This window comes from Ochotona princeps, chromosome 14 (genome assembly GCF_030435755.1).
Source record: "Ochotona princeps isolate mOchPri1 chromosome 14, mOchPri1.hap1, whole genome shotgun sequence".
NCBI classification, from domain to species: Eukaryota; Metazoa; Chordata; class Mammalia; order Lagomorpha; family Ochotonidae; genus Ochotona; species Ochotona princeps.
Window position 1 is genome coordinate 59,526,577 of NC_080845.1, and position 72,089 is coordinate 59,598,665.

Below are 72,089 nucleotides of genomic sequence, written 5' to 3' on the forward strand. Positions count from 1 at the left end.
CTGGTTTGTTGAGGAGGACACATGACTTGGGAGAGTGGCAGGTGGAAAATGGAATGCGTGGAAGCAATACCTAGTCATGATGCCAGGGAGCAGGTTGTGGCTTTTGGAGAAATGGCTAGGCTGTGGTCCAGGAAACAGCCACAGGGCCAAGGAGACCATGGACATACGAAGCCAGGAGGTGGGGTGCCATGGATCCAAATGGGCAGGAAGACCATCAGACCCAAAAGGTGGCAGATGGGAACAGAGGAAGCAAAGAGGTTGGCACAGTCCCAAAGGAAGCAGATTTTTGCAGTCAGGAGATGGGGATGTGACTCGGAAGAGCCCCTGCATTGGAAGGAAATCTCTGCTTGAGATGACAGGGAAGACACATGGACTTTGAGAACAGTCAGAGTTTGGTTAGGGAAAAAAAGGTGGTATAAATTGGATGCATTAGGTCTGAGCATCCCAGGAGATCATGTGGAAGCGTTGCAGAGGAAGGAGGCAGAGGGCCGAGGTAGACTGCCGCAGAGGCGGGAGAGCAGTGTGAGTGCCCAGAGCCGTTCACTGTTATTTTGAGTAGAACAAGAGAACTAGGTCAACCTTACATCAGCCAGGGATGAGAAACTCTCCGAGATTAAGAGAACAGATGTCAGCTTTAGCATCTGTGTGGCTTGGGTAAGCCAAAAAGATTAAGAGCAGATAGGAAGAGTCGTGTTTCATCCTTCATGGGGCACATGTGCTATCAAAGGAGATGATGAAGGACAAAGGGAAAAAAAATCTCATTCTATTTAGAAGTAGCCACTGAAGTTGGACAGGGCCCGAGGGGATGGTGAGAAACACAGAACCAGGATTAAAACCAATAGAATTACAAAGAACCTCTACTCTCTGCTGAGATCTACCTCTGAGACTGTTCATTTCTAACATACAGATGCTATCCGCTCCAAGTCATGCATGAACATTGTCATGGATGCTGTGGTGCAGGGCCATGCCCATCCCTCAGGAATAAGCTCTCTTGCCCCTGGTGTCTGGATGTTGATGTTGCTGCCAGATTACCCGCTTGCAGTTAGGGGAAGTGAGCACACAGGATGGCTAGTACAGCAGCAGCTCTCTAAGTCAGGGTGAGCTTACTCTCAAGGGCCAACCCAATTTCACAGTGGTTATTTTAGGCCTTTGACCTTTACGGGGGAGAACATGGGAGCTGAGGCCCGATGGCAAGCGAGAGATGTGTGTCAGGGCTAGAATGGATGTTCTGGCTGCCGAGGGCATGGCTGGGAAGTGGGTGTTTCCTGGGGTGTACCCCACCTTTGTATGGCAGAACCTCAGGAGGGAGAGGGGCATGGACAGGTGGTGGTATTGGAGTGTCTGCTGAAACGCAGCAGGGGCAGGGTGCACTGCTCCGCTGAGTGTATTCTACTGACCTGGTACCGTTTCAGCATATTGAAGAAGATATGTCGATACGGCATTAATTAAAAGACAAGTCAAAAATCCCCCACGTTTTAGTACAATAGGTTTCTGACACTACAGTGCCTTGGAAGGAGCTGGAATGTGTGCTAAAAGGGAGCTCACTGCCTCCCACCTTCAGAGGTTCTGCTATTTCCTGTTTCTAGAGAACACGCAGAAGACAATGAGAGCCACTGGCACAATGGTCAGATCTGCGTCAGTCTGAAAGCAGGAGTCAGGGGCTTCCTCTGGGTCTCCCTTGTGGGTGAAGGACCCCAAGTACCTGGGCCATCCTCTGCTGCTTTCCCAGGCACATTAGCAGGAAGCTGAATTGGACGTGGAGATGTAACAACAGGCATGAGCCTGTGTCCACATGGGATGCCGGCAGGGTAGAGGCTTAGCTTATTATGCCACCATGCTGGTCCCCAAAGACGCACCTTTTCAATTATCCATGTTTTCCTGCTATGTCGTCAACTCATAAGACTCCTGCCTTCTCTCATAGCCTGTGCTCTTAGCATGCGTTTAACTGTGTTCTTCCTTTGGTGGTATATCTGTCACGGTGGTCCCAGGGAGCAGGGTTGATGGTTACAGTTCAAGGGTGCAGTTTGTACACAACATAAAGTGGCCAGCAGAGGGCGAGAGTGGGGCTGCAGCCCAGCTTGGTACATCTTTCAAACTGGGTGTCTGGAAAGGGCTGTACGTGCCAGAGAAGTTCTTTGCACAAGGAATGGTTTGTCCCTCAAGCCTTGCATTGTCAGGGTGTGGGGAGGGGTTGTATGTATGCAGAGCGGAGGGGCCTTCTGTTTGGCATATTGACCACGTGTGAGACTGTGCAGTCCAAAGTTGCCAAGAGCAGAGAGGGAGCCTGGTAGAAGAGGTGTTTGTTACAGCCACACATAGCGCAGGAGAACATCGGAGGGGCCCTGGATTGACAGGCTGAGCCAGTACGGATTTGCTTCACTAGTTCGAGGGCTCTGTTTCTTCCGTCTAAACACCGACACTCCCATCACCACCTGATAGTGACTCTCTCACCTGATTGCTCAACTCCCTGGGGGTCCTGTACTTCAGCGGCATCCATGTCACCTGAAACCCTATCCCCCAATCTATTGAGTCAGGAGATCTTGGCTGTGCAGCCCAGCTGGCTGCGTTTGAGCACAAGCCCTCCCCCAGGTGATTCTCATACACCTAGCGGTCGAGACTGGGAGTTTCATTACCTCTTACAGGCAAGTCTTGTGGGGAGTTGCTGAAAGTCCAGTTCTGGGGTTGGGCTTGAGATCTGTACCTTTAATGAACATCTAGGAAATGCGGATGCTGCTGACCTGCAGCCTGGCACTGAATAACCAGGGTTTCTATTGCAGCAATACTCTTGATTTTCTGTCTTACCCCAGGCTGCTTTACCAACGCACTATAGATTGAGTGGTTTGCAAATGATAGACACCTGTAGCACACAGCTCTATGTGCTGAAAAATCCAGGGGCAAGATGCTGGCAGACTCCATGTCTGGGGGTGGGGGGCTGCTTCCAGGGTTCAAAGGTCCTGCCTCCACGTGGGAGAGGGAGTGAGGCAGCTGTCCCGCGTCCTGTTTGTAAGGGCCCTCGTCTGTCATCTTCCAAACGCTTCATCCTGTTCCAGTGGAGACTGGATTTTCAGTGCGTGCATTCAGGGGCCACAAGCAAGCAGAGAATAGCCACTGTGTTTGTGATCATAGGGAGGGAGGGAGGTGTGGGTTGAGGCCACACGGAGGCACCAAGCCGCTTAGGGTGTGCACCGGCCTGGAAAGAGGACCTTGTTGGAAAGTTCATGGGCACCTCCCTTGCTGGATCTATTGTGCAACCAGCTCCAGGAGCCCCTTTCCAGAGGCAAATGCTGCAGGCCTTCAAATAAGGACATAAATCACAGGGAAGTTCAAGGAAGGACTTGGGAGCAATTTACTGTTTCTCTGTAAATGAAAAGGGAAGGCTGCCAGGGTGGGGGTCAAGGCCTGCAAAACGACCAAGGACATCATTTTCAGCAAGTAGCTCGTTACTGAAGAGTGCTTTCTGCAGACCCTGATACATGGCGTCAGGACAAATCATGACGGTGGACGGCAAAAGGCAGAAGGTGTATTCTGGGGGGAAGAGGGGTGGGCTTTGTGGTGTCTAAGTGGCCTCCTCGTGAGCTGCAGATTTTTCCATCTGGCTTTTGGCCTTCAATATTTCCACATCTTTGATCTTTTCGCTCTTCTCCATCGAGTCTGCGTGCATTTAACCTCACAATGTATGCTCTGGTTGTTCCGGGAAGCAGCATCCTGACCCGTGAGCCTGGATGTCACTTCAGAGTTTTGAAACCACGGTGGGCAGTGGCTCCCTCCAGGTGCCTGGAGCCTTGCCCTGGGGGTCCCTGCTGTGGGGTCTTCCGCTGTAAGAAAGCAGAGGCTGCAGCCAGGATGAGCACAAAGCTGTGAGAAATCACCACGTTAGGGATGAATGTGCTGCTGGGTGACTTTGGTGAAAATGGAGACTTTGTATTTTTATGATATGGATTGGGTTGCAAATGAGACCTTGTTTGAAAATTGTTGACAGCTCCCCTGCTGGTTTTAATGTGCTGTCACATTATTTTTTTGTATTCCAATTGTTGTGGCATCAATGCCAGTATTAGGATGAATCGACCAAGAAAATAAACATCCTTGTTGCAAGTTTATTTTTTTAAGCATAATTTTTAACACCTCCAGAGAATGCATTTCCTGCGACTCACAGGCAGACATTTCCTCTGAAGAGCTATTTCAGGGAACACTGCAGTTGGAAGCTATACAAAATAGTGAAAGCGGTATTAGGACAGGCAAGTGCGATCCTAATGGCTTAACTTCAGTTTTAAAAACCCAATATTAAGCTGGTAGAGACGAATGCTACGTCTAAGATGTCGGAAACACTGGCTCAGGCTCGCTAAGAATCTCATTTCCTGCTGATTCACCTGTTTGTGATTGATGCTTCTTTGACAAAATTGTTGATTAACGTCGGGAAGTCAACGTGGCTCTTTCCTTGAAGCAAGGCAGTTCTGACCCGCGAGGCCACGGCGGTTTCAGAGGCTGTCAATCTGCCCTGTAGGATTGATCGGCAGAGGGCTTCGCCGGCCTTCTAAAGGAACAGGTCTCTTCATTCAGTTTCTCGGCGGCGAAGAGTGACCAGAGTCGTGACTCTGATTGAAAACCGAGACGCTACTGCCTCTTACGCGAAATCATTTTCATTTCCCTGAATTTTCAGAAAATCCCCAGCCCTCGGCCTTCATTCCTGGAGCGTGCGGTAGGTGGCAGCGTCAAGCCCTTGGGAGGCGAGCAGGCGCCGTGCAGGCCTGGGAGCTCCGGCGCTGCAGCAGCGGTACGGCTCGGAAGCCCGACGCCGGAGCCGGCCGAGCGTGCGGGGCGGGGACGGCGCGGGGCCGGAGGGCCGGGGCGGGCGCAGGTGCGGGGCTGCGGGCGGCGCGCGCACGGCGGCGTCAGGCGCGCGCGGAGAGAGAGGCGCGCGCGGAGAGGGAGGGCGCGGAGAGGGGCGCGCGCAGCCCTGCCTGCGGGAGGAGCCGGGTCCACACAGCTTGCGCCGCCCAGTCTGCGCGAGCCGAGCTCCGGAGGCGCTCGCCGCCGAGTTGTGTGTTCGTCCCAGTCCCCAGGTAACCGATCTCCTCCTGGGCGAGCGGGCGGGAAGGCGGGCGGCGAGGGCTTGTTGGTTGGTGTGCGAGTCCCGGGAAGGGGATTACAGTGCTCTTGGAGAGGGCGTTCGCCCGCCCGGGAAATCCCGGAGTTGACCAGGGAGGGGGAAGCCAGTTGCGTTTCTGCATGCCAGTCAGGGCGACTGAGCATCTTGCTAATGTTGCCCGCAACATTAAAAAACCATCATCATCATCATCATCGCCCTACACATTCTGCAGGGATGGCTTCCGAAACAGCGGGTTACATCCTGGGGTTCCGAGTCTGGTGCAGGTGCTTTTGTTGATGTGGAAGTTGATTTTAATAGATTTAAGAAAAGTCACCCAAAGATGTGGTCCCAAGTGAGGGGAGAGAGAAATGCAAGCAGGTTCCCGGCTGCTGTTGGGTGCAGCGCGGTTTTCTCTTCGCTGCTGCGCTCCGTGAGACCCGTGTACATGTGACTTTTCCCGTGTTTCCAGGTGCCCCTCGCCCGCTGCTTGTGGCCAGCGGCCAAGGAGAGGCGCCCCTGGTTGTTTAGAATGTGACTCCCGTGTAAGCAGGGCTGGCTTTTGCTGGACCGGCCAGCTTGGGCACCTGCTCCTGTCCTCTGCTTACTCCCCTCCCCAATCTCTCTACCCAAACGCTGCTTTGTTTCCCTGTAAAACTCCAGTCCATTCGCGTGTGATGGCGGTTGGGGTCACTTTTCTGCTGGCTGCCCTGAGATCCTCCCCGTGGGTCCACTGCATGGTGGAATTTCGCCGCTGTGATGGAACTCAGCATCTTCATCCTGTGCTGACGGCGGGGCGAGCCTTTCCCGAGGAATTTATTCCACTGACTGGCTGGTGTTCTCGTTTAGAGGAACCCCCTTTGCCCCTGAGCAGCTCAGGCAACGACAGAACTTTTCTGGTGCTGCTTGGGCACCACACTGATCATACAATCAGCCTGCATTACAAGGCAGGTGCTCCAAGAAACAATAACAAGGTTGATCTTTTTACATTCTGGATTGATGCAAATGTGCTTTTTCCCCGGTAGCATTTGGTTTGGAAGAGGGTGGAATGGGAGGAAGAGAAAGGGAAGGGAAGTAAGATGAGAAGGTATAACAGATTGGGGGTGAGGGTTGGGGGGATCGCACCATATGTATTTGGCTGTTGCTGGCCCTTGCACATTTGTTCACGATATCTTCTCTGGAAATACAGGCGTCCTCAAAGCCTGGGGACGACCTCTAGTATGTTTTTATGGAGATAGAAGAGGCAAAAGATATGATCATCTCATTTAACAGAGGCTCTTTAACTTGGTGGGAGTGGTCACACTATTCACTAGTGACTGCAGGGAAGGGAGAGGTGGGCTTGCTGTGCCTGCCGCTCAGCTACCCTGCAGATGGCTTGTGTGTGCATGGCTGTTGTAGAAGCCTCCAGAACCCTTTCTGGTTCCAGCTTTCATAGGGTTGTCCCTAGGAAAAGCCTCAGCTAGCATCCAGGCCAAAGTGCCACATTGTGGAAGGAACGTGGCAGCCCAGAGCTGGCAGGCCAGCCTGCTCATCAGGCTTGCTTTACCTGACAGGAGCAGAGGGGGACCTCTTGGGAGGGCTGTGTTGTGACTAAGCTTTAACCCACATGGAACTTTTTTGTCCATCAGACATGCGTCCTTGTAACCAGGAAAACTGTGCATCCTGTAGATACATTAAAGCCTTAAAAAAAATGACAGGAATGCTTCTGTGGGGTGCGGGGAAGAATGCATCTGTGACAATACAGGTCTTTTGCTCTGCTTTTTGCTTCTGGTGATGAGCTTGGGCTGAGATGTTTGACATGAACCTCTGGATGGAGGAGGCCCTGCAGAGGAATGCAGGGCATTTCCAGCCCGGAGGATTTGCTGTAGTTGTAAACAGGAGCCTTTGCTTGCCTGGGGGTGAAGGGCTTGCCTGCCAGCTGTTCTAAGTAAAAATAATAACTCCTTGGTGCTGACCAGCAACTTTCACTTCACGCAAACCCTGATCCTCATCTCACGTGCTCGGGAGCGATCCATTCATCCATCCACCCATCCATCCATCATCTACCTCTCATGTATTTCTACTATCTCTTATAATCTCTCATTCTATCACCTACGAAGGAGTAGCAACACTGGACAGATGTCACCCTCAGGACAGAGCTGATTTCTGGGACACTAATGGCTTTTTATTATGATTTTTTTCCCCAGGTAAACAACTGCTCTAGTCAAAAGGGAAGAGAATGCTTGTTCTCTTGCCAAAATTGCTGATTTTGAAAGGCCGAGTTAGTAATACATGCGGATGTATTTCAGCAGGAACTTGGAAAAATAGTTAATAAATTTTGAATAGTGCTTTAGTTTGTATTTGACCGTGCAGCTCCGAAGTCTGTCCTTATTGGTGAGGGGAGAACTCTGAAAGTCTTGGGACAAATTACTCTTTCACATTCTGCCTCTGCTCTCACCACTGACGAGTTCAGGAAAGAAATTTCTTGTAGCTCCCTCCTGGGCTCTGCCTGCGCAGGAGTAGAAGCGAAATGTATGGGCCACATACATGATTTGAAATATTCTGTTAATCACAGTAGAAAAATAACAGTAATCTCATCATATGCTTTCCTTAACCCAGTCTATAAAAATAGTCATGTAAAGATATAACCAAGGAAAATACCAACGAGATACCTTGATTTTGGCGGGGGGCACAATGCTAAGACTCTCGCTTTGAGGATATCTTTGGGTGGTGCAGGCTTTAAAAACTCAAAGGCTAGTTGCTACTGAATTGGCTGGCACAGCTATTAAGTATTAAGTGATTTAAAAGCTAAAATGTGTGCAACCATTGCCAACCAAACATTATCAAAAAAACAAATATGCAAATATCTTCAGATTGATAGAAGCCTCGTGTTCTTAATATTCCTGCCTTTAAATAGCTGTGCAACCTGGCGCCTGCTCATTCGTGGCCACTAACACGAAAAGCCCTAATCACCTACTTCCAGGGATTCTTTGGAAACAAAGGTGAACAAGCGCTTGGGTCCTGTCCACGCGTTGCCCTCTGCAGTGGAATCACAGGAAACAGGTGCGCTGGGAGCAGTCCTGTTGTGCCTCTGTGTTGCCTTTTGTCCCTGGAAGTCCCCCCTCAGGGATGGCTTCAGTCAGTCCTGGGTGATGGTGCTTGGCAGCTGAGCGGCCAGTGCCGTTGAGGATCCCTCGGTGTTGGTGACTTCATTCCTTTCCTGGGCAAGCAGCAGCGAGCCCACGGTAAAACGGCTGCCCATCTAGGCGGCTGTCACTTACTGCGTTACTGGACAGGTTGCACACATCTTGTCGCATTATCGTTCGGCACGGTTTGGGCAAAAGTACCGCTTTACGATGAACCTGTGGGTACCGAATTCTTGAAGCACAGAAATCAAGGTTTCTTGTGAAAATGTGTCAGCCTCTTCCATGAGTCTCTGGATAGCCGCGGCTGTTTGGGAGTGCCCAAGGGGCAGGTTCGGTTTCTGTCATATTCCTCTGTCCCAGGAGTCCTCGCGGGAGGTGGCAGGAGGACAGCATTGGTATGAAAGCTTGTGCGAGGAGGAGGGCAATGAATGCCTAGCTGGAAAGGGATTACTTTTTCCCTGAGGAAATAATATAATATAGGCCTTTCCACATTAAACATACAAGCACAAATCCACTCAGTTGCATGCACACACAAAAAACACACATGCTACACACAGACACACATTCTCACTCCATCTACACACATAGCAAAAGCACCTACACACACAACCCAAACCCCTCTCACTTCTCCAGAAAGTTCCAGATGCTTGCCAGCCAGATTGGTTTCTGTAAGACTTTTTTTTTTTGAAAGGTGGAATGACAGGGTGATTTCCATATGGTGGTTCATTCCTTACATGGTTGTAAAAGCCCAGATCTGTACCAGGCTGAAGCCAGGGCCAGGAAATGCATCATGTCTCCCACATGGATATCATGGGAGTAAGTACTTGGGCCACCCTCTGCTGCATCCCAGGTGCAATAACAGGGAGTTGGATCAAAAGTAGAGCAGCCAAAGTTGAACCAGCACTGCAATGTGGGATGTTGGTGTTACTGGTGGCTGCTTAGCCCACTGTGCCACAATGCAGTTACCATATTCTGATTTTTTTTGTTTGTTTGCAGCACTGGTGTGACTTCTGAGCAGAATTTGTCTGCAAACTCTCTTTCCTAGTGAGGTAAAATGATCAGAATCCAGGCCCTTGCATCCAGGAAAGAGCCAGAGTTCACTCAGCTCTCCATTGCAGTAAAAATCTATCCTCATTAAAAGTCCAGCAGCTTGATGCCTTTCTCCTTTCTGTTTCAACTTGGCTTGGCTCCCAACCTTCCACCCAGCAAGGCTCCTGCCCCAGTGACTCCCACATATAGGCTCTGTGGCTTAGCTGCATCACCTTCCTCCTGCCTGGACTTCACAGAAAATGCCTAAGCTCCTGACGCCCAAAGGAGGATTGGCCAAACATGTCACTTCCTTCTCTTTTGTTTCCCTTGTACTCTTCTCCTTGAACTTTGCCAGCTTGTTGACACAGAACGAATGGAAGGAGATGGCAACATGTAACATCTCTGTGGTATTCTCTCAGTAAAGTCCACGTAAATGTGTGTCAGCAAAGGGGAGGTGGCAGCCATTGGAAGCTGGAAATGGCTGGGTGACCTCGATTTTTGCAAGCAGCCTGAACATCCCAGAATATCCTGATAACCAAGCATCTGTTATTTATCTTCCAAGATGTGTTTACAGGTGACACTCTGTATGCCTCTTCTTTGTTCTGCTGCTCTTTTAAATGTTATTTTAAATGCTGGCATATATATAACTGTTTTGCGTGCAGAGATAAATTGAGTTGTTGGAGCAAATGAAGAAGCAATGAATGAACACATAGCAATCGGAGAAATTTTAGTCTCAGAGTAAAAGGACTTTTCTAAGGACGGTCCCCAAATACTAGAAGGTAAAATGTATTAAATTGGATACCTAGACTTAAATTTGTGTTCTGTAAGACAATAACCAACATCAGAGAGTAGCTATTTAAAATGTACATTAGATTAGAGCCAGGCTTCTTAATCCTGCAGGGGGTGTTGGACCTTCTTCTGCCAAGAGTCCTTCGGACATTTGAGAATATCATTTGCAGGTTGTAAAGATTTACCAACTTTAAAAGGAAGATGCTTTAGATGAATTGAATTTTGAGTTCTGCCTGTGGTTTCCATGGGTCAGATGAAATGATTTGGTAGGTCATAGGTGGCCCACGGGCTGAGGTTTCCCCACCTCTGATAGCAATTCCCGAATTTTGTAAGTCTGTCCGGGTGAGTTGATGGGCCTGCTATCCCATGTTTACCGAGTCCGACCCGCTGACTCAGCAGCTCATAGTCCAAGTGCTCAGGGTCATTCTCACAGGGTCCAGGTGTGGGTGAGGGTGCTGGGCTGCTGAGAACTCTGCGAACCACACTTTTAAACATGATTCATCCTGTCTTTGAAGATCAGTGGAAGAGCCGGTGTTTTGTGGCATAGCAGGTAAGTTGCTATAGTACAAGTTGCCACCTGTGACACCAGCATCCTGTATGGGCTCTGGTTTCTGTCCAACTGTTCCGCTTCCAATCCAGCTCCCTGCTAATGGCCTGGGAAAAGTAGCAGAAGATGGCCTAACGGGTTAGGACCTGCCACCCATGTTGGCAATCCAGAGGAAGTTCCTGGCTTCAGCCTGGTCTAGCCCTAGTTGTTGTTGCTATCTGGGGAGTGAACCAGAGGAAGCAAAAGCCCTCTCTCTCTCTCTCTCTCTCTTCCTCTTTGTAACTCTCCAATCAATCAATACATTTTATTTTAAAAAAGCAAATCAATGGAAAGCTGGACAGAGGTTAAACACAGGTTTTCAGACACAGATAGCAATTTTAACCTATGAAAAGCTGCTCAGTGCCACTCAGGTGAAGTAAAAGTGGTTCGGTAAGTCGTGAGATGCATGCCATCACACTGCAAAGGATCTAAGTGGTTGGAACTACCCTTTACTCCCTTGTTGATAAGGAGGGAGAGATTTTGGAGAGCAACTTGTATCTTCCAGCACATTTGAAATATACATATGCTGCAAGTTAGCCCTTCCACTTCTAGGAGTGTTTTCTGCAGACAGGCTCCAAACATCTTATGAAACACTTATGTGTAAGTCTTATCATTGGACATCAGTCAAGGGAGTCCATTCAGCTGTTGAAAGGCACAGTATGGCCCTGTATATCCTGATGTAGACAAAACTACATTCAGCACCCTGGAGAGGATGTTCTTTTGTCTTCTCTCTTCTGTGACGAAACAGCTCTCGCGCTCTCTCTCTCTCTCTCTCTCTCTCTCTCTCTCTCTCTCTCTCATTCTATCACTCTTCTCTTTCTCCTGAGTCCTTACAGGTCTCATATCATTAATATTCAGTCACAACAGTGACCCTTGCTGATGGCCACTCATCATTCACATTTAAATGTTTCAGCTCCCCTGCCATGCGTACCATCACACGAGAGAGAGAGAGAGAGAGAGAGAGAGAGAGGCAGGGCACTCAAGCTTCCTCATGCATTCATTCCCTAAATGCCCTCGATGGTGTCCAAGGTTGAAGAACTCATCCGGAGCTCCTGATTGGGTAGCAGGAACCACCTACCTGAGCCATCAGTGCTGACTCTTAGGCTCTGCACTCAGTGGAGGCTGGAGCCAGGTCTTCCACGTTGGCGTTGAACCCAACTCTTCTGGTGGGGTTGTGTCTTCACCATCAGGTCAGATGCCCACCCCACTTAGGCACTTTCAATCATGAAATAGTTCTGATGTTTTACAACGGTAGCTTTTCTCTGCTGCTTTCATTATAGTGACATCTTAAGAATCTTCTCCCAGGGTGGTAATCATTTGTATCCTTTAGGGCAAATCCAGATTTTTTTGAATCCCATCATCTGCTGCCGTGGAAACAGAAGCCGTGTTGCGGGAGGTGGGGCACAGAAGGATTTTCCTGTACAACCCTGAGATGGCCCAGGGTTGGAAACCTTATAATTGTAGGACTTGTAATAATTAGGAATAGCAGGTCTTTTCTTTAACCTTAGTATTGAAAGAGATGTGGGTATTAAACATTTCTTTTTCACTTCATTACCTTCTTGTAAGACCCTTGAAGACCAGCGAAGTCAGAGTGCTGGGATTTTGCTCACTGGACCATTGCTGGGTAGACTTATCAGACGTACTGCCATCAGTGCTAAGGTTTTGGGGCTGTTATTACAATAACATATGGCCAAGTTGTTAAGCTGCTGATTGGGAAGCCTACCCCAGGCCCCTATGTAGGACCTGGGTGGGTCCCAGCTCTGCCCCTGATGCCAGCCTCCTGCCGGTGTGTAGCTTGGGAGGCCACAGGTGGTGGCCCGAGTGCTCAGGTCCCTGCCTTTGGCTCAGCCCAGCTCAGCCCCAGCTGTTGCAGCGATTTGAATGATGCACTGCTCCATGCAAGGTCTGTCTGTCTGTCTTTGCCTCTCAAATAAAATAAAGATGAACAGAACTCATTCAACGACATAATCATAATCTGCAATGCCCCTCTCCACTCTACCCATGCCAACACATGCAAATATGTGATGTCCTGACCACTGGGTATAATTGGTCCGAATGCAACTTTTGAAATGGAACTTTATGAGGTGCCTGTGTTCGTTTATGAGTCAGAAAGCATACATTGCTACCCATGTTTAGCTAACATGATGTTGTGTTTTTCAGAAAAGATGATGCGGGAGTGAAAGCTGCTTAGCTGTATCGTAGGTTAACATGAAAAACATCCTTCCTCAACGTTTCTGATTCCAGAGCTCTTTGTTCAATTGTGAGGTGTCTTGATTGGTTTGAGTGTCTTACTGGATTTGCTGTTATCAGCGTGCAAAGGTGTCGTGATGTGCTATTGAAGATTCTACTATAGGTTCCCATAAGATGTGTGGCATTCTCCCATAGCTTCCTTGTTTCAGTGAGAGCCTACCCCGTATTTCTGGTCCCCTAGGCTACTGTGAATTTTTCTTGCTATCTCATGTCCATTCATACTTGGTGGAACTCGAGTTGAGATGTGGGCTGCATTACTTGCCAGTGATTCCTCAGTTTACTGCTATGTGATCCTTTCTACAGTCTCGGTTCTCTTGTCTACATGGGGCTATCCATACAAGGTCAGTGGCGCTCTGAAGACAAGCTCGTCTGCAGCCTCTTGATTATTGCAAAGCGAGCTCTTTCGGTGGTTGCTGTCTGATCAGCATTTTAGCGTTTCTTGCTTCTCAGTGTCCTAGATTTCTTCTTCTCCTTTCCAGCTTGGCTCCAAGCCCACCGTCTTTGCGTCATATGTGGCTTCTGGGTGGAATTCTGGCTTTTAACCCTTTCTGATTGCTCTACTCCTTGCACTCTCCAAGTCACCTTAAAGTACTCATTTCCTGCTTTACAGGGTTCTCTTTGGCTGGGTAGGCGTCCTGTCTGTTTTTTGTCCTGGTTTGATCCTATTCTGTCTTTGGCTGTCATTCTTTGACTGACCTATCTCTGCATGGATGTTCTTGAGTCTCTAAGTGAATTCCTGCTTAGTACTTCCTAGCCCCCAGCTGCTCCCCTGCATAAAGATTCTGAGTGAGCTGGCCTTGACTTGAGGCTTGCTGAAGGTATCTCAGGTCCTCAGGACTGTATGAGGCTGTTTGTCACTAGATTCTCGACATGTGGGCAATTCTCCCCTTGGATTGGCACTTGGTGCTAACCTGACTGCTGCCCATAGGGCAGACACAAGTACATGCTCAACGGCCAGTGGCTTACAGGACATGACTGCCCACACATTTTCTTTCAGTGCTTTGGCTTCTCAGCTCCTGGGTTGTGTCATCAAGAGCACTGCTGGGCTCATATTCACGTGCTACCCAGGGTGACTTTCTACTTTCCCTTTCATACTTCTCAGGCTCCCTGTTCACAGAACCCAGAGGCCTCTCCCTTCATGAGGGACCGATGGGATCCCCCTCCCAGCTCTGACCTCAGTCTCTTCTTCTCCCTGAGCTGTATTCACTCAGCTGCTCTCTAATCCTTACTGGGAACTCCCATTTCATCTCACTGCTTTGTTCAGTTGTCCACTTTCCATGAAAATAAATGTATATTTTTAATTTTAAAAACCTCTTTTGTGGGACATAGCAAGTTAGACCTCTTCTTGTGATGCTGGCTTCTAATATGGATGCCCCTTTGAGTTCTGGCTGCTCTCTTTCTATCTGGCTCCCTGCTAATGCACCTAAGAAAGCAGTGGAAGATAGCCTATGTACTTGGGCCCTTGAACTCATGTGGGAGAGCTGGAGGAAGCTCCTGGATCCTGGCTTTGGACCAACCCAGCTCTGGTCTCTTGCTAGGTCTGCAGTAGCTGGCATTGCTCCCCACTGATGGGCAAGTTCTTATGTGACCTGCTCCTTTATTGCCCCTTCAAATGGACATCCTTGCTTCCAGGACACAGCCCCTGCTGGAGTTACTCCTACCCTTGTTACTCATTGTTACTCATTACTGGTTGACTAATTATCGGCCATCACATTTTGGGGGTCTCTTGAGATTGTGTTCAGGTCACCTCTCTTTTCTCTCCATTCTCACAGCTGTTTCATCCATGTGTTTGGCTTTGTTTGCTACCCCAGTACAGTTCTACCAGGTGCTTCCCTGGTCCAGGATCCTTGATACCCCTCTCTGCCTGATGTGATTTTCTACCTGTCCTGAAGACACTTGGGACTCCATGAGCAAAGTCCAATTGTGGTTGCTCTCCTAAAAGCTGACCAGTATCCACTATCCTCTCACCTTATCTGTGTAGCTCTCTAAGTTGCATGCTTCCCAAGTTTTCCTTGGTGCACCTTTCTCCCATACCCTGATTCTAGTCCACCTCCATCACCCTGACTGTTTTGTCTCCTGTCTTCGTTGTCTATGGTGTGGACCTGCAGTGTCCATAGTTTGCATAGAAACCAAGATGTTTCAGTGGCTGGCGATGGCCCTGCGAACACCTGTGTGATATTACCTGTGCTTCTTTTGCAGGCTCATCTCCTGCTGGATATCTGTAGCTGAGTTCTGTGGCTACAGCACCCTCCTCCCTCCCTGTGGGAGTCTGTGCTGTCAGCCTGCGTGTGGCCCAGGGCCATGATCTGGCTGTGTGAGAACTCCAACAGCAGAGGGCTGTGGAACAGACATCACAGCAGCAGGACTGTCCTGTCCTTGACATAGTGACATGGTCAGCACTTGTTTATGTGGTTATAGCCCAAACTCCCTGCCTGAGACTCTGCGGGGACGGCCGAAGCCACGCTACCAGCGCAGGTGCACAGCAGCAGAGATGGAGTCAGAGATCTCTGCTGCTGCCGCTCTTGCCCAGGGCAAGGTGCTTACCCCTCTGTTTCTAGTCTGTTCACTGGATGTGAAATTCTAGTTCATTTATGTGTCAAACAGATTATTTTTTTTCACAGTTCTTGTGTGCTTGACAGAATTCAAACACTGGGAAGACGGCGGTGAATGGAACAGATGTAAACTCTACTGGAGCTTTTATTGGTTTCAGCTGCTTGAGTGGCAGAACTATGGTGGGGGCGAGTGGACAGAGAAAATGAGAGAGTGGGTGAGAAAGAAAGTTTTCATCTGCTGCTGCATGTCCCCCAAATGCCCACAGAGGCTGGGATTAGTAAGGCTGAATTTGATTCAAGTGTCCCATGTGGATGGTGAGTACCCAAATCCTCGAGCCATCACTGTAGACTCCCAGCAAGAGTGAACGCCAAGGTCTGCATGGTGTGGAGATGCTACTGCCCTAAGAGCAATGCTGAAATGTGTAGGGAGCAGCTTGGGGGCGATGGAGGCTCCAAGTTCAGGTTTATGCATGTGTGGTTCAGGTTGTGTCCACGACAACCACACAGTGATGTTGGGGGTGCTGATTGTGATGGTGGAATCATTTTATAGAATGTTATCTACATGTCATCATTTTCAGCATGTGCTCTCCAGGTGCTGATTGGTTTCCAAGAACGCGTACTGTGCCCCTGTGCCTTTACATCTCACCCTTGTGTCCCAGGGCTACCCTATGGTGTACAGCTAGAAGTCCCCCTGTCATACTGAAAATGGTAAGGCATTTAGCACAGTTGCCTTCCATGTAAAAGAAAAACATACAGCTTGATAGGAGCTGGGCAACTGCGACTTCTTTGTTGGAAAGCCACTGCTGAAACACGGTGCCGGAGAAGATCTTTCATGGTGGGCCCCTCATCTCCATGCAAAGATGCAGCATCATAAATGTGTTATATATTATCTATCAAACAGTCAAATGCCTATTATTCAATATCTCCTGCCTACTTCCAGCATTGACTTCTAGGGTGTAAGTTACAGGTGAATAATGGAGCCAAATGAATTCACTTCTGCTTCCGTTTCCATCCTATCATGGTATAATTTTTAAATTTCAGTTGACATAGCTAGACTTTGTGCGGCTACCCTTACATGAAGCTTCTGAAAGCATTTATTTTTACTTTGTTTCTGTAGTCCATTTATCTTCCCTCCTACAACTTTTTCCTTGTTGTTTCACAGAAAAATGCATTTCTAAAGCAGACAGTGCATCAGCAGGTGCATCTGGTGTCTCTGGTGTTGGGTTGGAGGCATTGATCTGCTGGGAAATAAACCACACAAGCCCTGCCTTTGTGATGCTGATGTTCTAATAGGGAACAAAAAGAGAAAGGGATCTGAAACTAACCAGAGAGAAGAGCAGGAGGGGGCATGGGGATGCACTCCATCTCTTGTTCTTCTGAAGATTTGTTTATTTTTATTGGAAAGACACATTTATGGAGAGAAGAAGATGCAGAAAGATCTTCCATCTGCTAGTTCACTCCCCACATGGCCACAACAGCTGAAACTGAGCAGATCTGAAGCTTGGAGCCAGGAGCTTCTTCCAGGTCTCTGATGTGGGCACAGGGTCCCAAGCGTTGGGCCATTCTCTACTGCTTTCTCAGGCCACTAGCAGGGAACTGGATGGGAAGTGGAGCAGCCGGGACACAAACCAATGCTCAGTTGGGATCCGGGAGCTTGCCAAGTGAAGATTTAGCTACTGGGCCATCGTGCTGGGCCCCATTTCATCACTTCATTGCATTTTCTATGAATTTTTCGAAACTCTCTCATGTACGTATATCACTAGTGAGAGAATTGTTCTAGTTGAGATGCTTTTGAAACACTTGTATTTTGTTAGCGAAACTCTCCCTCGTGGAGCTTCTGTGTGTTTTCCTGAAGGACAGAAAGAGAAATGAATTTTAGTTTGTTACCATACACTATATGTCTTACCATCACAGGCAAACATGTTCTTTCTATGCTTTACAGCTTTTTGCCTTTCACTGTTAACAAGCAACATTAAGACAGGACTAAGGATTTCTTAAACTCTTAAATTAGGTAACACATTGAGTTAAGTATTGGATTAAGTGTTTGTGCCATTAGACTTGTAAAAAGAAGTATAGAGGTTTTTTTTTCATGTGAACTTCAAAGTGTGGTTTTCAAAGACTTAATAGAACATGGAATTGAAAGATGTATCTGTTTTGATACAAATACTTTACAAATCTGTGCATGAGAGGAATCTTCCAAAGTTCATAGAGAATGAATATCATGAAAGAGACCCGCCGCATGGTTTTCAATTTTTTGGCATTAAAGCAAGCTTATCTTTGAATTCCATTTCCATGGACTTTCTGAAGTATCCTGGTAGATAAGTCTTGTGAACCATGCAGTACTTTTGTATTTCTGGCAATTGCATTTAAAATATTAAACATTGGGCCCGGCGGCGTGGCCTAGCGGCTAAAGTCCTTGCCTTGAATGCACTGGGATACCATATGGACACTAGCTCTAATCCCGGCAGCTCCACTTTCCATTCAGCTCCCTGCTTGTGGCCTGGGAAAGCAGTTGAGGACGGCCCAAAGCCTTGAGACTCTGCCCCTGCGTGGGAGACATGGAAGAAGTTCCTGGCTCTTGGCTTCGTACTAGCACAGCTCCAGCCAATGCGGTCACTTGGGGAGTGAATCATCAGATGGAAGATCTTCTTTTCTGTCTCTCCTCGTCTCTGTATATCTGACTTTGCAATAAAAATAAATACATGTTTAAAAAATATTAAACATCTAAGTTGAGCGGAATCCAAATAATGCATTTCACATTACCTGGTATATATGAAATGCTGCCATCCTAACATGTAATCTCTGTCAGTGTTATGAATGAGACAACCAAAGCTCCGTCCCAGCTGCTGTTCGAGTGGCTGATGGCTACTGAATCGGATGGTGCAGGTCTCCGTGCTTTTGTTTCACTGCCATAGCTAATTGCCATGCTCTGCAGGGTCATTGGAACAATATAAAATTAGTGCCAGGATGTAGGTGTGCATTTTAATTGGTCTTCTTGGGAAATCAGATTTGGGGGCCCTTGACACGGCTGATTAGATGTCTGTTGCTTTAACCATGTCATGTGGATGACAAAAAGAGGAGCCACCTGCCTGGCTATCATTGTTGATTCCCACATCCTCAGTGTTGTCACTAATGTGTGGCTTTGATCCCATTACCAAGAATGTGGACACATACAGCTGTGAACATCTTACTTTCTTTTTAAAGAAGATTTATTTATTTATTATTTGATAGGCAGAGTAGCATGGAGAGCAGGAGAGACAGAGAGATGAGGAAAGCAGAGAGAGAAATCTTCCAATGGCTGTAATGGCTGGGCCGTCTTCCATTGCTTTTCTGGTGCATTTTTGGGGGGCTAGGTTGGAAATGGAGCAGCTGGACCTCCAACAGGTGTTCTGAGAGGGGGCGTTGGTGTTGCAGGCAGTGTTTTAACCTAATCCACCACTCCACCAGCTTCCATAGCTGCATTTAGTTCAGTCATGAAAAAATACATATAACATGAAACTTGCTGCTTTACCCAGCTTCAAGCAGACAGTTGAGTAGCACTGAGCGTGTTCACACTACTGTGCAACCGTCGCTGCCCTCCACCTAGAGAACATTTTCATCCTCCCAAATGGAAACTGCACCGATTAAGCCCCAATTTCTCCTGCATCTCTGCCCATCTGATGAGCGTCACTCTGCTCCCTATTTCCATGGATATGACTGCGCTAGACACCTCAGTAATATTTGCTTTCTTGTGACTGGCTCATTTCACGTAACATAATGTCCTCAGGGTGCATCTGGCTGTGTGGTGTCACCTGTCAGAATCTCTTTCCTCTTTAATCCCTGGGATCACTGCCACCTTTGGCCACTGAGAAGGAGGCTGCTTGGGTCATGGGTGTGTGACTTTGTGGCAGAGTCCTTGCACTGCGTGCTTCTGGTTCTATGAGGGTATGCTGAACAGTTCATGGGAAGGACATGAAAAGATAAATTTATTTTGGTGCTAATAAGATGCGGATCATGTGTAACTTTTTTTCACTGCACATATCCTGCATGAACTTTTCACAGTGCGTCCATACATCCAGAAGGACAATTGTTGAATCATAGGGCAGTTCTATCTTTAGTCTTTTCTGCATAGCCTGCACCATTTTAGATTTTCACTGCGAACATGTAGCATTCCATTTTTTTCTACATTTCTGCTGGGCCTTCTTGTTTTTTATTTTTTGAAAAAAGATGATTCATTTGAAAGGCAGAGTGACAGAGAGTCAGGAGAGACCTTCATCCTCTGGTTCACTCCCCACATGACTGCAGTGTCTAGGGCTGGGCCAGGCTGAAACCAGGGTCTAGGAAGTCCGTCCCAGTCTTCTGCACAGTGGCAGGAGATGCAGGCACCTTAGCCGTCAGTGGCTGCCGTCTCAAGAGCATTAGCAGGAAACTAGATTAGAAGCAAAGCAACTAGCACCCAATCTGGCACTGCCATACAGGGTGCTATTGTGATAAGTGTTAGCTGGCCCTGCTGTGCCATGTAATTGACACCTGGTTTCTGTTTTTTTTTTTTTTTAAGTCTTTCTATTAGTATGAAGAACTACTTCACTGAAGCTTTGATTTGTATATTTTTAAGCAATTAATAGTTCCAGATTTCTTTTCATGTGCCTGGTGACCCTTTCTGTATCTTCTTCAGAGAATTGTTGATTCAAGCTCTTTGTCCATGTTTTAGCTGGTTGGTTGTTTTTTTTGCTGTTCAGTTGCTAGAGTTCTACACATGTTCTAGACACTAGATCTTTTTAGACATATATTTCTCTCATTCTATAAATTCTGCTTTTCAAAATTATCTATTTATTTAATTGGAAGGTCAGATTTACAGAGGAAAGGAGATACATAGAGAAAGCTCTTCCATCCACTGGTTCATTCCCTGAGTGGCAGCAATGTTGGCGCTGAAGCCAGGAGCCAGGAACCTCCTCTGGGTCTGCCATGTGGGAACAGGGTCCTAAGATTTGGGTCATTCTCTACTGCCTCCCCAGGCCACAAGCAGGGAGCTGGATGGAAAGTGGAGCAGCCAGGACACAAACCAGCACCCACATGGCACCTGGCATGTGCAAGGCAATGATTTAGCCACTAGGCTACTGGGCTGGGCCCAAATTCTCCTTTTTACAAAAAATGGTTTACTTATTAATGTTTTTGAAAATCATAGTTACAGAAAGAGACAAAGAGAGATTGCTGATTCACTGTTTCACGTCCTAGATGGCTGAACAGCTAGTGTTGAGACAGGCCAAAACTGAGAGCCAGGAGCATCTTCTAGGTTACTAAGGTGGGGAGGAACTGGTTTCCTTACTGGATATTGGTGTTGTCACTATGTGACAACACTGGCCCAGTGTAGACTCTCTTTTAATATTCTTGATAATTTGTTTTCCTTGCACAGAAAATTTTTACGAAGGAGATTTATTTATTTAAGAAGTAGTGTGAGAGAGACAGAGAAAGAAGGCAGGAAATCCATGCAGGTCTCCCACGTGGGAAACCTGGGTCTACATTCTTGGGCATCATCCACAGTCTTGCCAGGCACATTAGCAGGAAGCTGGAAGGGAAGTTGAGCAACTAGAACTTGAATTGATGCTCTGTTTGCAGTGGCATCTCAAGTGCCCTTCTCAAGTGGCAACTAAACTCTGTGCACCACAATACCAGTCTCACAAAAGTTTTGATTTTGATGGAATCCAGTTTATGTGTTGACATGGAATTGCAAGGGTCCTGGAATAGCTAAAACAGTCTTGCAAAGAAAGAATAAAGTTGAAGGGCTCATATTTTTCCTTTTTAAAAAACTTAAAGCAACTGCAAGCATGACAGTGTTGAAACTGGCATTTATATGGACACGTGAGCCAATAAGATAGAATTTGAAGTCTAAAAATAAACTGTTTGCAGTTGAGTGACTTGGACAAGATTCTGAGACCACTCACTGGGGGACAGGATCATCTTTTAACACATGGTACTGGGGTGTTCACAGGTTAAAAAATAAAGCTGGGGCCCGGCAGCATGGCCTAGTGACTAAAGTCCTCGCCTTGAACACCCCGGGATCCCATATGGGTGCCGGTTCTAATCCCGGTAGCTTCACTTCCCATCCAGCTCCCTGCTTGTGGCCTGGGAAAGCAGTCGAGGACGGCCCAAAGCCTTGGGTTCCTGCACCCGTGTGGGAGACCTGGAGGAGGTTCCAGGTTCCTGGCTTCGGATCAGCGCAGCACCGGCCGTTGTGCTCACTTGGGGAGTGAATCATCGGATGGAAGATCTTCCTCTCTTTCTTTCCTCCTCTATGTATATCCGCCTTTCCAATAAAAATAAATAAATCTTTAAAAAAAAAAGCTGGACACATGCTCACAACTTAACATCAAAATTAACTCAAAATGGAACCCTGACCAACATATAGGTGCTAAATTCATAGAACTCGAGTAGAGAGTTCAGTTTCCGTGACCTTGGATTTGATGATAGATTCTTAGATGTGAGCTTAGCAGCATGAGGAACAGGATAATTCCTGATAGTTTGAAGGAATCTCTTTCAACCCCTTGCCCATTTTGTGAACAGTAGCTGTGCTAACACTAGAAGTCCACTTAACCAAGTTCACATGCAAGGCGCAGGTTCCAGTCTGCTGGCAGGAAAAGAGTTGCCCTGGGCTGCTCGGGGTAGCACACACAGCTGGCATGGTTGGCAATGCATCCTCCTTTTTTTTTTTTTCAGTTTGCAGAAATCTGTCTTCCAGTTGCTGTTATCCTTTGGAATTCCTTTCCCTGTTGGAGACAGCATTGCTGCAGCCTGAGCATTGCTAACTGGCTCTTTGACCAAGACGATGCTATTTTATTAGTCATGTGATTTTTTTTGCATTTCAAAGGCTTTCACATGTATATGAGTGAATCAAGCTGCTAGTACAGTAGAAACACAGAGAAAATCATATCCTCATATCCCCCATGATGCATGGCCAGCTGTCCAGAAAGTGGGATATTTTTCAGCTTCATGCGGTAAGGTGACAGTGACCTTGAACCAGCATGTCCACACGTACCGTCTTTTCAACAATTCATTGCTGATGCAGCTTGGTTCTCCTCCAGTGTCTCCACTGAGAGTTGCACCTGATTTTTTTTCTTAACCAGTTTTCACCCTAATCTGTTGGAAAAGGGACAGGTTTGTTTATGTGTTTTCTCCAGGTGTCGTGTGATCCTGAAATTCTTAGGAGATACCATGGTGATGGGGGAAGTCACACATAACCACCTTGATGGCAGAGAGAAGGGAGAGAGCGTGGTTGTCCTGCTTTTCCCCTTTACTGTATGGGATGAAGCAGAAAGGAAAAAAGGGGGAAGAAAATAGCCAAAATGCAGCCAGGCTCTGGACAATCTTGGAAAAATCACTGAGCATATTGTATTTGACTTTTTATGGTTTCTGGCTGTTGTCCTTTCCTGAAATGAAATTGTTGCAGATATCAGCAGATGTTATGCCTGTATTTCATTATGGCTGTATTTACCTATTGACAGTGAAACTGAGAAAACATTTATCCTATTTCTTTCATTCTAAGGAATAGGTTAGAAATGGGCTTCAGCTAGTTTTCGTTCTTGGGTGTTGTAGAGTCTTGCTATTAGCACTTGAGAACCTCCCACAGATGTGCGTTACCTCTGCACCTGCCTGAATATCCCCCGAGAGTCTCTACATCACTCCCTCAACCCAAAAATAAGGGTGAAGAAGGGTTCTGTTTTTCTTGAGAGAGACAGAGAGCGTGTGAGAGTGAGTTAGTGTGAGCTGGTGTTCAACTTTCTATTAAGATCAGACATCCCTACTGATACGTCTTAATTTTTGTTTAGTGCTGGGCTCAGGAGGTACATAAAATGAACCTTTATTTAAACTGAGACTCTAAAAAATATGAATGCAGTTGCTTACCTAGAGAATTTATGTGTTTTTGGAAGCTATGTCTTTTAAGATATTTGTGGTCAAATACCAGTGGTACTCTTCACTGTTACTTCGATAACGCATTTAACTTCAGAAAATTAATAGTTTTCATGGGATCTCAAGTATTAACTTACTTGAACATGCAGGTTGTTTGAAGTTAATTGGATTTTAGTGTCGTGATGAGGAGGAAATGGGAGGAACGAAGGCCACTGCTGGGCATGAACAATCCCTGGGAACTTCAGGAAGAGATGAGCTTTGTGTTCAGGCGGTGGATGGCTTGTCTCTGACAGACTAGGGCATTGCACCGGCACTTCCAAAAGTCCACTCTTAATTCTGCTAGTCTCATTTTTCCTAATTCAATGAAGTTGTTCTTTGGTATCCGTAGATCAGTTCCAAGGCCCCCAGGAGATGCCAAAACTTGCAGATGCTCACGCCTCTTGTCCAAATGGCCATGGCGTTTGCATAGAACCTAGGCATGTCCTCGCGTATACTTTAAATTCCTCTACATTTTTGTTGGTCAGTGCAAATGGCATGTGAGTAGTTATTATGACTGTGGTGTTTAGGGAACAATGGCAAGAAAGAACATCTGGATGCAGGGCAGATGGTTGGCATTGCAGTTACAGTCACTCCATGGGACACCCACATCTTGTTTCATGTCTTAGCTTCTCAGCCTCCAATCCAGCATCCTGCTAATGCACAGCCTGGAGACAATACCTGGGTCTCTGTCACATGTGTGGGAGACCAGACTGAGGCCCCAGGCTCTTGGCTTCAGCCTGTCTCAGTTCTAGCTCTTGCAGGCATTTGGATGCCACCAAGCAGGTGGAACATCTGTTTCTTTGCCTTTCAAATACAATAAAAAACAAAACAATAAAAATCCGTATTTTTTTTGTCTCTGTATGTTTAGCAGATGCAGTGCTTTGCCCTGTATTCTCAAACTGCAGTTGGTTGAATCTGGGTGTCCACCTGCTTATCCAGGCCCGGCCCTGGTGTTTGCAGCAGGACTGGCCCAGGGTATGATAGAGATAAGGGCGTGGGTTTGTTTCACCTCAGTTGCTCCTTCCGTTTCATTCATAAGAATCTAAGTTTCCACCAGAGGATACTCCCATGAGAAACTTCTAAACTCAGGAAATCAAAATCCATTTCCTACAGAATCTAGTTCCTGTCTGCTTAGGATAGCCTTTTGCCTGGTTTTTCTGTACTCAATAAGTCTCATTTTAAAATTCTATACAAGCACATGTGTTTGAATGTTATGTCATTTGGGGAGGGACAGTCTAGATCCTTGGGCTGAATGAACTTTTCTCTTGACAAATTTCCCAGTCTGCAGTATTCCATTATAACAAGAGAAAATGCGCAGACACGATAAGGAATATAGTTGTACTAAGTCTCATAGATAGATGTTGTCTAAAGTCTGCAAGTTAAGGCATTATGTGCTGGTATTTAGCAGTGAGTGTGTGATTTAAAATGAGAATGGTTGCGGGGCTGACATGGTGGCTCAACAGGCTAATCATCTGACTGCCAGTGCCATCATCCTATATGGGCACTGGTTTGTGTCCTGGCTGCTCCATTCCCAATCCACCTTAAAATTACTGCCCAGGAAAGTAGTAGAAGACGGCTCAGGTCCTTGGGCCCCTAAACCCACATGGGAGACCTGGAGGAGGCTCCTGGCTTCAGATTGGCTCAGCCCTGGCTGTTGCAGCTATTGGGAAATAAACCAGCGGATGGACGATCTCTCTGTACTGCCTTTTCTGTGTAATAAATCTTGCTGTGAAATAAAAAATAGACAAATCGAGAGAGAGAGAGAGAGAGAGAAACAAAGAGAGAGAGAGAGAGAGACACACACTGAAAACCAGATGCCCAGAGAGACTGGGTAGTGCCAAGTTCAGACTTGTTAATAGTCCTTTCACTGGAGAGCTGACCAAGAAGAACCTTAATCACTTTTGTAGGCAGGGCCTCTGCCGGAGCCCCACCTTTTGATGGTCTGCTACACCGGAGAGCATACAGCCAATACACAGACCCTTGGGGGACACACTGAAACCCAGTGCCAACCCTGGCTCCTGTCTCCTCTCATCTCCTTGAAGGTGGGCCTGACACATGCATTCTGGGTCCTGGCGACTTCTGCCTCCTTCCAGCCTGCTGCCTTGGCCATGCACAGCTGTATCCATACATGTCCCTCCTCTAACCTCGGAGGCCTTGGTACAACTGGTCCTCACTGCTTTCCTTGCTGTCTAAATCTCCTTCAAAACAAATGCACATGTCTGATCTTTACAGCCATCTCCTCGCTTTCCTTAACTCCCAAACCCTTTGTGACGCAACTGTTCCCTTACCGATCCCTGTTGAGTCCCCTGACCGCAGCTTCACCAGGCTTCATTCACCTGCCTCTGTCCAGCTCAAAGCCTTACTTTCTGTTTCAACTGATGCTTGGTATCACAACACTGTATTCCTCTAACTGGGGTATAAGAACGAATGGCTTTAGATTTCCCATTTACTTTGTTAAACTTGGTATTTCATTTTTGTGATGGTTGTACATTAATAACTCATTCAGAAGACTCCAGAAATCCATCTTATAAATGCATCATGTCAACATTTGTGTTACCACTTCCCACATTCAGATGGTTAGAGCTTCTAATATCCAATGAGCAGCTGTCCGACTCAGTCAGATCTTTGCATACATCATTCTTTGTATTGTCTTTTTTTTAAATAAATGACGATACCCATTCAATGTGTTGTTTTCCATTATATAAATGTTCTGCAGTTGCTGTTCCTTTTAACTGTGAGTATTTGGGAAGTTACCATCATTTGGCTGATAGGAGTAATGTCAGGTCTGTTACTTTCTTTCTTTACTTACTTTTTTATCTAATAAAGTTTTATTTTCTATTTTTTTGAAAGGTAGAGGTATAGAAAGAGAGAGAACCTTTCATCTGCTGGTTCACTCCTCAAATGGCTGTCACAGCTAGGGCTGGGCCAGCCCAAAGCCAGGACCCTTCTCAGTCTTCCTAGGGAGTGCAAAGGTTTAAACTCTTGGGACTTTTCCCACCACTTCCTCATCCTTATTAGCAGAGAGCAGAAGGGGAGCCCCTGGGACTTGAACCTGGCACCAGTATGGGGTGCTAACACTGCAGATGGAGGCTTAAAATGCTATACCACAATGCTGACCCCATAGCCTGTTACTTCTGACATGTTTCTACTTACACTGAGATCTGTGACCTGTTCTTCTATATTTGTAAGTCCTTTTCACAGTTATCAAGCATTGGATCATATGTAGTGCACCACTCTTTTCAGTGTCTTTTTTTTTTTTTCCAAATAACAGCTTTGTCTGGATGTAGTTGACCCAAGAAAAATCCAGTGATTTTAGTTTATCTGTGGAGTGGTTAATCCAAATCAGTTTTAAAGCATTTTCTTCACCCCATAGGAAATCTGGACCCTTTATTTATTACTTCCCATAATCCTGCCCCCAGTGCATAACCCAACCTCTTTTTTATGCACACTGGAATATTCTTTCTTAATAGATTTATTTATCTATTTATTTTAAAGATTTATTTATTTTCTTTACAAACTCAGATATACAGAGAGGAGGAGAGACAGAGAGGAAGATCTTCCGTCCAATGATTCACTCCCCAAGTGACCACAACAGCTGGTGTTGCGCTGATCCGAAGCCGGGAAGCAGGCACCTCTTCCGGTTCTCCCACGTGGGTGCAGGGTCCCAAGATTTGGGCCGTCCTCGACTGCTTTCCCAGGCCACAAGCAGGGAGCTGGATGGGAAGTGAAGCTGCCAGGATTAGAACTGGTGCCCATATGGGATCCTGGGGTGTTCAAGGCAAGGACTTTAGTCACTAGGCCATGCCGCCGGACCCTCTTAATAGATTTATAATTCTACATGTTTCATATAGTATCCTACAATCTGTATGGTATTTGCTAGCTCTTTTTAATCCACCTTGTGTTTTCAAGGATCATCAGGCTGTAACAGGCTTCAGTACCCCATTCCTTCCTTCTTGTTGCTGAATAATATCTCATTACATGGATGTGTCACTTTTTTATAGAAAGATTTTTTAATTTTCATTGGAAAGGCAGAAATACAGAGAGGAGAGATAGAGAGGAAAATATTCTGTCCAATGGTTCACTCCCCAAGTGTGTACGATGGCTGGAGCTGAGCCAATCTGAAGCCAAAAGCCAGGAACTTCTTCCAGGTCTCCCATGCGGGTGCAGGATTCCAAAGCTTTGGGCCAGCCTCAACTGCCTTCCCAGGCCACAGGCAGTGGCCTGGATGGGAATTGGGGTTTCCAGGATTAGAACCCATGGCCATATGGGATCCCGGTGCATGCAATGCGAGGACTTTAGGCACCAGGCTACCTTGCTGGGCCAGTGTGTCACGTTTTGCTCATGCATATATTTCCTGTCAAGCTTTGTGTGGTGTTCCTTCTTGGCTGTTATGGATAACATTGAACATTTATTTATAAGTTTTTATGTGGCTGTAAGTTTTTATTTCCAATTGATATATACCAGGCAGGGGAATTATTGAGTCTAAGGGATTTCTCTAACTTTTTGAAGAAGAGAGAGAATGGTTTTCAAATAAGCAGTATCATTTAAAATTTTAATCAGCAGTGTGTAACTTTTCCTCCAGTTTTTTCAGGTCCCTGATGGCATTTGTAATTTTCTGTGAGTTTATTTTTTTGTGATTGTCTTTTATGATAGCCATACAAGTGGATGTTAAGTGGTGTTTCTTTATAGTTTTGATTTTGATTTCCCTGATGACTAATGAAATTGTCTTTTCTTGTACTCATTGTCCATTTGCAGAACCTTCTGTAGAAAAATGTCTCTCAGTCTGCCCATTTCTACACTGAATTGTTTTAATTAGGTTCTTGTTAAATGGTTACATTTTTATATACTGTGGAATTAATTTCTTATAAATGACTTACAGAAATGTCTTTCCATTCTGTGGCTCGTTTCTTTCTGGACAGTGTTCTTTAGTTTGGTAAACTCTCATTAACCTACTCTTAATCTTGTTGCTTGTATCTCTGAATCACACCTAAGAGTCTGTGGTTTAACTCAAAGTCGTCATGGCTTATGTCACGTTTATTCTAAGAATTTCATGGTTCTAGTCATTATGTTGAGATGTTTGATCCATCTTTCCTGTTGTGTGTGCTGTGTTTTCTTGCTTTTGCATGTGGTTGTTTGATGTATCATCTCTTGCAGTCGCTCGGACTGTTCTTGGCTCATGTAAAGGTTCTTGCACCCCTGTCAGAATTGTCTGCACGTGTGCTGGCTTATGTCTAGACTCTAAATTCTCTTCTGTTCATCTTTATGTCTTTTGGGTGTTACTGTGGCAATGTCTTGATTGTCGTTAACATAAAAAGAGGATTTGAAATGAGAAAGTATGAGCTCTCAAGTTTTTCTCTCCTGCTTTATTTTTTTTAACATTATTTTCGCTATACTGGATCCCTTAAATATTCACATAGATTTTGAAGGTAGCTTGTCAATTTCTGCCAGGTATCCACTGGGATATTTTTAGGGAATTTGTTGAATCTGTAAGCAAATTGCCATCTTATTATATTAAGCCCTTGGATGAACATGAACATGGAGGGCTGATCCACATATTAAGATCTTTAATTGCTTTTGAGAATGTTTTATAATTATCATAGTGCAAGTTAAGTACTTTTTTGACTGAATTTATCCTTTTCAATGCTCTTATAAATGGGACTGGTTAATTTCAGATTGTTCATCGTAAGTGTATAGACATAGAATTTTCTTCTACCAATGCCATTTCTGAAACCTAGCTGAACTAGTTAAGTAGTTCAAATTGTTTAGTGGATTCCTTAGGAGTTTTCTATATACAAGGGCATGCCATTGACAGAGAAATAGTTTTCCCCCTTACTTTCTATTGTGGATGTTTTTGTCTTATTTTAATGTCTGATTTCCCCTCCTAATTTGAGTGGAAACTCTCAGAGTAGATGCAGTAATGATAGTTTTCTTGATTTAAGGAAGAAAATATTTGATCTTCCATCATTACATATCAGGCAAGCTACAGACTTTTTTGGTCTTCATCTGCTGAAAAATGTCCCTATTTTTCCTGGGTTATGGATCTCTCTGTCCTTCCTTCCTCCTCCCTTCCCTTCCTTTCTCTCTCTCTTCCTACCCTCCTCCCGCTCTCTCTTGCTTTGAGTGGAATAGTTCTTAAAGAATTTTTTTTGTTTTTGTAAATTCTGAGATTATCATGTTGTTTTGTTCTCTATTTTGCTGATATACTACATGTGAATTAAATATTTTAAAAATATTTTAAATTTCAAAGTATTTTATTTATATAAACAAATTTCATGTATTTCATAATGCAAAGTTAGAAACATAATAGATAACAATGGTCCAGGTCTGGGGATTGGACAAGCTGGGCAAAGTAGTTCCAATGTCTGGCTAATGTGTGGGTTGATAATGGAACAGGGTGGGCCGGGCAGGGCTGAGCAAACCTTAGTTCACAAGCAAAAATAGAAATCAGGATGGAACACAAGTCATGCCAAGCTAGGCTGTTACACCCACTGGTCTGCATGAACCAGGGACGCTAGGCTACAGCATCTAAGGCAAAAACAGGTGAGGGGCTGTGCCAAGCTGAGTCAGAGCAACCACTGGCATGCTCGTGATCTATGGTTGGGAACAGACCCAGTTGGGGAGCTAAGGGGACACCCTTGCTGGGTTGGGGTTCCCACTGAGGAGCGCAGTGGGTGGAGTGGGGGCTGCATTCTGGTCTGGATATGGCTGCAGCATCCCTTGGCACAAGTGTGGACTGGTGCTGGGTACACCAAGCTGGGCTAGACTCCAGTGCCATCTGATGTTGTGGAAAACCAGGGTAGGTGTAGGATGGATTAGGCTAAGTCTCAGCCCCTACTGAGCAATGTGTGAGCTGTGTTTGAGTATAGATGAGCCTTGGCTGGGCTGAAACATCCAACAATAAGAACCAGAATGGAAATAAGTAAAGAAATAATTTACTCTGAAAAAAAAAAAGAACCAGACTGGGTTGAAGGCCAGTCAGGAAAGGCCATTTCCTGCTAGGACAGGAGGTGGACTAATTAGGGCTGGCTCATGGACCCAATGATATGTGTGAAACTGGCATTGGGAGAGGTTCTGATGGAGGAGCCTGGGCAAGTCCTCTGGCAGGACACAGTCCCTGCAGGTAAGCACAAGAAGCACGATAAGGAACAGCCCAAACCAGGCCTGGGAAAGGTACCTACTGGCATACATTTGGCACAAGTCAGGGGTGGACCAGGCTGAACTAGTTCACATCAGCCACTGACGAATCCGAGCACCAGAACAGTGTGGGTCGGGCCAGGTATGATTGCAACACATACCAGTACACATTACAGCTGGGATAGGGTACTTGCTGGGCTGGGCTAGACTGTAACCCTCACCAGTTGGAATTGGGGGTGGGCTGGGCCGGGCCAGGCTTTAGCAATCACTAGCAAATGCCGAGGTGAAGCGGGCCACACCAGATTGGGACTCATTTCTAGTAGGAACCAGAGAGGGAGGGAGTAAAGCTGGTAGAGGGAATGTGGAGGGCCCCCTGCTGGAACACCTCACCCACTGGAGAGCATGAGTTGGGATGGGGGCAGACCAGACCGGACAGGTCTACAACACCTGTGGGCCTCATGTGAGCCAGATCAGGGAAGGGCCAGGCTTGGTTGACTGTCCCTACTGGTGCAAACATAATGCAGAATGGGTGAGGGTTCATTGGGATTTGCTGCAACATCAGATAGCAGAGGCTGGCAATGGGGACTAATCTGTTAAGTTAAACTGCAGAACCATCTGGAAAGTGCATTATCTGGGAGTCAGAGTGGCCTAGGAGGGAAATAGTGGGCACCTCCTTCTTGGGTTACCATGTCCACTGGAGAGCATGAAAACCAGGACTGGGGCAAGGGTGGCTGGACAGAACAGCACCCACCAGCATGTGTGTGGGCTGGATAGTGGAGCTGGATGGGTTGAACTAGGCTTCAATGCCCATTGACATGTATGAGAGCTGAATGGGATGTGGGACAGACTGGACAAGTCTGCTGAACATACTGGCAAGCATGGGAACCGGGGTAGGGGGCAGACCTGGTGGGGGTTATTGTGGGTCTCTCTGACTAAGCTGTAACTCCCACTGGTTTATGTGAGGGCTGGGTGTGTGCTAGGTAGAATCAGGCTAGACTGCAACACTCATTGGTTTGCGTGGAAGACAGGGCTGGAAATAGAACGGACCCAGCGATTGCTACCACTAGCTGATTGGGGCAATTGACTGTGCCAGGCCCTATACTTACAAAAACACACAAGAATCTGGTCTGGGATCACCTCAGACAAAGTTTTCTTGGGGATCTCCCCAATCGAACTGCCGGACTCAGAACCCTCACCATGAAGAGAAGTGCAGGTTCCATGGTCTGCCATGAAGTGCAAATGCCAGAGCTGAGCCTCCTCAGAGGTTATGTTGTCCCCTGGTCAATTCAGAACTATCAAACTATCAAAAAACAGTTCTGCAAGACCCTCGGAGCATGCCCCACATTGGTGACCTAGGATGGGTGGGAGGCTGTTTGGGGCTTCTCCCTTTATCTCCTCCTTTATCCCAGATACAGAAAAAAAAGAGAATGTGGAAATAATAGTCTTACCCACTTTTCTGTAGCCCTTGAACCTTTGTGCCCTAATTAACCATGTAAAGATTGTCAAAAATAAAGAAATTTTAAAAAATTAGATAACGGTTATAAGTAATAATCAAATCTCAAAATATCATTTTTGCTAATATAGACTACATTTTTAAAAGATTTATTTATTTTCATTACAAAATCAGATATACACAGAGGAGGAGAGACAGAGAGGAAGATCTTCCATCTATTGATTCACTCCCCAACTGGTCCCAACAGTTGAAGCTGCACCAACCTGAAGCCAGAAGCCTGGAGCTCCTTCCAGGTCTCCCACGCAGATGCAGGGTCCCAAGGCTTTGGGCTGTCCTCGACTGCTTTCCCAGGCCACAAGCAGGGAGCTGGATGGGAAGTGGGGCCACCGGGATTAGAACTGGTGCCCATATGAAATCACAGTGTGTACAAGGTGAGGACTTTTGCTGCTAGACTACCTAATTAGGCCCAGACTACATCTTTTGTACTCTGTATTAGTTACCACAGTTAAGGAAAAGATATGACATTTGTCTTTTGGGGACTGACTTATTTTGTGAAGCACAATGGTTTCCGGCTGCATCTATTCTGCTGCAAAGCACAGAATGGTTCTTTGTGTGTCTGGATAGTAGCCCATAGTTTAAATATGCCACATTTTCTTTATCCAGTCATCCACTGGTGGACATCTGCATTGATTTCATAGTCTAGCTGTTGCGTGTTGAGCTGCCTGCCATAAGCAGGAGTGTAGAAGTAACTCTGGTATGCTGATTTCATTTTGAGTGTTTAAGGACACTCATTGTTGGAAAGTCCAAGTCACATACATAGAGAAAGGCAGTCAGACAGAGATCTCCCGTTCTCTGGCTCACTCCCTGATTTCTGCAACAGGCACACTGGGCTAAGCGGAGGCCAAAGTTCAAGGATGCTATCTGGGTCTTCTGTGTGAGTGGCTGGGACACAAATACTTGAGCCATCTCTGTTGCTTCCCACGGAGGGCATCGGCAGCAAGCTGGAATTACTTATTGATTTTTGACTATTAGTCCCATTTTGCATTCCTGGGATAAATCCATGTTCGTTATAATGGCTAATTCCTTTTATAAATGGAGATATTCATTTACAAGATCTTCGCCTGGTTTTGGTATTGGTTAGGGTAATACTGGACTCCTAGAAGCAGTGAAAGATGTTTTTCTTCTTTACTAGTTTGTGAAGAATTGGTATTACTTTTCCTTTAAATTTTTGCTGGGTGGATGGGGACATGCATTTGACAATTGTTAAGATTTTTATTTAAATTTTATTCAAATAATTTCAAGAAAATAATTTTATATAAATAATTTCAATAAATTTAAATAAAACTTTTTTTTCTCCTGAAATTCACCAGTAAATCCTTTTGGGCCTGGGATTTTCTGGGCATAGTTCCTGATCTGTAGTTTAATCTTTTCTTGTTATTGGTATGTTCCTGTTTTTGTTTTGTTTTTTGTTTTTGTCTGTTTCATCTAAGGTATCCTAACTGTTGGTAACAATGGTGACAGGAATCTAAAACCAATCATCTAACTTACATTTTCCTTTACTGTTTAAAACCCTGACCCAATTATTAGCATATCCTCCCCTATTGCATAAATTGCCTCCCTGTCCATCACCATTGCTCTAAAGCGAATTCTCTCTTTGGCCTTTTATTTTGAGTAATGTTGCACTACTCACCTGTTTTCCTAGGTGGGTCCATACCAGCCTCCTCCTATGACATAGATATGAGGTCTGTTTCACGGGGTCCTTCATTTTGACTGATACACTTTCATCACTCTGGAAAATCGCAGTGCTGTGAAGTGCTTTCTAGAAGCTCCAGGAAGAATTAGGAGTCCCAGTAGTTCTCCTGCCTTTGTTTATAACTTCATCCTAGCTTCTGCCAAGTGGGATGTGTCATGTCCTTTCCTAGGCTTGTTGCTGAGAGGGTATTTTATTGGACAAACAGATAGTGGTAGCTGAAACCCGCTTATTCATGTTTAGTATCTATGTTCTGCATTTCGCTTACCAGTTTAAATACCAGAGACATCTTAACAGATCCTACCACATATCCAGTGAACATAGGAAGAATGTGTGCTGGGGCCCAAGAACTCTTAGAGCTTCTGAGCTTCTGAGATGTTCCCTTCCAGCCAGGTACTGGAGTTAAATGAGGTCACTGTCCTCTAACCAAGAAAGAAGCATCATTCTGAGGGTGCAAAGAGAAGATTCAAATCCAAGTCCATGTGCTGTTGTATTATAAAGGGTGGAATAATTTATCATGATGCTGCACTCTTGAACTGATCCTAATTATCTCATGAGCCTTTTATCAGACACTCAGTCTCCCCTGCAGTCTTTTGTTATTCATGAACTTCCTGACATCTTCCTATCTTCTTTTTTCGCTCCTGTGTCTTGGTAGGTGTGGGATTACTAAGTACACGCTGGAACATCGCAGCAGATAAACGAGCAGGCTGCTAGGCAAATGCATATGGCACATTCAGCGATGCAGTGCAGCAGACCTAAGCCGCCTCTAAAGGTCTGTCTGCCAGGAGACGTTGTGCAAGGCCATTTCCTTCCATTGTTAATTATGTTGAATGGTTTTTGACGGACTCTGAAATGACTTTGTTCCGCAGTGCTTTGCTGTAGTCCCACAGTTACAGTAAGAATAGAAAAATGAGAATTCAGCACTATGCTTTCCTGTAGAGAAGAATGAATTCCTCTTTTGCTTTCTCATATAACATGTGTACTTTCGTTTTATTTTTTAAAATGGGTGTTGGCTGATTCTCTGCTTCTGTGTATTTATGTCCCTCCTCACAGAGGAAGGGGCAGAACGGAGTGCGTCTGATAGAGATGAAGAAGGGATACTCACAATCCCTTTGAGAAGGCTGCTGTTTGTGATGAAGGAGAGCTCGGTCCATGTAATTCCATCTTACCATTTTAGTGGTGATTGATAAGTGCGCTGCCTGTCATCATTTGATTCCTTATGATGATTTATAACAAAGCACTTTTTAAAGGGTTGCAGAAAGCTCATAGAAAGTGTACACTGTAGAATTAAATCATATATATGTGTTTCAAAAACTTTTTGTACCAAAGTGAAGTGCTTTTCATTGTGTTTTCAGTGAACCTTTGCAAGTCCTCTTGTAGAACTACTTTAGTGTGAGGCAGTCAGAACTCTCCTGGCATCTTAGTTAGCTGTCAGCTCATCCTGCTTAGTGGAGACTAAAGACACCCTGGCTAGGCACCAGCTGTCACCTTGGGCAGTCTGGGAGGAGATGGCCATCTGTGACACTTTGATATCAGACATTGTCCCTCACTGACTGCGTGGCCCTAGGGGACATCGCCTTCCTGAATTTTCTGTTCCCCTTGTTTCATTATGCAGCACTAAGTGTGACGCCCAACTTCTGCAATGTGGAAGAAATTTCAGGAGTTAACAGAAGCACTAAATATTAGAAGCATGCTCTTCCCCATCCACTATTTGTAGTTGAAAAAACCCCACAAGTAATTATGGCCAACAAATTGGGTATTTAGTACAAGTTTTTTTCTTTCTCTTAATTTTTCTTTTTCATTTATTATTTTGGTAACACACAATCTGGGAGGCAGCAGGCAGTGTCTTCTATAGTTAGGAGGTCTCTGGCACCCACCCGACACACTTGGATTGATTTTCTGGCTCCAGGCATCAGCCCTGGCCATTGCAGGCCTTTGGGGGATGGACCAGCAGATGAAAGATCTTTCTCTTTCCCTACCTCTCTCTGCTCAAATAAATATTATAAATAAGTTATTTAAAGGACTTGTTGCAATTTTAAAATAAGCTATATTGAAACTATAAAGCAATGCAGTGTGAATGTACACCTTCACAATTAAGTCTTTCCATGAGGGAACACAGCGGGTCTGTTCATTCCTTTAATCGTCTTTCATTGATCTCAACCATGTTTGTGATTTTCAGGAGAAATGGATTGCATATACTTATTTATTCCTGAGTATTTGATTCTTACATGCTATTACATGTTTGCTTTTTAAAGCAGAAACTGTTTTGCAACTTTCTGTGATTGTGTTTAATAATCCAAGTGGTTTTTACTGATCTTGTATTCTTCACTGCGACTGACATATATTATCATTCAAGCAGTTGCAAGTAAAACGATGCTGTGATGATGGGCCATGTTTCTCTTTGGGGGTGGTCTTTTCCTCATCTCCGTATTGCCTCTCTTGGCTTTGGCTGGGCTGACTTTGCATCTTTTGCTGGGCATCAGGTCAAGTGTGAGCCACAGGGCTGACTGACTGCCCTTCTGAAAAACTGAGAATTGACCCAATATATGGGATCTAGAATTGTAGGGATTTTGAAATGAGCTTTCAATTGCTCTTATACTGGGAGAGTGAATGCAAACATTAAGCGATCCTTTTTGAGAATGTTCCTGTTAATGCTTTCAAACATCTGTTTCCTTTGCTAGGTGTCTATTAGTGACCCTTGACACCTACAAGCGCCATGCCTGAGCAAAGCAACGATTACCGTGTGGCGGTGTTTGGGGCAGGTGGTGTCGGCAAGAGCTCACTGGTCCTGAGGTTTGTGAAAGGAACGTTCCGGGAGAGCTACATCCCCACTGTGGAAGACACCTACCGACAGGTGATCAGCTGCGACAAAAGCATCTGCACGCTGCAGATCACCGACACCACTGGGAGCCACCAGTTCCCTGCCATGCAGCGCCTGTCCATCTCCAAAGGGCACGCCTTCATCCTGGTCTACTCCATCACCAGCCGGCAGTCCCTGGAGGAGCTGAAGCCCATCTACGAACAGATTTGCGAGATCAAAGGGGACGTGGAGAGCATCCCCATCATGCTGGTGGGCAACAAGTGCGATGAGAGCCCCAACCGCGAGGTGCAGAGCAGCGAGGCGGAAGCCCTGGCCCGCACGTGGAAGTGCGCCTTCATGGAGACCTCGGCTAAGCTCAACCACAACGTGAAGGAGCTCTTCCAGGAGCTGCTCAACCTGGAGAAGCGCAGGACCGTGAGCCTTCAGATCGACGGCAAAAAGAGCAAGCAGCAGAAACGGAAAGAGAAGCTCAAGGGCAAGTGTGTGGTCATGTGAATGTGCTGTCCCGGGAGGAGCTTCTAATAAACCCCCACCTCCGACCACTTGCCCCTGTGTCCCTCCCCCTCACTCCCACCCCTGAGTGAAATTCACCATTGTCAGGGTAGCATGTACGATGCCCACATGTTAAATATTGTATTGGACCGAGATAGGCCCTGGTGTCCTTAAAAGGGCATGCCACACCACCAACACAAAGCCACGCCTCCACTGTGGAACCTGCCAGGTAGTTGAAAAGCAACACACATGGCCTCCCAGAGACTCAGAGTGGTGCATTCCCCAGCGGGAGGTAGGAGGACTCATATCTGTGATCAATGGCAGCATGTGCTGAGATGCCCGGGGTACCATGTGATGCATGGGAGAACACGTTATCCAGAGCTGCTGACTCCAGCCCCACACCAGGTGTTTCTTTCTACTCAGGAGCCAGTAACATTGTTGTATGTTTGGGGTTTGGGGAAAGAGGCATGGGTGTGGGCAGAAATGAGTACACCAGTCCATTCAAAGTGGACCATATTGGGTTCTTTTCATGATTTATTATCACTAGCTACTATTGTTACTCTTACAATTGGGTTCAACATAAAATAGCACATTAGAAGGATGTTTCCCCGTCACCTCTCCTGACTCCGTGAGGACCTTGTTCATCTCCCAAGAGAATGTGTTCACCTCATGTAGACCTGGCTAGCTAACATCATCCTCACCTTTTCGAGTGCTTATTTTCACATGCAATAGTGAGTTCCCTACCAGTGTGTTGTCCTGCTGGACATTCTTGTGGATATTGTGACATTATTAAACATATGGCAATACTGTTCCCCGGGGATTTTACTTGGAGGGTTTTAGAAATGTGAACCTTTTCCCATTTGGCCCCTGAGGGCCGTGACTTCTTCAACCCTTAGGTTTTAAATAAAAGTGAATGAAGTAGCCATTTTGTAGACATTTTTGTTTCCCTCCAAGATGGTTTTATTCTCTCAAATAACTCAATCTGTACCCAGCTTGGCAACAGCCAGTAAAGGCCATCTGACGACTAAAAGCACATCTGTTTTTCTACGTGACATGCATGTGTGTACGCCACACATTGCACCTTAACGAAAGACTCTGACACAGAGGTCATTCACTGTGTTTTTGATGTTCTGTGTATATCCAAAGTGTACTCCTGAAACATGCATTTGTATACTAGTAAATTCTCTTGCATGTTCCATGACACACATCTTCTGAAGGCTGTGCAAGACAGCATTCACTCTAGAAACAATTATCTTCTAATGATTGTGTATGCATCCTTAATCCTTTGTAAAACCAAATTAGAGTCACTGTGTGGTTCCTGCGCCAGGCGTGGGAGAAGACAGTGGCTGGAGACAAGTGGGCTGCCCTGTCCTGCAAAGAGCCCAGGCAGATCCTGTGCTCTTCCATCTTTCGAACCTGACTGAGGCTCTGCTTGAACAATTCCCAGACTGGCCAAACTGTGAGATCATCCTCTTGGCAACCCTGACACCTGCCAGGCAGGCAGAGGGAGCTGCAGTGCCACCAGGGCTTGCACAGGGCGCCTCCTGGCTGTTGGGCAGCAATACTAATTCCCAGGGTGGAGACCATGCACATGTTGCCTCCCACGTTTGCTATGTTCCCCCTGCCCCACCTCCGCAGGACTTGCTGCCACAGCTGTCCTCCAAAGCACACTGTGTTCTCAGCATAAACTGGCATCCTGTACCCCTGTCTGGTTGAATGCCCTTGTGCTGGTCTCATCTTCCCTCTACCACCAGAAGCACACCCTTGCAATGAGTGTGTAGGAGGTGCCTTTAAGAATATCCAACTCCATAATATTTGCACCTCCTTGGTCTTCTAGAACAAATTTTCTGTGATTTGACCAGAGGGAGCATTCATCCTGAGAGGGGACAACCCAGGTCAGACATGGCCTGGGGGCTGGTAGGGAGCTCAGGGCATTGGGACCAGTCCTGAGGCCTCCTTAATGTACAATCTAATGCAGGTTTCACAGCATTCGCAGAGAGATCTGCTTGGGACATTTTCTGGATCGCTTTTCAACTTGTGTTCTATATTTTTTTTCCCATTTCTGTGCTCAGAGAGGGGTGGTCAGTTTGCCATTTGCATGTGGGTGAATTCTAAAGACAGTAGAACATCATGGCCAACATGAGACGTACAGGTTATGCTTGGCTTTTTCTGCTAACAGGGAAATGGGATCTTTGCCACTGACCATGATGTTAATAAGGCTTTTCATGTGAGATTTTCCTGAAGACTGCTCTGCTCCTACAGCTTAGAAGTCCTGATTTCTTTTAGCCCTTTACAGTCAATGCCTGTGTTTAAGTATTCAGGATTTCATCAGATTTCCAAATCTGATCTCATTTGGAATTTGTTTTCTTTTGTCGTTTAGTCTGAGAGTTTTTCACTCAGACGGCATGGGAGGCTTCCCTTGGGTCTTCACCCCTGAAATCATTTTTAGTGAACTGAAGATAGTGGTGGCTTTCTCAAAAGTGTTATTTAGGAGCTCCCCATGGGTCAGGGCTTCAAAAGGTAGTAAGTGCCACTGTATCAGATGTTTTTGTTGTTTTATTTTATTTATTTATTTTTTAAACATTTGTGTGGCTCTGATCCCCAAATATGGAGTGGTAGTTCTTAAAAAGCCACCCTGCATTGCATAGGGGTACAGCAGGTTTTGACTCAGCCATAGGAAGTTATAGAACTCCAAATATTAATTTGAAGATGTCTCTCTGGGAAGAAGACTGGGCTCCCTGAGTTCCCTCTGTCTCTGCTGGTCCCCTCCATCCAGTGACAAGCCATGGGCATGCAGACAATGCATCAAGAACAACAAGAGCAATATTGAATTGTTCATTCTATCTAGAACTATATATAGAATCTATAATTTATCTTCCTGCATTTTTGAAGTATAAAGTAGTAAATTGTACATAGCTATAAGCAAGTATATTTGTTTCACTGTTTGTAAAATTGAAGAAATGCTCATTCTTTGTAGAATAAGAAATGTATTGAATGTTTAAAAAAATTGCTCTGTGATACTTCATTTTCTTTTCCTCCAAAATTTGTAATGTGTTGCTCCTACCCAAGCTCTCAGAAGAATTCATAACTCACGGGACACACAGATATTCTCAAAGACATGTCCTGGAATTCCAAACCCACAAGGACAATATGTAGAGAAAGTATTTACAGAGTATGACTTTTATACGTGTGGGATATCAATGTGTATATTTATATTCAAAGTGTATTTATTGTTACAATTCCATTCTCTATTTTATTTACTCTGTGGTTATAAAACCACCGTTGCGTGAAGTTTCTAGTTGCCAGTGATGTTCTGAAAAATGATGGAACATACTCCAATAAAACTTCAATTATGACATGCAGGCCGGAAGGCAGTGTCGTGTTCTGGTCTCAGGGTTGGACTTGGTTTCCAGTCACCGGTGGACAAAGCTGTCAGGGTCTGTGCGAGTCTCGGGTAGGCCGCTACAGCTTGCCTCGTGGTGTCCTATGAAACTTGCGCCACTGTGTGGACATGAAGCAGGTGTGGCTGACATGCTTGAGGAGCCAAGACCATTTGTCTCCTCTTTTGCAATCCCGCTGCCTTTCCTAGTCTCAACTCTTCAGTGACATGGTCCTGGGAAGCCCCTTACCTTGATTCCAAATGTTTCTACTTGGTCCCTCTTCTTTAAATGACACGGGAAAAGCAGATGAGGAATTAAAAGCAAATCCTCACTGTGTGACAGAATGCTTAAGTGCCTGTAACTGGGCTGTGAGTCCTCAAAATGGAACTTACTCACATCTGAAGAATGAGTGGCCCTGGGGACTAATTTCATGATAAGTGTAAGGCACTTAGTGCTGTCTTGTCACACATCAACATTTCAGTGGAACAAACCCAAACCTGCTGATGGTGTCAGCTTCTATCTGGGGGTCATTGCAGTGCGCATTGCTCACATTCATCTGTGCAGACAGAGCCGCGGAAACCTTCCATTTCTGAGCGCCTCTTTAATAGTTTCCCACATGCCATGCCCCCTCCTCTTCCTGGCTGCACCTTCCCATTAGTCATTATTGCTACATTATTCAGAGCTTCTCATTTATGGACTTAATTGCAACCAGTAGGCCCCATTAGGCTGCATTAAAAGGCATTCTGGTACTTATCAAACTTTCATGTGCAAATGGGGGCACTCTAGAGCCTTATGATTCTGTGACGTTACAACACCCACTCCTGCCACCCCCAAGTCTGGACAGGGCCTGGGATTCTGTATTTCTAGCAGGTTTTCTAGTCATGCTGGTGCTATGAGTCCATGGACCACACTTGGGAGGGAAGGCCTCTCGGCTGGCTGTTCTGCACATTGGAGTCTCCTGGGATAGTCCCTACCCCAACGGTTCATGATTTAAGAGCCATGGAATATAGCCTTGGCTACCAGATATTAAAAACATCATGGGTGATGGTCACATGGTATAAAATTTAAGAACCACTATTGTCCTCCTGTCAAATCTCTAAAAATTTCTAGGGGTGGGGATAAGAGGTTTGTTTATTAAGCCAAGTTCCCCTTTAGTGAATGCTTTTTAGACAGCAAATTGGCAGTCACCAGATAAGTGTCTTGACTTCCTTTCTATATCACATATTCCAAGGTTGACACTGAGGAAACATGGTATTCCGGATACACTCTGGGAGTTTCCTCTTAGGTGCTCCACCTGATGGCTCCACCAGCACGAGGTATGAGGTGAGGTCATTGCTTTGAGCCTGAACAGCTTTCTGGAGTGGCCTCATTCTGCTCAACTCTGGTATGGCATACACTCCATGTTTTTTTTTTAAGATTCTTTTAATGGAAAAATCAGATTTACAGAGAGAAGAAGATACAAAGAGAAAGATCTTCCATCTGCTGGTTCACTCCCTAAGTGGCTGCAATGGCCAGAGCTGAGTCGATCCAAAGCCAGGAGCCAGGAGCTTCTTCTGGGTCTCCCCTGCAGCTACAGGGTCCCAAAGCTTTGGGTCATTTTCCACTGCTTTTGCAGGCTACCAGCATGGGGCTGGATGGGAAGTGGAGCAGCTGGAACCTGAATTGGCACCCATATGTGATCCTGACATGTGCAAGGTAAGGATTTAGCCACTGAGCCATCATGCTAGGCCCCGACACTCCGTTCAACACTGGTCAGAACTGAAGACCTTGAGTCTTGCCGTGGCCCTGCTGCCTTGCAATTGTGAAGGTGTGGATGGTAACATTCAATCCTTAGTGGCTAATGTGTTACCTGTTCATGGGGTTCCCAAGCGCCAAGGCACTGGCTTTGCCTGGATGATGTACTGCCTTGGATTTGAATGTGAACTTTCATGCCTCCATTTGTTCAATCCTTTTCTATCTTCATTGGCCTTTTCTGATGTTTAACTCCTGAAGTCCTTAGTGATCAATATCATCATTGTTATTGTTAATGGTGTCTAATGGTTTTAGTCTTTTTGTCCTTAGCAACAGAGAAGGGGTTAGCTTGATTGTAGAAAAATGAAGGAAACCCTTGTATTCCTCTTGAACGCCTGTCAGGAGGAGATGGAGACATTTACAGTGAATGCAAGATGACAGTTAAACAGCTAAGGCCAATTCAGGGGCATAAGACAGATGTCAAAAGTTCCCTTTTGCCAAAAGTCAGGACTCTTTTTTAAAAGATTCGTTTTTATTTGAAATGGAGATTTATAGAGAAAAGGAGTGACAGAAAGATCCTACATCCACTGTTTCATTCCCCAAATGGCTGCTGTGAGTGGGACTGAGCCAATCTGGAGCCAGGACTAAAGAGCTTCTTCTGGATCTCCCATGTGGGTATAGGAGCCTAAGGACTTCAACCATTCTCCACTGCTTTTCCAGGCCATAAACAGGGAGCTGGTTCAGAAGTGGAATAGCCAGGATACAAACTGGTGCCCATATGGGATGTTGGCACTTGAGGTGGAGGATTAAACTGTTGAGCCAGTGCACAAGCCAAAAAGCTTCTATTTTATAAAGCGGGAGGTCAGGTTACAAACGCTAGTTTTTAGGAAGTACTTCCCCAAAAGCTGGTTACCACTTGGCACTCATAAGCTCAACCATGGTGGTAATGTGTCCTGTCATGTTGTATGATGTGGAAAATCCCCAGTACCCCAGCCATGGGTACCTGAGAAATGTCGGTTTCTGAGGGGCAGGAGATGAGCAGTGTTGTAGGTAGGGTAGCCTTAAAGTGAGTATGGAAATGTGCCACTATAGCCATGTTCTCACCCCTGCTTGGAAATCCCTCGTTTCTGTTTCTCTGTCCTCCTGTGCACTAACCATCTGTTCCTGTGTTAAGGCTCCCCCCAAGGAACCTCCTTCATGAAGCTTTTCCTGGTCACTGAAATCAAAACTTCTTGACCACCATTCCGTCAGCCACTGTGACCCTCAAACTCATGTCAGGAAGCAGACAGTGTTTTTCTGTGAATATCTTGATTGGTTATATGCTCTCTAACTTAAATTCATTACAGAACCCTTCCAACAACTGAAAGTATGATTTGAACCTCTCTTTGTCCCTTAAACCTGTGTCATGTTGAAGAGCAAATCCTTCCTACCTGCTCGCCATGGGCACCTGTGAAATTCCTCCTGGGGTTCCCCTTTTCCCTCTTCCAGCACAGAACAGGATCACATTCCTGGTTCTCATGCAGATGGGGAGTTTTGAGAGGAAGAAAGCTCTTGGTTTTCAGGCTGGCGCATTGGCTGGCCAAGGAGAGGGCTCCTGGCGTCTCCCCAGGGGCAGCTCCGACTCTAGAGAGTGACTGCTCTCCTGACCTGCTTTTCACAGCGAGGACAGGACTGTGATGGGAGCAGCACTCTCTGCTGACCTGAAGCTGATACATGGTCTGATGGAGAAATGAATTCATGTGGTTTCAGGCATTTGAGATTTGGGGACTGTTGGTTTCTGGACATGAAATCACTTGACGAATATCTTAACCTTTTATTTATATTCTTACACTTTAGCATTTTTTTTTTGTTTTGGACTGCCACTCAGATGGATAGCAAGGGCCCATGTACCAGAACCACATCCTCTCCTGCTTTCCCCAGGCCATTAGCAGGGAACTAGATTGGAAAGGGAGCAAGAGGTTTGGGCCTTGGGGTTGGGGGCCACTTGCAACTCCCTGCAGTGTGATGGCTATGGGGGTGCCTCAGCCGTGCCAGACCCAAAGCTGGGGACTCAGGCCAAAGCCACTGCCGAAAAATAGTGACCGAGTTCTTGGCTTTGGGTGGTCAGTGCAACAAATGGTGTCAGGCTCTGCCTGCTGGCCACCCAGTGGCAAACTCTGGGGTTTATAGAATATGAAATTGCTGCCTAGGGACACCCATGAATAAGGCCAGTGTTAGTGTAGGTGAGAGATGAATTCTGGGTGATTCCAAGTAACAGGGTCATGAAATTTTCTGGCAAGCATGGGGACTGAGACCTGATGGGTTGGAGGGGAGTGTCCATAAGATCTATTTGGGTCAGAATGATTCACCAGCCCAATTAGGAATCCTGGGATGGGTTGTTAGCATAGAGCATCACCGACTGCCACACATCAGTCCACACCAAAGCTATGGATGGGGGCCTGTATGGCAGGGCTAGTTACCATTACTTGACTGGGTGGTGGAATAGTGGACTGGTCACACTTGGCAGGGTCAAGACACTAACCAGCAGGTGAGAGAACTAGGTCCGGGGGTAGACTCTGTGGGGGAAATGTGGGCCCAACCCTGTGGAAATACAAGTCCCGCAAGTTAGCTCGCGAGCTGGGGTGCGATGGGCTAAGCTAGGTGTGACCATGGCACCTGCCATCACTTACGGGTAAAGGAACTGATGGCAATCTGGGCAGGTCAAGCAGCAGTATCCAAAGGTGCATCCTAAAATAGGATGTGGGGTGAGCCGAGCTGCAACTGTAAGGGGTTGGACCTGGCAGGGCTAAGCAAATTTCAACTCACAAGAAAGCACAGAAATCAGGATGGAGCACATGTCATTCCGACCTAGGCTCTTACATCAACTGGTCTGCATGAGGCAGAGATGCTATGCCACAGCATCTAAGGCAAAGGCTGAGACAGGTGAGGGGCTAAGCCAACTGGGTCAGAGCAACCACTGGCACATGTGTGCAATCTAGGGCTGGAAACAGACTCAATTGAGGAACTGTGAGAGTACACCCTTGCTGGGTTGGGATTCCCATGGGAGAGTGCGGGGGCTGGAGTGGAGGCTGTGTTCTGGTCTGGATATGGCTGCAATTTTCCTAGGCACAAGTGTGGACTGGGGCTGGGCGCAGCAAGCTGGGTTAGATGCCAGTACCATCTAGTGCTCTGGAAAACCTGGGTAGATGTAGGACGGACTAGGCAAGGTCTCTGACCCTACTGAGCCCTGTGTGAGCCGTGTCTGGGTATGAACAAGTCTTGGCTGGGGTGAAACATCCAACAGTAAGAACTGGAATGGATTGAAGGCCAGCAATGAGGGCTGACCCATGGAACCAGCAGTACATGCAAGACCTGGCATAGGGAGAGGTTCTGAAGGAGGAGCTTGGGAAACTCCTCTGTTGGGACACAGCCCCTACAGGTAAGCGCAAGAACCACGATGAGGAGCAACCCAGACCAGGCCAGAGAAAGATTCCACTGGCATACATTTGGCATAGGTGAGGAGCAGACCAGGCTGAACCCGTTCACATCAACTGTTGGTGAATCCAAGCACCAGCATAGAGTGTGGGTCAGGCCAGCTTCGGTTGCAACACATACCAGTGCACATTACAGAATGCCAAGAGGAGGTGAGCCATATCAGATGTGGTTGCAGCACCCAAACAGAGAACTGGTGGGTGGGGGAGGAGGCAAAACTGGGAGGGGGAATGTGAGCTCCCCTGCTGGACAACCACTCCCACTGTAGAGCATGAGTTGGGATGGGGGCAGACCAGACCAGACCAGACCAGGCAGGGCAACAACACCTGTGGGCCTCAGGTGAGCTAGATCAGGGAAGGGCCAGGTTGGACTGACTATTCCAACTAGTGCAAGCAAAAATTAGAGTGGATAAGGGTTGGTTGGGCTTTGCTGCAGCATCAGATGGCAGAGACTGGCACTGGGAGCTTAATCTGTCAAATTAAACTCCACAACCTCCTGGAGAGTGCACAATCTGGAAGTTGGAGTTTTCTAGTAGGGAGATAGTGGGCACCTGCCTCTTGGGTTACCACTCCCACTGGAGAGAACGAAAACTAGGACAGGGACAGGGTGGCTAGACAGAAAGACACCTGCCAGTATGTGTGTGGGCTGGATAGTAGGGTTGGTTGGATTGAACTAGGCTTCAATGCCCATTGACAAGTATGAGAGCAAAATGGGAATGTGGGGCAGATTGAATAAGCCTGCGGTACATACTGGCATGCATGGGAACCAGGGTTGGGAGCAGACATGGTGGGGGTTATGGGGAGTCACCCCAGCTAGGCTGCAGCTCCCACTGGTTTGCGTGAGGACCAAGTATGAAGTGGGTAGGATCGAGCTGGACTGCAATACTCATTGGTTCAAGTGGAGGACACAGCTGGAAACAGAACTGACCCAGCAAGTGCAATGACCAGCATGAGCATAAGCTGATTGAGGCAATGGACGGTGCTGGACCCTGTACTGGCAAACTCACACAAGAATCAGGTCTGGGATCACCTCAGACGAAGTTTCTTTGGAGATCCCTCCAACTGAACTGCTGATCTCAGAGCCCCAACCATGAAGAGACTATGTCAGCCAGTGGATTCTGAATAGGTTTCTTTGCAATTGGAATGGCAAGATTGGCAGCAATTCAGAACTGTTGAAGCATCAAAACTGCTTGAGCAGGACCCTTGGGGACCCTCGGAGCGTACCCCACATCAGGGACCTGGGATGGGTGGGAGGCTGAATGGGGCTTTTCCTTTTGTTTCTCCCCTGACACAAAGATACAGGGAAAAAAATGATGATGTTAGTGTGTAAACAATGGTATTACCCACTTTCCTGTAGCCCTTGACCCTTTGTACCCTAAGTAACTAAGTAAAAATATTAAAAAAAAAAAAAAGGAAAGAAAGTGAGGCAATTTCACTCATGATGCTACAGCACGGGCCCCCATCTTTCCCTTTTAAAGTTTGAGTATCAGGAAATAAATAAAATATAGGGGTGGACTTTTAGCTGATAAGATGCCACACTATATGCCAATATTCCACGTAGGAGTAGTTGTGCTCAGTACTTGATTTTGTTCTTGGCCCAGCCTGTTGCACCTGAAACCTGGGAGAAAGCTATGATGAATCAAGTAATCGGGTTCCTGCCGTCCACATGGGAGATCTTGACTGAGTTAAGAGTACCCAGAGTTGGCCCCAGCCATGGCTGTTGTAGGCATTTAGGGGGGAATCTGACAAAGGGGAGAACTCATCTCCATTAAAAAAAAATAATGAATAAATAAAGAAGTTTGAAAATAAATCAAACATGAACTGCAAGCAAATGAGATCAATGCTATAAGAATTGAAGTCCTTCAGTACTTGCCACAAACTTGTAGGTTTTTAAAATTCTCTTTGGTGAGATATTTGAAAATATAATTCTCAAATTCAGGCTCATTAATGTGAAACAAAAATGAATGAGACCATGGAAATTATGCAAAAAATTTAGTCAGTTGGAAGGAAAAAATATTCAGGCATTCTGGGATTTCTCTTCTTTGTCCCATAAGCAAGAATAGTGCAAGATGTTGATAACTGAGTACCCTGTAAGCTGTTTTTAATGTCCAAGGAAAGGCAGTGAAATATTTTTCTTGTATATTTCATAAATATGAAATATGAAATAAAGAGACTCTCACTGAAGTCCCATTGAATTTCTAAGAGTTGGTTTTTTTGGTCACTCCACCCAGGTAAAAATTGATGAACTTCATGCTTTTTGTTTTGGCTAACTCATTGTGTGTTCTTTCTTAACATCTGTTAAATTGAACTTTCCCCCCTTTGCATGTCTAATTCATTGTTCAGTGAAGCATAAAGGTTGAGTTAAAATAGCAGCAAAATACTTGATTTATAATGTCATTAAGCACTCAATCTTTCTGTGCATATAGTCAGCCTACAATCTATGAGCATGATAATCTTTTAGAAAAATTTCATTACGTTTTTTATTTAAAAGGCAAAGCAACAGAATGAGAGATTTTTCTACCTGTGGTTGACTCTCCAATAAACCAAAGCAACCAACTGAAGTCAGGAGACAAGAATTTCATCCGGGTATCCCATGTGGATGTTAGAAATCCAAACATTTGAGTCACCATTCACTGCCTCCCTGAGTATGTGAGCAGGAAGTTGGGAACTAACACCATGAAGTAGCAAGCTAAGCCTCCACCTGCAGTGATAGCATTGCATAAGGTCACTGGTTTGAATCCCAGCAGCTCCACTTTGATTCCAGCTCTCTGTTTATGACCTGGGAAAGCAGTGGAGGATGGCCCAGGTCCTTGGGCCCCTGCACCCAAGTGGGAAACTCACAAAGAGGTCCAGGATCCTGGTTTGGATCAGCCCAACTCTGGATGTTACAGCCATTTGGGGAGCAAACCAGCAGATGGAAGGTCTCTCTCCCATCCTTTCTTTCCCTCCGTCTCTCCTTCTGTTTTTGTAACTCTGTCTTTCAAACAAAAATAAAGTAAGCCTTTTTTGTTTTTAAAGGTAGAAAGTTAGACAGGAAGTAGAAGTGGGACTTGGTACCAGGCACTGTGTTGTGGGACAGGGTCTCCCAAGCCATAGCACTCACACTAGTTATGAAAATTGTCTAAGATTCCCTTCCTCCTTCCAAAGGATATGAAGAAAATAAGGAAAAAAATATATGTGAAGATTTATTATTTTGAACCTGGGTTCCCCAAGCAGGAGGCAGGCTTTGCGTGGGTGCTTTGCATTTGAGGGATGCATCCACAAGACAGAAGTTTGGTCTGCAGGATCTGTGAATCCTGGGAAGCAAAGCCCCAGAAAGCAATGCGTCAGAAGTGCAGAAAATGGACCATCCTGAACAGGCCGCTGGCAACTCTGCATTGATGGGACACGAAGGTTTCACAAGAAGGTAAATAGCTCCAGGATCAACTATTCCCCCAATATTTTATCATTTTCTAAGCTCATGAGAGATAAAGTGCTGACCAAAGCGCACAAGGAAACACTTCTGTAGCCACATGAAATACATGAATGGACAGGGCTCCATCTGCTGCTCTATTCTTTCCTGGAAACCTGAAGTGTTTCACTTCACTAGCACCTGCAGTGCCAGGCGAAGCGCCTCCTTCCTCCCCTCTCCTCATTCTGTCTTTCTCCACGACCTTCCTCTCCTGACTCATTGTTGTCCATCTTCATTCTTCTCTCCACTAGAATCTTTCTCACTGTTCTTCCAGCTCACCTGATGTCAGTTTGCTGTTAAATATTTCCTTAGGCGTGATACTCTAACAGCTTTAAAAAGTTTTAATTTTGAGTGTGAGCAACACTGTAGTGGAGATAACTCACAAAGCATTTCCTAAATATTCTTGGAAACAGTAAAAATTTATGTAGGGGTGGAAGCTTGAGCTAGCTGTTAAGACGCCTCTGCCTTACATTGGAGCGCCTGGATTTACAGATTAGCTCCACCCATGATTCCAACTTCTTGCTAATACAGACCTTAGGAGACAGTGGTGGTGGTTTAGACCATTGGGCTCTTGCCATTCAGAGACCTGGATTGAGTCCCCAGTTCCTGGCTCTACCCTGGCTCAGCTCCAGCTGTTATAGGCGTTTCAGGGCTGCGCCAGCTGATGGAATTTATTTCCCCCACTTTCTACATCTCATATAATGAAAGCAAGTTGGCCTAACATTCTACTGCAGGCATCTTGGAAAATCACATGAAATAGAAATCATTTGGGACCAGTGTTGTGGGGTGGCATGTTGAACCATTGCCTTTGATGGCAGTATCCCATATCGGTGTCATTTAATTCTCGGTTGCTCCATTTCTGATTCAGCACCATGCAGGTGCACCTGGGAGAATAGCAGAGGATGGTTCTTGAGTCTCTCTGTCTCCCACATGGGAGACCAGGATGAAGCTCCTGGATTTGTCCTTGCTCAGCCCTGGCCATTGTGGCCATTTGGGGAATGAACCAGCACATAGAAAAATTTCTGTCTCTTTGTCTCTGTCTCTCCCTCTCTTTATAACTCTGTCTGCCAAATAGAATAAATAGATATTTTTGTAAAAGAGAAATAATCTTGTCCTTTGAGATGTCCTTTGTAGTCTTATTTACTTGATTAGAAAAAAATCCTGGGAGTCTGCCACAATGTTAAGCTGGGAGTGTATGCTGTCGGATGGGAAGCGGCAATTCTGGGAATAGACACCTTGAGGCACTGCTGGGGATTTAATTATTCAAGCAAACTGAAATTAGGCTAATAAAGTCAGGAAAGTGTGCTTTATATACTGTGGAACAATTTGTTTTAACAGAAAAGTCTGTGTGTATGTGTGTGTGATGCTCAATTAAGGTAGGGAATACAACTACCCGAACACTCAATTCACTGAAGATGACTTTTAGTTGAGATTGCTACAATCACATTCCAAACAAAAACCCCTCTATTTTGTCTATGGAAGAGGGTTGTTCATTTCTGCCATGTGCAGGGTGCCTGTTATTGTGGGGTGGAGAGTGCAGAATATACCAATGTGCTTTGATGGAGTGAGATGGACTCTCCTACATTTCCCCAGCTGTAATGGATCATTGCAACGTCTTCAAGAGTAGATGGAACCATCATTAGGTGAAGTCTTGGCACTGTGTAGTCATGTGGTAAACACCATTGCATCATGCCAGAGCTTCTGGATCATTCATGAGAACTGTTCCCAGGCAGAACAAATGAGAAAAATCTAACATCTAGTATCTGTTTTGTTCCCCCACCTCACTATTTAACGTCTTTGCTTCTTTTGTCTAAATGTAAGGCCATGCTTTCTATTAACCAACAAGAAGTAGACTAAAATACATGGCTAGTATGACTTTGCTGTGATTTTCTTTTTTAGGACACATTTTCACTGCTTCCTCCCATGCTTTGTTTGAAATTCACTGTTGCTTTCATTCACACTCGACTCAAAATAGCTGCTCTCAGGAAGTGCTAAATATAGGCAACTGGAAACAACCATTTGTAATCTTCCCTTTAAATGTTTCTCTCCATCTTTCTAATGTAGGCAAACCCCGGAGGGCCTCCTACTCCTGCTGCCAGGCTGGTGGAGACCAAGCACCACTGTGTTGCACGTCTGGCCTCTACAAAGCAGCAGCAGAGGACTGTGATGGGCAGGAATACTCTTCCGAAGACTGCTCATTGCATAGAAGAGGAACACCCAGTAACAGGAGCTGGGACAGGATTTCCCTCCTGGGTAATGAGGGAGTATAGGAAGCATCCCAGTAGTCCCTGGGATTTCTTCAGGCATTTGCAATCTGCTTATTAGAACAGCCAGAGCTGGGCTACAGTTTAAGCAGCAGGAGGAAAGACAAAGGGAAGAAGAGTAACTACTAGCCAGATCAGCCCTGGCTCCCCACCTGATTATCTGCATCAAAGATTTACTGCCCAGCAAGGTCTGGCATGAGCACACACTCGCAGGGAAGCAAGAGCATCACCGCTGGAGTTGGGTACCTTGTCCTCGGCGCAGTCATCTTTCTGGCAGGAAAGGAGAAGGCACTCTGCTGCCTGTCCTTCCATTAGCTATGTTGTCTGTCACCTCCATGACTGTGCGAAGTTGACCCTTTGCGCTTTGGGATGGAATGTATTTGGAAAAAATTGCATCTTTATAGACCCTGTGTCGATTTTTGTTGTTGTTATTTCCCTACACGATAAAGCAAATATCAGCATTGCATTGTATTGCACATTGAAAGTGATCTCGAGGTGATTTACTGTCTATGGGTTCTATGCCAATATTATGCCATTGTGTAGAAGGAACTTGAGTATCTGCAGAATCGATCTCCAAGGAAGTCTCAGAACCACCTGCCCAGTGAATACCCAGGGATCCCTGCATTTTAATGAGGCCTTACTGAATGGTTATTGCAAACAAAGGAGATGGCAGCTTGGAAAATGTCTTCTAGACAGACTTTGTTCTTATCTTTTCAGAACTTCTCATTTCAAGAAATCCTCACCTGTACCCACAGCAGAATTGTGAATTTTGAACTTGGAAGATCTAACTATATAGGTTTAGTCATGCTTTGCACACACTAAGGAGGAAGAGAAAACCCTATACTAAGGATAGGGAATGAGGCCATGTCCCATGACAGGTGAAAGGTACAGAGCAAACCACCGCTCTCATTTTGGTCTGCATTCACCAGTTATTTTGTTCACCTGGATTTAGACAAGGTCATAGAGTTAAGTCGCGTCAGGAAGTCCTTTTGAGCAAGATTTTGGAGGTAGGAGAAACTCTAGGAAATTGATAGAGGAAAGGTATGTTCATTTCTCAGTAAAAGTGCCAGCTCAGATGGCAGCGGTGCTCTCGGTTGCTTCAATGCAGTCCCAGGTAGCAGGTGATGCCAAATCAGCATCGAAGGAAAGCATGAATTCTATAGATTGGACTCTTCTCAGCAGCAGTAAGTTGGGGAAAGATGGGACCATCCTAAAGAGGAATTTGAGAGAATCTGAAGGGAAAGAGACAGACTTGGCTTCCACCTTGTGAAATTCACAAGGAACTATAATTAGATAGTATTTGAAATGGTGTTTATAACCCCTACTTGATTTATGCAGTATCAACAGAAGAACCTGAACACAGTTAGCAGCTATGGAAACCTTGGCAACATTTAGCAATATTTGTACTGTGCATATTCCCCCCTCTACAAAATGAGGATTGGAAAGTATCAGACATAAAATGCAGGGAAATGAAAATGCACACTAGTGGGGTGTTCTGCTTATATGTAGTTTTTCTCCATAAACCCCGAAAGCACAGAGACTGTGGAAATAATCCCATATACTTTCATATTCAGAAATCCCACCAGCAAGGGAATAGATGCATTGAACACCCAAATAATCTGCCCAGCTTGGAAAACAAGAGTACGAACTGATAGCACTATGACCTTCTGACTGGAAATTCTTTGGTTACAGAACTTAATTAATGACATGTTGGGAAATGATGAGTTCCTTGAGAAGTAGGACAGGACTGCCAAGTTGAAAAGAAGTTCGAGCTGGAGTGGTAAGGAAGTTCATGAGTGAGTGAGAGACCCCTCTCAGTCTGATCAGAAATGGGTTTTTCTTTTCACATCACTCAGAATGACTATCTGTGCTTTCTATAGCTAAGAGATCTAGCAGTATATAAAAATATCAATGAAGACACAGCAACACATAGGCGAAGCAGGAACCTCCAGGAGAGAGAAGGGGTGGTTTGTGAACACTGAATTTCCACCAGATTGTGGCTCTGAGTCAAAAAGAGGATGTGCCTTGCTTTGGTGGAGGGATGCTCAGGCCTACAGCAGACAGTGGAGGGCAGAGGACGGACCCGGGAGGAACAGTGTCTCCTAAAGACCATGAATGCCCGTCGTTTTTGTGCAACAGGTCAATAAATACAATAACCTGCAGGTACCACCGCCGACCTCCCAGTTTTGATGTTTGTAAGTTGTGGAAGATGTGAGAGGCTGAATTAAAAATGGACTATTTCTTTGTCACTTTCTGTGAATCTACAATGATTTAAAAAATTAAGAAATTAAACAAAAAGATAAATCAGTCAGTTGATGATACTTAGTTGATGCGATTTTTCCATTCTGAAATCTGAGAAGCCTCAAAGCAGTATCTTTTTACAACGTAAAGGGGATAATTTGGAACAATGTTTGAATGTAACATACCATTTGTGAATGACATTAGAAACAATTACAATGGAAAACTTAACAGGTGTGCAAATGTCAGCTTGTTGATGATCCACTGGCTCTCCTCCAACAGGCTCAGGTTGAAAATGGAATTAAAACTAATTCCTGATGGTGCCCAGTGTGCATGTGACTGATGACAATCATGTTTTGAAGGTTCATTCTAGCATGGAGTGGACATCTCAGGACCTCAAATCAGAAAAACTGGATGCTTATTCAGGCAAAAATGCAGCTTTAATTTTGCTTAGTTCTATTAAAGAAATAAATACGTATTTTCATTTTATTTGAAAGGCAGAGAGATGGAGAAACAAAATAAAGAGACCTTCTATCTGTTCTTTCACGCCCCAGTGCCAAAAACAGCCAGAGCTGAACCACTGACGTGAGGAGCCTGGAACTCCTACGGGTACTCCTCCATGACTGGTGGGAACCCAAACAGTGGAACTAGTCCTTGTTGCCTCCCAGGGTTCATGTTAACAGGAAGATGAACTGGAAACAGAACCAGTCTTTGAACCCAAATACTCTGATATGGGATATGAATGTCCCAAGAGGCGTCTTAACCACTGTGGCATGTACTTTGCTCTAACATTTTATTTTTAAAAAGGCATCTAGTAGTGGTTTATTTTAGAGGTACAATTTTCTGAATTTGAAGAAGTTGCAATTCCTGTAATCCCACAATAGCCAGGATACAGAATGGTTCCACCTCCACAAAACACTTGCAGGTCCCATGCCAGATCTCCAAGTTAGAATCTGCGCTCTATTCAGTTCCCTAGGCAATTCTCCTTCACATGAAATTCTGAAAAGCAGGATTTGAAGGATCTAAAATTACATGTGCAAATTTCTTGGCAGAGAATTGGCTGCCAATAAACCATGGACATTTTAAATTACTATTCTCTTTAATTATTAGAAGGTTTCCAGGTTCACACAGTTGTGTTGCATTATGCGAAGAGGGCCAAAAAATTATAGTTTCAATGATGTACATGCTAAAGCAAGACTATGCAGTGTAATCACCATCACTGTACATTTCAGTGGTAACTGTCCCCTCTTCACTGTGCTAATTTCAGGATGTTTTCATCAGCTGAGACTGTTTACATCTGTCTTCTATGCACTTGTGTTTATACACATTGACTCCCAAGCCCAGACATAAACACACATTTTAACTAAGGTTACTATAAATTATAGCCTTTTGTTTTCCTTTATTGAAGATGCTACTGTAAAAATTGATTTCCCAACAGAGACTTCCACTATGAAGAACATTCTGCTAAAGCGCAGGAGGCTGGGTGGAGTGGTGCAATCCCCGGTCATCATCACAACTGCCACAGCTGATACAAGGAGGATGGTGCAAAAGGGCCTGAGAGGATAGGCTGGGCTAAGCTGGGCTTAACAGTCCGTGCTCCCTATCTTTAAGTACCAATATGGAGCTCAGCATGTTTGAAAGACTCAACCTTGCTCAATTGGAGGCTGCTACCTCCACGTTTTGTGAATGCTTTGAAAAATGAAGAGGTAGTGGATACACAATTACTGTAACACTATGTAATCGACCAATTATATGACTGTCTTTTCTTTTTTAAAGATTTATTTAATTTTATGGGAAAATCAGATGTAAAGAGGAGTAGAGACAGAGAGGAAGATCTTCTGTTCAATGATTCACTCCCCAAGCAGCTGTAATGGTCAGAGCTGAGCTGATCCTAACCCTGGAGCCTCTTTGGGTCTCCCACATGAGTACAGGGGCCCAAGGCTTTGGGCTGTTCTTGACTGCTCTTCCAGGCCACAAGCAGGGAGCTGGATGGGAAGCAGGGACACTGGGATTAGAACTGGCGCCCATATGGTAAACTGGCACATTCAACGTGAGGACTTTAGCCACTAAGCTACCACGCCGGGCCCCATGACTATCTTTTAATCTATTAAACAAAAGTGAGTACCCATATATTTGTGATATGTAAAGTATTTAAAAATTTTAACTTATTTATTCTGAAGAAGAAAGGTAGATAGAGAAATAGCCCATCTGTTCAGTCAGCAAATGCCTGTGACTATCAGGGTTTGGTCAGGTGGAAGCCAGGAACTGGAAAGTCCAGCCAGTTATGTTGTGGGTTGCTGCAATCCAAGTACTTGAGCTGTCATCTGCTGCCACTCACGGTGTGCATTCCCAGCAATCTGCAGTGGATAATGTGGTCCAAAGGCAAACACACCAATATGGGATGTAGGTAGCCCAAGAGGTGATGTAATTGCTACATCAAATGCTTATACTTAATGTCTTATTGAAAATAGGGATCTAGTATTGGTTCACTGTTCCCAAATGTCAGCGGTTTTCAGTAAAAGATAACTCATGAAATTTCTGTCGATCAAAAAGAGCTGATTTTATTAGTCTATTGAAGTCTAAGAGAAGATCATCTTGGTAATCTGAATGTATCTCTGAGGAGAGCAGTACCGTAGGAGAGATATACAGGGTTTCAGTAGTTGGGCTAGGTGATTTTTTTCCCCTTGTTTACACATTTTCTGTTTCTTCTTCCTGTATACATGGGCGGGAAGGACACAATGGGAGAGACCACACCTAATCTCCCCTGTACTCGATGTTATTCCAGGGTCCCCATTGTGAAGCATGTTCTGAGGGTTCTGCTCAAGTGGTTTCGATAGTTCTGAGATGCTGTTGATATTGCTGCTCCAAGGATGAGGAAATCTTTCCAAGGTCAGCTGGCTGACATAATCCACTTCAGAGTCTCTATTTGCTAGAAGTTTGCTGTTAAGTTTTGCTGGGGTAGTTGATTCATTTGTTCTGCCCTCCTTCCTCTGCAAACCAGTGGGTGCTGAGGTCCAGGTCAACCCTGCCCACCACACATTCAGCCCTCACATACAGTAGGGGAAGATGAGGCCCAGTCAGAGCAATCCAGTGATCCTCACTGGACCAGCCCCCAGCTCTGGTTCCTGTGCCTGCCAGCATGTACAGCAGACTGGTCCGTCTGTCCCGTATCCCATTCAGCTTTAGTACACATCATTGGATGTTAAAGCCTATTTCAACCCAACCAACTCCATCCTCCAGCCCACACTCCTCCCAGTGGGTACCACCACCTGTCTAGCCAGGCCTGCCCCCAGTCCTGGTTTTCATGCTCACCAGTGGAAGCTGCAGCCCATCAGAGTGGTGCCCACAGCTTCCCCAATGGACCCATTCCCTGCCCTGGATATTGCATGCTCCAGGTGGTTCTGCAGTCTAGTTTGACCGGACTTGCCCCCTAGTTCCAGCACTTCCCAGCTGATGCTGAGGCAAAGCCCAACCCACCTGTCCTTACTCCAGCTCATGCCTGTACCAGTAGATACAGTTGATTAGCCCAGCCTGGCTCTCCCCTTAACTGAGTTCACATGCATACCAATAGGTGTTGTAGCCCTGCCTAGCCTGGTCTGCCCCCAGGCCCAGCTCTCACACTTATCAGCAGGAGCAGTGGCCCAGCAGGGGAGTCTCCATTACTCCTTTACTGGCTTGCACACCTCCTCCCAGCTCACTTGCTGATGAGTGCTTCAGCCCGTTCTGGAATGGCCCATCTCACCTCTGCATTTGATGGCAGGTTTTGTAGCCTGGCCAGTTCCAGCTTGCATTGGCAGGTGCTGCCACCCAACCTGGCACAGTCAGCCCCTAGTCCCTGGGCTGAGTGATTTAAAGGTGCTATCTGAACAGGGGAGGAGCTTGGCAGGGATTAGAACCAACAATATGAGTTGATGTGCTTTGTGAAGAGACTATCGATAATGTAAGACTTTAGTCATAATAGCAAACAATTTTTTGGAGTTGATCATCAATTTATCAGTCAAGCAATAATTTTCTGGGGGCAAATACCTATGTTATTTTTGCCTGATCTCAATATTATTGTCATAACACAAAACTGGGAAAGCATCTTTTCCCAAGACACGTTGAGAGCAAGGATAAGAAAGAATATTTGACCTGCAATTACATAGGGAAAAGCAAAGGGAAGTTATTGATCTCAGTAGCAGGAAGAGTTCCTTGGATCACAGAGCCATATGGGGTGGTCCTGCGGCTCCTGTGGTCTGAAAAAGACAGGATACTGCTGATGCTCTGCCATCCTGCTGAGATGACAAATGTCCCTCTGCCAGGACTATGTGTATACTGGGTGAGCAAGGCATCTGCTGATCACAGGCGCCTGTTCAATGCTTTCCAATCTATATGTTTGCCTTCTTGTTTTGTGGGGCTATTTTTATGGCTTCCAATAACATTATTTGGGCACAATGTTACAGTGTGGATCCACTGCTTAAGCCAGGAAAAGAATAAAAAAATGATCTGAAGGTAGGGAGTATGAATTGTGAGATGAATTGAGAGGATATTTTGATGCATGTTTCCTACAATTACAGTTATCATTTTGAGCTCCATGGAACACTAGATCAAATGTGGAAGAGAAAAGGTTCCTGGGCACCATCGGTCTGGGGATACTGAGCTGTTTCTGAAGAGATTCTTGGCGTGCTCAGGGTTCAGCCCAGCCAGGTTCTTTCCATAGAGCTCCCAGGGGACTGTGATCTTCAGTAAAGGTCAAATGTAAGCCCATGGAATACTTTGGGAATTTCAGTTACTTGTATCCTATGGAAACTCATCTTAATTAATTGATCCAGGACCATAGGATTGTGGAAGGCACACAAAGTCATCTTTCCACATAGTCCTAAAAGGCAGTGATGTGGAAGGGGGCTGGATGTGAAGCTCAGACAGACTTTCAGGATGAAGATGTAGACTTGCAAACCAGGATTTCACTTTCAGTATTCCAAGAACTATTTCACTTTATTGGAGTCTATGGATACCATCTTTTGAAACACAGCCTCATTTAAACCTGAGCCATGTACAGTAGATCAGAATTATATTCCAACGAGTACCTGTTGGTCCTGTCTGCCTATTGCATCATGTGTGAAGTTCAGCTTTGTTCTCAACAAAAGCCTGCTGAACACATAATCAGACATCTATAGAGGCTAAAGTTTGATCATGTCTTCATTTGAAAGTAACACACGCTCACATCTTACATTATACCAGTGCACTTGACATCCTCTCTGATTTTATCAAAACCTCTCTATTTGTTTGTATATGATTCTAAACATAAAAATATAAAAATGTTTTCCATTATTATTTTCTCAATCTGATAAGAGAAAATGAGGTCATTAAGATTTTAATTTTCCTTTAATAGAGATTAATTTGTGTATTTCTTTTTTAAAAAAGATTTCTTTATTTTTATTGCAAAGATGGATATACAGAGAGGAGGAGAGACAGAACGATCTTCCATCCACTGGTTCATTCCCCAAGTGACCACAATGGCTGGTGCTGCACCGATCCGGAGCCAGGATCCAGAAACTTCCTCCAAGTCTCCCACGTGGGTGCAGGGTCCCAAGGCTTTGGGTCGTCCTCCACTGCTTTCCCAGGCCACAAGCAGGGAGCTGGATGGGAAGTGGAGCAGCCAGGACACACACTGATGCTCATTTGGGATCCCAGCACTTGAACAGGGAAGCATAGTTTGTCAACTTATTGTGTTGCATCCTACCTTAAGCTGTTTGTCTTTAGTATTGTATTGAATGTCTTCTTTTATCCAGAGCTCTAGTGTAATCAATGATCAAGAATAGGAGAGAAAAGGAAGATCATTTTAATGTTTGATTGAGTTATAAGATATTGGGGGTTCTGTAAGAAGTGTTTCCTTAAGGTACTTGAATGCTTGTTTCTAAGACTCATATTGTAATTTAATGGCTGTTGCAACAGTGTGAGCCCTCATGGGTGGAATTGGTACTACTGAAAAGTGCAATTCTTCCCTGTCTCATCTTCCACCTTCAGCCCTTCGCTGATGCAGCAAGAAGGTCCGGGCTAGATATCAAGCCTTAGATCTTGTACTCTGCAGCCCCCTGAACTGTGAGCCTGTAAGTACCTGCTTATCAGAAACTACCATCTCGGCTATCCTGTTACAGCATCAAAACTGGACTAGGACACCCACTGGGAGAATTTTGGCTTTTCATAATGTACCTGTTTTCCTTTATTTTAGGTTATAGGTGAGAGCTGCTCAAATTGCTCTCAATCACCCACTACCACACCCTCTGTGCTCTGCTGTGTGAAATGGCAAAAGGGTATAATGTGTATTCATCTCTTCAGTGTTATCATAATGAAATGCCTGAGGCAGTCTACTTTATAAGGAAGTTCAATGGCTCATGATCCTTCAAGTGCAAGTTCTAGTGTTCTCATGTGATGATGGCCCTGTTGCTGGCAGGGCTCTGGGGTGATACAAGGCATTGTGTAGCAGGTAGTGCCTGTGTATCTCTTCCCTTGTAAAGTGGCATGGAATGCCACCTTTATTAGCCTAATAACCTACAATAGTCTGATAGAATCAATTTACAAAGGCACTGTCTCTGAAAAACATAGCTGGCTTAAGTTGTCTGCTTGCTTTCTTTTCTTTTTTTTGAGCAAATCCCATTAAAATTTTTTTTATTAAATTTATTCATTAATTACATTGTGTTGTAATTTCATAGGAACTGGGATTCTCCCCACACTTCCCCACACCCTCCCCCCATGGTGGGTTCTTCCACCTTGTTGTGTAACCATAGTTCAAGTTCAGTTGAGATTCCCTCTTAGCAAGCATATGCCAAGTATAGCCTTAATTTAAGAAGATATGATGTTATGCATAACATGTTATGTTATGGATGTTATGTCATATGTAGTATATAAACTAAAATGGAAATGTGAATGGGGTGGTCACAGAATGGGGTTAAGAAATCACATTTATTTTTAACATGTTGGCTCCTCAATACCATGTCAATTAATTCCATAATGATGTTAATTGTTGCTGATAATATGTTAGTGCTTTTATTTGATCGGGATGATACTCTGCTGGCTCTGCCCTCAGACCAGAGAGGGTCTCCCCAATAAGTCTGCTTTCTTAATATCATTAATAGAAGACTTTCCCGATGAACTCCTGCCTGAGTATGGGGGAGCAAACCATATTCAAAGCACAGCAGGATGTCATTTCTGAGAGTACTTACTGAAAGTCCTGCTCCTTTTTCATTCATACTCTGTCTGTTCTCCCTTGCTCACATTGAGGACCAGACTGCCAAATGACACTGTCCTCAGTGGAAACACAGAGAGAACTGAGGGGCACTTTCTCCCACCATCAGGTGAGAAACTGGAGCCCTGGATCCATCAGTCTGCAAGCAGTGAATCCTGCCAAGAAGCATGCCTGCACATTTAGAAACAGATCTAGTGACAACCACTGCCCCAGCCAACACCTTGACAGTAGCTGGGTGAGGAACCTTAGCCGCTAGAGCTGAATTACTGTTGGGATTCTAGGACACATTGAGATGATCAATGTGCCCAACTTAGAGCTCCCACTGATGTGGCAACAGAAAACTGAACACTGGCTTGTTATTTACTCATCTCACATTCTATAGTGTGGCCTGTCTTGGGTTCCTTTGCATTGTATCCAAATCATGCTATTTGCATTCCTATCTAAAAGAAAGGTCTTATTTGGTTATGACCATATTTGTAATGTATGAAAATGTATGAATATAAAATAATCCCTCTGTACTTTGATACTCTAGCCATGAAGTTATTAGCCTTGCAAGGTAAATCAATGATTTACCTATGTAATTCTTAGAACATTTAGTGCTAATTGTGCTAGTCCAGGCTAAGGTAGTTGTCTTCCTCTTGATTTGTTCCCAAGGGTGGTGTGAAGTGCCTGCTACCTATTGGTCTAAAGTGGAGCTTAAAGCAAGTAACCTTAGCAAAGAAATTTAAATTACTTTAAGCTACACTGGTGGACAGTGGAAAATTTAGGAGTCTAAATTTAATAGAAGAAGAATCTACAGACATTACAAACTTCAGAAACAGATAATTACAAAAGAAGGGAGGGAGAGTTGAGGCAAGGAAATGAACTCTGTGGAAAACTGACTCCTCCTCAGAAATTCCCCTCCTCAGCCTTTGGACTAAGCAGTCCCATTGTTCAAGATATTCTGCCCAGTTGTGTTCCTGGATCGAATGACTCACACTTTGTCCTTGAGTTTTGAACTTAAGCACCCAGGACTAACTTCTTCAATCAGCTTAGCTTTGCCAGATGAGGCTTTCCCTGAAACATTCAACTGCTACCTACAGAAAAACCCCAACTACAAACAAAAGGCTTCATGAATTACGAATGTTCTAGAAGGCTTACATGAATTATAACAACAGTCTTGTATATGACACAATATCCTTCGAATACCATGAGGCCTCTATAGCAAATACTCTTTCAAAACAAACAAACAAGAAACAAACATTGTGTCCAATTCCCACAGCGGGAACGATCCCTGCCAACGATCAGTTTAATCACAGCTTTATTACTTAGCCTTCAATTTGGTTCCTACAGAGTGTATGTTCCTTTAGGGCATACAAAAATTATGTTCAAATTAAAGTCTAATTATTTATCAAGGACAGAAGGGCCAGGATAATCTTATCTCTGGGTCTGCACCATGCTTGAACCCACATGAAAATATTTCATACTCAGATATGCGCCTGTATAGATGGTATTTCAGATGAAATATGACTTCACTAAGCTTTTCTGTTTCAACTCAAGGAAACTGAAGTCTGAAACAGTACAGAGGAATTAAAACAGTAAGATTTTTAGTGACCTCAACACTTGTACATGTTTTGTTGAAATGCCTACTCCTTAAGTTTTACAGTTTGTTCTGGTTGTTCATTACATTTCTCTTTCAAGGATTTATTTTATTTCTATTGGAAAGGGAGATTTACAGAACGAAGGAGATACAGACAGAAAAGTCTTTCATCTACTGGTCACTCCCCAAGTGACTGCAACAGCCAGAGCTCAGCCAGTCTGAAGCCAGGAGCTTCCTCTAGGTCACCCACACGGGTGCAGGGTCCCAAAGCTTGGGGCTGTCCTCCACTGCTTTCCCAGGCCACAAGCAGGAAGCTGGATGGGAAGTGGAGCAGCCGGGACATAACTAGGCATGCATATAGGACACTGGTGCATGTGAGGCAAGGATTTAGCAGCCAAGCCATCACACTGGGGCCGTTCAGTACATTTCTAAAGTCAGTGTAATGTAGTCATCAGACCCTGAGTTTATTTCCAGCACACATTGGTCTCTTCTTCATCTTTCTGTCTTCTACCATGTCCATCCCCTTTCAGGACTCTACATTTTCCATCTCGCTTCCCTCTTATCTTTTCTAAACAGTTCCAATATTCTTGGACACATTTTTTATTTTTCACTTGTCAGATTATGTCTCCATAATTTACCTAATTTTTGCTTCTATGTTTTCTCTTGATGTTTGCTGTCTAGCAAGCAGATGGGTTGAGACCACTGCCCCCACCCGGCAACACACACACACACACACACACACACACACACACACACACACAGTTTGTGGTATCAAGATGTGATGGTGAAGTATTCTCACATACGCAGGCAGTGTATGACAGTGTTGTAACAGTGAATGGCCCTATTTTCACTGATTCTTTATAGTTCATGGACATTTTGCTTGAGAGACAGGAATATAGAGATGAGGTAGAGAGAGAGAGAAAAAGAGAGAGTCCCGGTAGGCAGAGAGAGAGAGAGAGAGGAGGGCGAGAGTGCTCCTGTTAGATGTTTCACTCCTCTCAAATGCAGGCAATAGTCGGAACTGGGTAGCTTGCCACACTGGTAGCCAGGAACTCCATCTAAGTTTTCCACTGGGTGTTGGGAAACCAGACACTTGAGCTATTGCTGGTCCCAGGATCTGCAGTAGCCAGAAGTAAGAGTCAAGAGTCGGACTGCAACTGGAGCCCAGAGATGGGTGAGGCCATCTTTTTTCATTATTAGAGATTTATTTATTGATTTATTTAAAGGCGGAGTTGAAAGAGAGGGAGATAAAGAGATAGAATCTTGCATCTGCTGATTCACTTCCCAAGTGGCCACAACAGCCAGAGCTGAGCTAGTCTGGAGTCAGGATCCAGGAACTTGTGAATCTTCCACATGAACGCAGACCTGCTGCTGCTCTCCTAGGTGTATGATCAGGGAGGCCGATCAGAAGTGGAGCAGCTGGGCCACAAACTGATGCCCATATGGGATGCCAACATTGCAGGCCCTTGAGTTACAAATTATTATCATTTAAATCTACTGCTTTTGACACTTTCTGAATCCTGTTACAGAAGATTTAAAACATGGAAAGCCCCCATATAACCCTCCTCCAGCTTCAACGGTGACCCATCTATGGCTTATTTTACTTAATCTTCCCCTACACTGAATTATATTGAAACAAACTTCAGGCCCCATATGATTTCACCTGCAAATATTTCAGAATATATCTTTAAAACATGAAGGTCATTAGTTAAAATTATAGTCCCATAAATATCTCACCTGGAAAAGAACCAGAATTCATTAATGACATTATTAATTAAAAGGTGGGGTTCAAATTTCCTGTCCTTTCACAGATACTATGATTGTGCCAAATAATATTCCAAGAGACTGCTTCTGTCATTCTCGTCATCCCCTCTTTCCCATTCACTGGCTAAGGAAATGTGGCCATCTGTTCTGTAGCTCCCACATGCTCCGTGGGACTTGATCGGCTTCAGGTGCCGTCTCATTTGGTGTGTTCTCTGCTGCAGCTCAGCCCCAGGATTCTGTCATGTTGTAGCTTAATAGAGAGGTAGGGGCAGGGTGAGATGGTTTGTTGAGGTGGTTACTTTCTGGTTCACAATGTTTACTTCTGCAGGAGACATGGACTCTTTACCCCCTTTTTGTGAACAAGTCCAAATCATCTTGTTGAACTATCAGAGTCATAACAACAACAAAATGAGAACAGGAAGTGTGGTCCAGACTGAGGCAGCCTCACAGGGGCTGTATGTGGTGAGAAGAAGGCTCCTGTCTTTTCCTTATTCAGATTTTACTGCTATAATTCTGATACTGGCAATGATGATAAGCTTATCTAGAATTTTAATTATGTGGGGAAAATGCTTATGTTGCTTAATGGAAAAAATAATTCATATGTAAATGCATGTAATTGCATTTAAGCAGGAGTGAACTCAGCCCAGAAAGGAAAAATGGCAGATGGAACATTTTAATAATGGCCAGGAGTTTTAAGGGCAGCATTAAATCCAGGTCTTACAGCAGCTCTGTGATTTAGAGTTTTTACCAGCTTCTCAGAAATGTAAGAATTTTCTCAATATGATGCATTCTGGTTCAACTTTTAACTCATATACTTCTGTTTCCAACACAGACTGTGGCTCACAGAGCATCACCACCTGGAGTCCTGTTGGAAATGTAGGACTTCGGACTTGATTTTGATGCACTGATTCAGAATCCGGTTTTGACAAGAACCCTAACGGATCCATCAGCACATCAAAGCTTGGTAGGGTTTGCTTTATGCTCCGTGCATTGATCCACAGTAGTGAGAGTTAGGTTGAGTTAGGATATTAATTATCCATTTATCTTTCACCTATTCTGTCTCGGTAGGGACCCAAATACTGGAGCCATCACCTTGTGCCTTCCCAGAACAAATTCAAACCAGCCATTCCAATATGGAAGTGAAGTGTCCCAGCTGTTGCACCAAATGTTTCTCTGTGTTTATTCATCATTCCATGCCACTTGTCTATGCATATCAATCTATCCATTAATTCAGCATGCAAATTGTATTGTTGCATAAATTTAATTAGTTCAGCTTATCTCTTTGAAGTTGAATCCAAATAAAATCCATTGTAATTTTTCTTTGATTTTTTTTATTTTTTAAAAAAAATTAGCTGAAAGGCAAAGCAACAATGGAAGGGAAAGACAGAGAGAGAGAGAGAGGAAGAAAGAGAAAGAGACAGCTCTTTCATCCCCTGGCTCACTCCCCAAATGGCCAAAAAATGAAGGGTTGACGAGGCTGCACCAAGAGCCCAAAGCTCCAGCCATGTCTTCCATCCGGGTTATGGGAGCCTGAGTACTTGGGCGCTCTTCTGCTGCCTTTGCAGGCATATTAATAAGGAGCTGAGTGGGCAGCAGAGTTGCCAGAACTCAAGCCAGGCACTCCTAAACGGGGTGCAATACTGCATAGGGAACACCTATATGGGGTGCAATCTAGGTGTCCTGAGTAGCGGCTCAACTCGCTGTGTCAAAACATGGGCCCTCTTTTTCTTTATCTTTCATAATTTATTTGTGATTATTTGTTGGTTGTCTTGGTGTCATTGTCCTGGGTCTCTCTGTTTGTGTATTTTCTACAATGAGTGATTGAGTCTGAAACTTAAAGTTAGATATAAGCCTGATTTTTGGGGGGAGACTTTTTGACCTGGAGGTTCTCGGCTCCCCCACCAAATCCTTGCTCTGTATGTCTCCCCATGTCTTGCTTAAACATCTATCCACTGAATCCAGTGATTAAATTCTCAAAAGATTATCACTACAACGAAAGCCGCAGGCAAAGATGAAAAGACTTTCTAGAGGGCTGGTTTTGTGCAGTGGTTTAAGTTATGCAGCAAAGGCATGTTGTGACAGAGTCCAGATTTGAGTCTCAGCCGCTCTTCTTCCAGGCCAGCTTCTTGCTAATATGTCTGGGAAGGCAATGGGAAATGGCCCAAGTGCCTGGGCTCCCATAGTCCATGTGGGAGAACTGGATGGTGTTCCTGGCTCCTGGATTCAAAGCGTCCAACTGTGATTGTTGTGATCTTTCAGGGCTTGAAGCAGCAGATGGGGGAATCTCTACCTGCGTTTCTTCCCCTCTTTCTTTTTCTCTCTCTCTGTTGCTCTGCCTTTCAAATAAATGAAAAAATACAATCCCCCTGCCCCGCCTCAAAACAGGCTTTTAAAAAATTTTAACAGGAACACACATTTTTAATTTCTCAGGGAAAGTCTCAAAAAATGACTACATACAATACGGCTTCATTGTTGACCGGCAGTGTTCTACTTACTGATGAGCGTGAGACCTGCCTTTCTTCTCTCTGTGTGCATTGATTTGCTTTCACTGCTCTAGCCAATCACCAAACTTCACAACTTCAAACATACTGCGTTTATTCCCCTACTCTTTGGAGCATCAAAATTCCACACTCTCTTCCAACTGACTTGATCAGGGCTGAATCCGCCTGTAAACTCCAAGAGGGAGGGCAGGCTCCTTATCTCTTCTAGGTTTGGGAGGTTACCTCACTTCCTCGACTTGGAACCCCTTGCTCGCATCACTACACCCTTCGTCTTGTCCTCATGTCTCCTGACAAGCACTCTGCTCTCTCTGCAGCTACTTGGCAGCACTCTGGCGATTACTCTGGGCCCACCCAGATAATCCAGGATAATTGGATTCTTCTTGAGCTCTTTAAATTTTATCATGTCTACAAGCCTGGTCTCTTCTTCCTTTGCCCTAAATGGTCATCTGTCTCATCTAACCACGTCTCTATGTCCACTGAAAGACAAATAGGAGTATCTTCTTCTTTTTTAAAATTGTTTTTTGATACAATTTAGATGGCGCTGGGCTCTCCCTTCCCCCTCTCCCAAGTTCCCTCCGCTTCCCTCTGTTCTTGGAGTATCTTCTTTATATTAGAGAAATGTCCGAGACAGTATGGATGCCAATTGCAATATAATGGATTAATAGCAGCTGCTATATGTCATAATGGGGTGACATAGAGCACTTAAAAAAAACAGGAATAAATTCTACAAGTACATAAGTATATGCACAGAGGGCTCAGATACCCTGACTACCCAAACACTTAAAAAAATGAAACTACAGGACAATATTCATTGTGAACATCATTTTATAATGAAACATTTGTGTTGCATAAGTAGTTGTATTAATGAATACACTCACTGGGGATGTGTGTGTGCTTTTTTGTTGTTCATAGAATGACACAAGAAAGCGTGAAAACAATGCAGGTAGAAAATTCTTTTGAGAACTATGGTTGTGGTGGGAACAGAGAAACTCTATCCAGGAAAAGAACTGATTGATAACATTTTTATGCTGAGCAAAATGAAGCAATGGAGGGGACAGATGGCAATACAGGGAGGAGGTCATCTAACAGAAAAAGGCTCCAAACAGGAGCAGAGGGGACCCAGGACACAGACGGGAAGTTTGTTCTGATAGGAAGGGGGACACTTGGTTACACACGGAGAGTTCACACTTTATACAAGGGTAAGGAGCTGAATCATCTTTCTCTTTTCTCGGTGAGTCATGAAGGGAAGTTGTGGGAAAATAGGTGTTGGCGGGCCTGGCGGTGTGGCCTAGCGGCTAAAGTCCTCGCCTTGAAAGCCCCGGGATCCCATATGGGCTCCGGTTCTAATCCCGGCAGCTCCACTTCCCATCCAGCTCCCTGCTGTGGCCTGGGAAAGCAGTTGAGGACGGCCCAATGCATTGGGACCCCGCACCCGCGTGGGAGACCCGGAAGAGGTTCCAGGTTCCCAGCTTCGGATCGGCGCGCATCGGCCCGTTGTGGCTCACTTGGGGAGTGAATCATCGGACGGAAGATCTTCCTCTGTCTCTCCTCCTCTGTGTATATCTGGCTGTAATAAAATGAATAAATCTTAAAAAAAAAAAAAAGAAAGAAAAAGAAAATAGGTGTTGGCTGGAAGACAAATGGGAAAACACCTGACTTAATTCTCATGAACAATTTTCTCTCTTTTCCAATGAATATTTTGAACACCCATAATGTGCCACATACCATGCAAAGCTTTAGTTGTATGTTGGAAAGAGAAAACTTACATGGGCTCTTTATCCAGACAACTGAAAGTATACTGTGAGAAGAGAAATGAACCAAACAGCCTTCAAATTAGGTGTAAAATTGCAACAGTATGCTGGGTAATAAAGAGAAGGCCAGGGCCCTGCACTTTAGCCTAGTGGCTAAAGTCCTCGTGCAAGTGCCAGGATCCCATATGGAGGCTGGTTCCTGTCTCAGCTGCCTCACTTCCCATCCAGCTCCATGCCTGTGGCTTGGGAGAACATTTGAAGATGGCCCAAAGCCTTGGAACCCTGCGCTCGTGTGAGTGACCCAGAGGAAGCTCTTGGCTCCTGGCTTCAGATTAGTTGAGCTCTGTCTGTTACAGCCACTTGAGAAGGGAACTAGTGGATGGAAGATTTTTCTGTCTCTCACTCTCTCTGCAAATCTGACTTTCCAATAAAAACAAATACATCTTAAAAAAAGAAAGAGAAGGCCATGTCTTTTCTGAAGACTTGTGGGAAATGAAGGTAAGAACACCTGCCAAGGCCCTATGATGTTTAACATGGGAAGAAATGTCAGTATATGACGGTGACCAGGAAGGAAGAAAGAAGGAAGGAAGGAAGGAAGGAAGGAAGGAAGGAAGGAAACAAGGAAGGAAGGAAACAAGGAAGGAAGGAAACAAGGAAGGAAGGAAACTGTATAAAGTAAGACTGAGCTTCAGAGGTGCAGGCAATTTTTCGGGCACCAGCTCCCAGTCAGGACTGTGGACTTACTTGAAAAGTAGTTGAATCTGTGGCACCCTGGGGTACAGGGACTTATTGCTCAGGTTTGTGCTTCAGCAGTGTTCTAGCAGCAATGCATGTGGGCTAGATGCAGTGCAAATACACCCTAGATTTGTGTGTTCTGTCTGTGGGTCAGGCATTTAGCCAAGATAGAGTGGGCATGGTTTACCTCTGCTCCCAGAAGTTCCCACCTAATTGGGTGGTGGCGACCAGATGGTTGGGGAGGAGATTCTTAGAAGCCACTTCTCCCGTGTTAGTGGGAATGTTGACTGGAGTGCCAGAGAGTGCCCTTTCCTGGTGGCTTGAACTTCACAGTATGGCAAATTGGAATTCTCTTATTCCAGTAAAAACAATCAAATTTAATAACAACGGATTGATTACCTGACCCAGAAGTCACATCTCACACTGCACTCCATCATTTGAAGCAATCACCTGTCCGTGCAGGTTGAAGATGTAGGGCTAAAAGCCTCACCTCCTTAATGGGATGGATTCAAAGGCATTGGCAAAATCTGTTATTTAGTGACTAGTTAGAGGAAGGTGCACCCTGAGAACATGTTAAGAGTTTCAGAAAGAAGACCAGAATGAGATGAGCCGCAAGAGTCCAACGTAAGACTCATCAACCATACTGCTATGCTGTATAAGTCGAAGATGTTAATTTATTGGCATGTCTGGGTGGCTCGGGGCACTGAGAACAGATAACTGTGAGAAGGGGAAGAGAAAATGAAGTCAAATAGCTGATCTTCTCATTATTTCCTCTTAAAATTAGAAATGCAGCCTTGTTTAAATGCTATTTCCAAATATTGATGATAAGATGTTGCAGATCGGGGCCAGCATTGTAGTACAGTAGGCTAAGCTGTCTCCTGTGACATCAGCATTCTATATATGCCTCCTGCACTTCTGATCTAGCTCCTGACACATTTGGGAAAGCAGCAGAAGATGGCCTGAGTAATCGGGCCCTGCTACCCAGACTGGAGACTTGAATGAAGTTCCAGGCTCTTGGTTTGGTCCAGCCCTGGTTGTAGATGCCATTTAGGGAGTAAGCCAGTTGATGGAAGATTCTCTCTTTTCCAGTTTCCATAGAACTGCCTTTCAAATATGTGAATGAATCATAAAGACGTGTTTCAGATCCAAGATAGAGGAACTGTGAAAGTTCAGATGAAAGGAAGGAATGAGGGAGATGAAGGAAGGAGGGAGGTAGGGCTCAGGGTGAGATAGGCTTTCTATGGAAGGAGGAAGCTGCTGCACAATGACACAGGAAGGACCGGATGCGGTAAGGGTGGTTCTACAGGGGCAGGAGACCTCGGGTCCATGCCTCTCATTACTAATGGCATCGCCATCTGACTGTCACTGCCAATGCTAATTTCTTTAGTTATGACTTCAGTACCTGCTTGTCAGGACCCCTCACCTTTGGAAACTGACCACTTGTGGGCTACTGCAGCCAAATTCTTAGAGGTGTTAACTAAACAGAGAGTAACCCACCCTCTTTCAAATCCAGTTTGAGTGCAAAGGAACTGCTTGGTTTATGATTCTTTAACTATATGTGACAAACTCTAAGAACAGATCCAAAAATGACTAGACAAGCTGTTGGCAGGGGCCTATCATCCAGGGCCCCTTGTTAAGTAAGGGAATCTATTTGATCTTTATCTGAGTCACATATCTTAAATATCATTTGGCCAGTGACTTGGAGGATTAATGAGCCAGCCATGGCATCTAAAACCAGAAGACAATGTATGAATGAAAAATCTACTGTTTGAATGGGAACATTGTGAGACCCTGCAATTAGGAGATGAGTGTCGTAACTGAACAGATTCTATTTTTTAAAATTTCATTTTGATGATGTTTACATAGTTGAGAAGGATGCAGGCCCATGTGGACCACTGATTATGGTGGAAGGGGTCAAGGATTAGGGGAAACTGGGAGAGACCATTGTTTCCAATTTTCTTTTCCTTTTTTCTGTATCAGGGTGAAAGGGAGAGAACGGAGAAGATGTGTCAGTACCCCGGAATCCTGGGATGGCCACCTGATATCATACTAGGATCTTGGATATGGAGCATGTTGTGAGGGTTCTGCTCAAGTGGTTTCAGTAGTTCTGAGATGCTGTTGATTTCACTGCTCCAAGGATGAGGAAAGTCTTCCAAGGTTTATTGGCTGACATAGTCCACCCTAGATTCTGCACTTGCCCAGATCCTTGATGTCAATGCTTGGCTTGGAGAATTGTCCAGTTTGTCCTGCCCTCCATTCTCTGCTATGGTACTAGATGTCCTCTGTAGACCCCAATGGATTGCCATATCTTTAATGTGCATCTGGGCATGCTGTCTGCTGCACCATCTTCAGCTGAGGAGACCCAGTTCTGACTCATTTACTCTACAGTCAGTCCTCAGATTCTGCAATTCTCTCCATGGTTGGAGTTCTGAGCCTAGAGGTTCAGTTGGGGGAGGGGTCCTCCAAAGAAGCCTCATCTGAGGTGATCCCAGCCAACCCCTCCCCCAACCCTGGTTTTCATGTTCACTGGTGGGAGTTGCAGCCCATCAGATGGTGCCGAAAGTTTCCCTACTAGGCTCACTCCCAGGCCCAGATCTTATACTTTCCAGGTGGTTCTGCAGTCTAGTTTGGCAGGACTTGCCCCTGTCCCCAGCACTTTCCAGCTGATACTATAGTAAAGCTCAGCCAGCCTGCACTTACTCTGGCCCATGCACGCACCAGTTTATACAGTTAGTTAGCCTAGCCTGAGTCTCCCACTAATCCAGCTCACACACAGACCAAAAGGTATTGTAGCCTTGCTCAGCTTGGTCTGCCCCTGGTTCCAGTTCTCATGCTCACCAGTGGGAGCCGCAGTCTAGTATGGAAGTCCTCACAGCCCCCCTACTGGACACACCCCAGACTCTGGGGTCTTATGTGTGCTGGTAGGTGCTGCAGCCCAGTCCGGCACAGCCTGCCCCACCTTGGCATTTGTTGGCAGGTGCTGTAGCTCAGCAAGGCCTGGCCTGCCCTCAAT

The 72,089-nt window shown here is 45.2% G+C and overlaps 1 protein-coding gene across 1 annotated transcript; it reads left to right on the forward strand.

The window, feature by feature from the left end:
* The first annotated feature begins 4,498 nt into the window (after positions 1–4,498).
* DIRAS2 (DIRAS family GTPase 2) lies at positions 4,499–39,311 on the forward strand. Its single transcript, XM_058672792.1, has 2 exons — positions 4,499–4,696; positions 36,356–39,311. The coding sequence occupies exon 2, from the start codon at positions 36,391–36,393 to the stop codon at positions 36,988–36,990; it is 600 nt and encodes a 199-aa protein (XP_058528775.1). The 5' UTR covers positions 4,499–4,696; positions 36,356–36,390; the 3' UTR covers positions 36,991–39,311.
* Positions 39,312–72,089: the final 32,778 nt, after the last annotated feature.

Coding starts and splice junctions, on each gene's coding strand:
- DIRAS2 (XM_058672792.1), top strand. CDS start 36,391: ATGCCTGAGCAAAGCAACGATTACCGTGTGGCGGTGTTTGGGGCAGGT.